Source organism: Euprymna scolopes, chromosome 16, assembly GCF_053919585.1.
Source record: "Euprymna scolopes isolate OS-2025 chromosome 16, ASM5391958v1, whole genome shotgun sequence".
NCBI lineage: Eukaryota > Metazoa > Mollusca > Cephalopoda > Sepiida > Sepiolidae > Euprymna > Euprymna scolopes.
This window is the reverse complement of record NC_136497.1, coordinates 144,761,241-144,833,329: the sequence shown is the minus strand read 5'-3', so window position 1 is coordinate 144,833,329 and position 72,089 is coordinate 144,761,241. Positions and strand designations below refer to the sequence as shown.

The window sequence follows — 72,089 nt, the reverse complement described above, 5'->3', positions numbered from 1 at the left end:
GGTTTATAAACTGCACAATTGTCACGGTAATTCTATAGTTTATCGACCACCCTTAAATAATATTATATGTATGCTTTCACCTAACAAATTAAAAAAAAAAGACGTTAATTTAGATTTTAATTTTAATATTTTTTTCCCAGAACAGCACGGTTTATAAACTGCACAATTGTCACGGTAATTCTATAGTTTATCGACCACCCTTAAATAATATTATATGTATGCTTTCACCTAACAAATTAAAAAAATAAGACGTTAATTTAGATTTAAATTTTAATATTTTTTCCCCAGAACAGCACGGTTTATAAACTGCACAATTGTCACGGTAATTCTATAGTTTATCGACCACCCTTAAATAATATTATATGTATGCTTTCACCTAACAAATTAAAAAAATAAGACGTTAATTTAGATTTAAATTTAAAATATATTTTCCAGCAAAAGCACGGTATATAAACTGCACAATTGTCACGGTAATTCTATAGTTTATCGACCACCCTTAAATAATATTATATGTATGTTGCACCTAACAAATTAAAAAAAAGACGTTAATTTAGATTAAAATTTTAATATTTTTTTCAAGAACAGCACGGTTTATAAACTGCACAATTGTCACGGTAATTCTATAGTTTATCGACCACCCTTAAATAATATTATATGTATGCTTTCACCTAACAAATTAAAAAAAAAGACGTTAATTTAGATTTAAATTTTAATATTTTTTTCCCAGAACAGCACGGTTTATAAACTGCACAATTGTCACGGTAATTCTATAGTTTATCGACCACCCTTAAATAATATTATATGCATGCTTTCACCTAACAAATTAAAAAAAAAAGACGTTAATTTAGATTTAAATTTAAATATTTTAACCAAGAACAGCACGGTATATAAACTGCACAATTGTCACGGTAATTCTATAGTTTATTGACCACTCTTTAATAATATTATATGTATGCTTTCATCTAACAAATTAAAAAAAAAGACGTTAAGTTAGATTTAAATTTAAATATTTTAACCAAGAACAGCATGGTCTATAAACTGCACACTTGTCACGGTAATATTTGTTGGCTGGCTTTCTAACAGTATAATAAAATATAAAAAGACGTTAAACGTTAAAATCGTGTAAACTACACAAGTGTCGAAATTTGAAAAGAAATTCGACGTGTTTATGAACTGTGCTCATACTAACAACGTTCATTTGAACACTTGTGCAGTTTACACAACTGAAATAAATGCGTCATCTACTTTGAAACGACAAGAAATACCTTATTTTTTTGACATCAGAGAAGTAGACAGAGGAGCGGCAGGGCGGCGGCTTAGCTGGGTCGACTGGCTGGTCATCTATTCTTCCGGAACTCATCTCGCTGCCAGGGTCCAAACTGAATTTACAGCCCGTTTTAGGGCTCTTTTTATATTTCACCATCGGCGTGAAAACCGTTAACTTTTTCCGGGAAAAATCGAACAGTTCGCAGTCGATGACGCAACCTTTTTACCTTTTATGGAGTTTGTGTTACCTAGCTGCCTTTTCATTGGTTGATTTAAACTTGTTTAGTTTGAAGAGTGCATGTAGACGTGTGTGTGTGTCTGTGTATGTTTGTGTTAATGCAAGTGTGTGTGTATGTGGGTGTGTGCGTCGTTGGCGTTGAAGCATGTTGGAGGGGAGCGTAGACACATTCTCTGTCTCTTTCGGTCTCTCCCCCCTTTTCCCTCTCTCTCTGTCTATATATAAGGACACGGAGAAGCGCGCGTGCGCGAGAGCGAGCGAGCGAGAGATAGAGAGAGAGAGAGAGAAAGAGAGAGAGAGAGAAACCGAAACTTTGAAAAGTTATAAAAAAATTAAAAAATAATATATATATATATATATATATATATATATATATATATATATATATATATATATATATCATAAGCAGAAATTTATTTTTTATTTTACAAGCTGCCCCATGTTAAGAACGGCTTTCTTGGAAGTGTTTTTTTTTTTTCAGAAAGCCGTTTTTATCATGGAGAGATTGGAGATAATACTACGCTGGGGCAGCTTGTAAAATAAAAAATATCAAAGAAAACTTCTTCGATATTTTTGGGTAAAATTTTCAAGTTAAATTCAATTTTATCCTATCTTATTAAATTATTGGCTGAAAGTACAGAATAGTTAACATGCTGAAAGTACAGAATAGTTAACATGCCCCTCTCTACATTAAGAATGGCTTTCTTAAAAAATTACAATTTAATAACGAAAAAAAAAGTTTATTTTTACGACCTACCCCAGCGTAGCATAAACACCCCAACCGAAAAGTCTTAGTAAAGAGAGAGGCAGGTAGGTATTTATTTTTTATTTATCTTATTTTTATTTATTTTTATTTAACATTTGATTTTTTTTTTTTATTAAATTGTTAGGTTAAAGTACGGAATAGTTACAAAACGCCCTCCTCTCCCCATTTTAAGAACGACTTCCGGAATACCCCCTCCAATCTCTCCATGTTAAGAACGGCTTTCTTGGGAGTGTTTTTTTTTTTTTTTCAGAAAGCCGTTTTTATCATGGAGAGATTGGAGATAATACTACGCTGGGGCAGCTTGTAAAATAAAAAATATCAAAGAAAACTTCTTCGATATTTGTTAAATTCAATTTTATCCTATCTTTTGCTTATTAAATTATTGGCTGAAAGTACAGAATAGTTAACATGCCCCTCTCTACATTAAGAATGGCTTTCTTAACTTTTAAGGTAATGATTTCTTAAAAAATTACAATTTAATAACGAAAAAAAAACCGGTTATTTTTACGACCTACCCCGGACCCCAACCCGAAAAGTCTTAGTAAAGAGAGAGGCAGGTAGAGGGGTGGGTGAAGGGCAGGAGAATTGGCACGTGTCAAACAAAGTTGAAATAAATCCATTTCGTTAACAAACTTTCAAATTCGATTGACACTTATGACACCCACCCCTGCCACCTCATGACAGCTTTTAACGGAAAGTTGATTTGTGTTGGTGTTGGTGTGTTTGAGTATTTGTGTGTACGTGTGTGTTCGTGTATGTGTGTGTTTATGCGAGTGTGTGTGTGTGTGTTTATCCAAGTGCGTATGTATGTGTGTGTTTTCTGTATGTGTGTTTTTATGCGAGTGTGTTAGAGTGTGTGCTTCTGTCTCTGTTTATGCTCCTGCCCCTCTTTGATGTGGAAGCACATATTCTCTCTTTCTCTCTCTCTCTCTCTCTCTCTCTCCATATATATATATATATATATATATATATATATATATATATATATATATATATATATATATATATATATATATATATTCATAAGGGTGCCGGGAAAACTCGTCCCGGGAAAACTCGTCTCGGGAAAACTCGTCTCCGGAAAACTCGTCTCCGGAAAACTCGTCTCCGGAAAACTCGTCCCCTTTCGCTAGGTAGGAAAACTGGTCCCTTATTGAATAAATATCGATTGAAAACACATTTTATGATCGTTCTTGAAGGAGATATTGTTTTTTAAAATAAACTATAGCCCCCCCCCATAATATTTTTAAAAAAATATTTTTACTTGTTTAATGTTTTTTAATAAAAGCGTTTATTATGTTCATAAACGAGACCGCATATTTTTTTTTTATATTAATATAAAAAGAATTTACTTATATACTGTTGTTTATAAAAGGATAAAATTGATTTTTCGGGTTTGTATTACTGTACACATAGATTCGAAAAAGTTGTCAAAAAACAAATATAGAACAAATAAATGTTATCGAAGGCAAGATAAGTTACTTTTCTACCTAACTGGATATATTTTTTGTGTTTTATTCAGTGTAACATGTTTATTCAGCTCGAAAAACATGCAGTGTTTACCGATGTATTGGAAAATTCAAAATCTCAGCCGACTCTCTCTCTCTCTCTCTCGGAGAGGGTACGTTTGGGAAAAGGTATTATAAATAATAAACTAGACAAAATACTGTTAGAAAACAACCGAATACATGTCAACTTATGTCACGGTAACATATTTTGAGCGAATTTCTAACAGTATTTTGTCTAGTTTATTATTTATAATACCTTTTCCCAAACGTACCCTCTCCGAGAGAGAGTCGGCTGCCATTTTGAATTTTCCAATACATCGGTAAACACTGCATATGTTTTTCGAGCTGAAGAAATACACTGAATAAAAACACAAAAAATATATCCAGTTAGGTAGAAAAGTAACTTATCTTGCCTTTGATAACATTTATTTGTTCTATATTTGTTTTTTGACAACTTTTTCGAATCTATGTGTACAGTAATACAAACCCCAGAAAACAAACAAAAAACATGTCGAGTGTTGTTACGGGAGAACGAGAAATAATGCCCGGTATATCACATCTTAGGGGGTCTTGATAATCGCTAAAAAATAGAAAATTAAAGAAATTACTGAGGGAGATTTGGTTTTAAAAAGAAAATAATAAATTTTAATATTTTTTAAAATATAATTTAGAGAGAGAGGGGGGGATAAAACCTATATCTCCCTTCGAAAAGCAACCAACAAAAAAGTAAATTAAAAAGATTCTTCATAAACGATAGCGGAGTTTTCAATAAAATTGATTAATAAATTTATTTAGTGATTACTTTTTCTCTTAATGATTGATTTTAGAATTTTGAAGTAGAAATTTAAAAAATTAAAACTGAGTTAACGAGAGATTGTTAGCACATGGCATCTCTCGCGCCAAAAAAATATTTCGCTTTTGCAAAATTTGACAGGACGACAATAAATGTGGATAATTGATAGAATTATTATTTTAAATAACGCATGAGTGCATTTGGTATGAGAGAAAACGAAAACATAACAACAAAAAACTATCATAATTAAAAAACCAAAACAAAAAAGTAATGCTCCCAGTTTTAAATTTTTTTGTTTTGTTTTTTATTATTGTTTTTATGACTCCAAAAAACATCGTTAAAATAAGAGCCAAAAAAATTGTAATTAACTTTGTATGAACATAATAAACGCTTTAAAATAAGTGAAACCACTAAGAACTTAGCAAGTTAGGTAGAAAACGGACAATCGATTTTATTCAAAAAAAAAAAAAAAATTAAACAAATAAAAATATTTTTTTAAAAATATTATGGGGGGGGCTATAGTCTATTTTAAACAGCAATATCTCCTTCAAGAAGGATCATAAAATACGTTTTCAATCGATATTTATTCAATAAGGGACCAGTTTTCCTACCTAGCGAAAGGGGACGAGTTTTCCTGAGACGAGTTTTCCGGAGACGAGTTTTCCCGAGACGAGTTTTCCCGAGACGAGTTTTCCCGGGACGAGTTTTCCTAAATTCATATATAAGTATATATATATACACATACTTAGTGACAGGGGCACGGAGAAGCTAAAGAGAGAGAGAGAGAGAGAGAGAGAGAGAGAGAGAGAGAGAGAGAGAGGGAGGTTTAGTCATCTTACATAAACCATTCTCGGCTGGATTTAAATTTACAAAATATACGCTGAAACGGAAAATTAAGTTCGTGTTTTTATATAGATTTGAAATTAAGTTCGTGTTTTTATATAGATTTGAAATTAAGTTCGTGTTTTTATATAGATTTGAAATTAAGTTCGTGTTTTTATATAGATTTGAAATTAAGTTCGTGTTTTTATATAGATTTGAAATTAAGTTCGTGTTTTTATATAGATTTGAAATTAAGTTCGTGTTTTTATATAGATTTGAAATTTAAGAAACAGTAATTTACTATTAATAAAAAATAATCCTAATAATTTTTTTTTCTATATTTATATTTCGATTGACTTATGAGTCGACACTATGTAATAAACCATATTTTAGAGTAGGGTGCCTCCTGTCTTTACTTTGGTTTGTATATTTTTCATGTAGCAAAAATGCTTCCGGGAGATCTTTTTAGGATTCTAAAGGTTTGCCTTTTTTTACACTTTTTATTATCTTCGAAAAATGTACACAAATGTAAACAAGCAGTTTACGATTTGAAAGGCATCGTTAAAATGATATTTTTCGCGAGTTCTTTCAACTGTATAGTTTTTATTTCGTCGTCTTCAAGTCCAATGTAAACAAGTTCTTGATGAGCCGTTCATCTTAAGTAATCCAATTTACCAAATTTACACTTCTAACGATTACTATGATATTGTCCATTGACCACTGTACACTCTTTAACCCCTCGAGTGGTCTCTGGGCCTTGATAGTCAGTAATTCCTTTGTAAAATAAAATAAAAACATTTCAATACTTTGATGGTGAATCTATAGTCAGACTATGCTAATTTTCCTTGCGATATTCGTTTTCAACATACCTGAACAAACTGAGGGTTTGCCCCTTTCATATGCCGCCTGTTCAAACATGGTCGCCAGTGATTTACATTTCAAAATATACGCATTAGTATCTCGAAATATACGCATTAGTATCTCGAAAACTATTTGTCTGTGCCTTGCGATATTCGTTTTCAGCATACCCGAACGATTTTAAAATGGACAGTCCGAATGTTAACGAACCACACACACACAAAAAGACACACACACATACACACGTAAACTCAGTGAAAGTGTCTACTGTCGATAAGGTAGTTGTAAATTAGATTACTGGCTCTTATGAGTTTTAGTCTAACCATCCTTTACAACTGTGATACAGTAGAACAGTCCGTCTCTGGACAATTAGTAGTGTATCGCATAACTCAATGACAGTGTCGAATGTTGACTAGCTAGTTGTAAGTTAGGTTACTGGCTCTGATGAGTTACACTCTAACCACCCTTAATAACTGTGATACAGCGGAACAGTCCGTTTTTGGACAAGTGGCGGTGATCGCATAACTCATTGAAAGTGCCGAATGTCTATTAGCTAGTTGAAACTTAGATTACTGGCTTTAATGAGTTTCAGTCTAACCACACTTAATAACTTTGATACAGCGGAAGAGTCCGTCTGTTTCGCATAACTCATTGACAGTGTCGCGTGTCGATTAACTAGTTGTAACTTCGTAGCCGAATGCCCCTTTAAGAAGAGACTTGAAGATAATAATTATTGTTATTTGTATTGTTATTCTTATCGTCCAGCCATGATGCACGTGCAGAAATCCATTTCCAACTCAACTGTGTTAAAAAAAACTTACTTCGAGACAAGAACGCCGACACTCGACTTCGCACCGATACGCGAATGACGATTCATAGAAATTAAAGCTGTTGATTTTATGTATTGAATGTTACAACTTTGCCCCCACTCCTACACACACCCAGACACAGCGACGAACGAACTCGGCGACGCTTTCGATTGTAAATATAAGAGCGTTGTCGGCGGCGACAACCGGAAATGGCAAATCCTGTGTCAGTCAGATTTGTTTATTTCACGCCAATTTGAACTGCGAAATAATTCGTTTTAACTAAGGAGACCTGTGGAAATTCTAAGGTTAATCCTTCGGAGTTAAGACAACAAAGCGTAAAAGTAAAAAAAAAAAAAAAAATGCAAAACAAATATATAATATATAAATGTTACCAAAAGGCAAGATAAGTTAGTCTTCTACCTACCTGAACAAGTGTTTTAAGTTCTGCTGCGATATTCGTTTTCAGCATACCTGAACAAACTGAGGGTTAGCCCCTTTCATACGCCGCCTGTTCAAACTGTTCAAACATGGTCGCCAGTGATTTACATTTCACAATACACGCATTAATAAAACTAGCTCCAAAACTATTTGTCTCTGCTAATTTTCCTTGCGATATTCGTTTTCAGCATACCTGAACACACTGAGGGTTGGCCCCTTTCATACACCGCCTGCTCAAACATGGTCGCCAGTGATTTACATTTCCAAATACACGCATTAATATCTCGAAAACTATTCGTCTGTCTGTGCTAATTTTCCTTGCGATATTCGTTTTCAGCATACATGAACAAACTGAGGGTTGGCCCCCCCTCATATGCCGCCTGTTCAAACATGGTCGCCAGTGATCTACATTTCAAAATACACGCGTTAATAAAACTAGCTCCAACACTATTTGTCTCTGCTAATTTTCCTTGCGATATTCGTTTTCAGCATACCTGAACAAATTGAGGGTTGGTCCCTTTCATAAGCCGCCTGTTAAAACTGTTCAAACATGGTCACTAGTGATTTACATTTCAAAATACACGCATTAATAAAACTAGCTCAAACACTATTTGTCTCTGCTAATTTTCCTTGCGATATTCGTTTTCAGCATACCTGAACAAACTGAGGGTTGGTCCCTTTCATAAGCCGCCTGTTAAAACTGTTCAAACATGGTCACTAGTGATTTACATTTCAAAATACACGCGTTAATAAAACTAGCTCCAACACTATTTGTCTCTGCTAATTTTCCTTGCGATATTCGTTTTCAGCATACCTGAACAAACTGAGGGTTGGTCCCTTTCATAAGCCGCCTGTTAAAACTGTTCAAACATGGTCACTAGTGATTTACATTTCAAAATACACGCATTAATAAAACTAGCTCAAACACTATTTGTCTCTGCTAATTTTCCTTGCGATATTCGTTTTCAGCATACATGAACAAACTGAGGGTTGGCACCTTTCACATGTCGCCTGTTCAAACATGGTCGCCAGTGATTTACATTTCACAATACACGCATTAATAAAACTAGCTCCAAAACTATTTATCTCTTCTAATTTTCCTTGCGATATTCGTTTTCAGCATACCTGAACACACTGAGGGTTGGCCCCTTTCATACACCGCCTGCTCAAACATGGTCGCCAGTGATTTACATTTCCAAATACACGCATTAATATCTCGAAAACTTTTCGTCTGTCTGTGCTAATTTTCCTTGCGATATTCGTTTTCAGCATACCTGAACAAACTGAGGTTTTGCCCCTTTCATATGCCGCCTGTTCAAACATGGTCGCCAGTGATTTACATTTCAAAATACACGCATTAATAAAACTAGCTCCAAGACTATTTTTCTCTGCTAATTTTCCTTGCGATATTCGTTTTCAGCATACCTGAACAAACTGACGGTTCGAGTTTTCCGGGTACGGTTTTTCCGGAGACGAGTTTTCCCGGGACAAGTTTTCCGGGCACTGGTATAAGTGCTATGGGTTCATCAGAACACATCCCATTAAAGTACTTGTAAACAGGGATGCAACAGTGCAACACTGAGGCGATGGGACAGACGTTGGAGATTGACCTATAGCACGCACGGGGCCTATTAGATTAGATACTCTTTTTTTTTGTTGTTTTTGTGCTCAACGATAAAAACCGACTTCTTCATTTGTGTTTGCTTCTCATTTTCGCTTTTTCTCTGATAAGTGTTTCGCTAATGTGAAAAAGAAAACATGTTCGAACGTTTGCTGACATTTATTGGATGTGTTCCTACCAGTATTTTGCTTAATTTTCGAGTTTGGAGCGATTATCGAGTCTCACAAGATGTCTGTAAAATGTCAGACACTTCTTTATTGTTCTAACTTAAAACCGTGCGCTACTTTTGTTTGTGTTAAATAAACGTTTTCAAATAAGTTAAAACAACAAAAATGTGATCTAGGTAGGTAGAAGAGTAACTTATCTTGCCTTTGGTAACATTCATTTTCTTATATATTTATTTGTTCACTACTTTTTCGTTTTGTTCTCTTGAATGCGAAATATTCGTCATGAAATTTCCACGGGTCACGATTATTTCGTTTTATTAATCTTAAGTTTCATAGAATAAAAAGTTCATACACAACTTTGTCGAGCGATTTATAATCGATTTCATTTAACTTCTGTTTGACTCCGGCACGTACGATCCTTTCTCTCCTTCCCCCACTCTCTCTCTCTTCTTTAGCTTGGTGACAAGCGATATGATTATGTGTGCGTGCGTGTGTGTGTGTGTATGTGTGTATGTGTGTATATGCGTGCGTATGTGTGTTGTCGTATTCACCAAAATTTAAAAAATAAAAACGTTTTTCCCCGACCGGCCGGATTAGGGTTGTGAGGTGTGGTTAGAGTTCATGAAAATAAATGTTAGCAATAAAAACTTTTTAAAACCAAGTTAGAAAAAAGAAAACAATTTACTTCCCCACGGAGCCCCCGATTCTTCTTCTTTTTTTAGGCGATGTAATAAACCATATTTTTGAGCAGGGTTGCCTCCTCTCTTTATTTTGGTTTGTATATTTTTCATGTTGCAAAAATGCTCCCGGGAGATCTTTTTAGGATTCTAAAGGTTTGCTTTTTTTTACACTTTTTATTATCTTCGAAAAATGTAAAAAAAAATGTAAACAGGCAGTTTACGATTTGAAATGCATCGTTAAAATGATATTTTTTGCTAGTTCTTTCAACTTTATATTTTTATTTCGTCGTCTTCAAGTCCAATGTAAACAAGTTCTTGATGAGCCGTTCCTCTTAAATAATCCAATTTACCAAATTTACACTTCTAACGATTACTATGATATTGTCCATTGACTACTGTATGTACACACTTTAACCCTTATCCTCGAGTGGCCTCTGGGGCTTGATAAGTAGTGATTCCTTTATAAAATAAAAAAATATTTCAATACTTTGATGGTGAGTCTATAGTCAGTCTGTGCTGATTTTCCTTGCGATATTCGTTTTCAGCATACCTGCACAAACTGAGGGTTGGCCCCTTTCACATGCCGCCTGTTAAAACTGTTCACACATGGTCGCCAGTGATTTACATTTCAAAATACAAGCATTAATAAAATTAGCTCTAAAACTAGTAGTCGGTCATTCTCTTCTAATTTTCCTTGCGATATTCGTTTTCATCATAGCTGAACAACTTGATGGTTGGCCCCTTTCATATGCCGCCTGTTCTGACATGGTCGCCAGTGATTTACATTTCAAAATACACGCATTAATATCTCGAAAACTATTCGTCTGTCTGTGCTAATTTTCCTTGCGATATTCGTTTTCAGCATACCTGCACAAACTGAGGGTTGGCCCCTTTCATATGCTGCCTGTTCAAACATGGTCGCCGTGATTTACATTTACAAATAACACGCATTAATAAAACTAGCTCCAAAACTATTTGTCTCTGCTAATTTTCCTTGCGATATTCGTTTTCAGCATACCTGAACAAACTGAGGGTTGGCCCCTTTTATACACCGCCTGGTTAAACTGTTCAAACAGGGTCGCCAGTGATTTACATTTCAAAATACACGCATTAATAAAACTAGCTCCAAAACTATTTGTCTCTGCTAATTTCCTTGCGATATTCGTTTTCAGCATACCTGAACAAACTGAGGGTTGGCCCCCCCTCATATGCCGCCTGTTCAAACATGGTCGCCAGTGATTTACATTTCCAAATACACGCGTTAATAAAACTAGCTCCAACACTATTTGTCTCTGCTAATTTTCCTTGCGATATTCGTTTTCAGCATACCTGAACAAACTGAGGGTTGGTCCCTTTCATAAGCCGCCTGTTAAAACTGTTCAAACATGGTCACTAGTGATTTACATTTCAAAATACACGCATTAATAAAACTAGCTCAAACACTATTTGTCTCTTCTAATTTTCCTTGCGATATTCGTTTTCAGCATACATGAACAAACTGAGGGTTGGCACCTTTCACATGCCGCCTGTTCAAACATGGTCGCCAGTGATTTACATTTCACAATACACGCATTAATAAAACTAGCTCCAAAACTATTTATCTCTGCTAATTTTCCTTGCGATATTCGTTTTCAGCATACCTGAACAAACTGAGGGTTGGCCCCTTTCATACACCGCCTGGTTAAACTGTTCAAACAGGGTCGCCAGTGATTTACATTTCAAAATACACGCATTAATAAAACTAGCTCCAAACCTATTTGTCTCTTCTAATTTTCCTTGCGATATTCGTTTTCAGCATACCTGAACAAACTGAGGGTTGGCCCCTTTCATACACCGCCTGCTCAAACATGGTCGCCAGTGATTTACATTTCCAAATACACGCAGTAATATCTCGAAAACTATTCGTCTGTCTGTGCTAATTTTCCTTGCGATATTCGTTTTCAGCATACCTGAACAAACTGAGGTTTTGCCCCTTTCATATGCCGCCTGTTCAAACATGGTCGCCAGTGATTTACATTTCAAAATACACGCATTAATAAAACTAGCTCCAAGACTATTTTTCTCTGCTAATTCTCCTTGCGATATTCGTTTTCAGCATACCTGAACAAACTGAGGGTTGGCACCTTTCATATGCCGCCTGTTCAAACATGCTCGCCAGTGATTTACATTTCAAAATACACGCATTAATAAAACTAGCTCCAAAACTAGTAGTCTGTCTGTCTCTGCTAATTTTCTTTGCGATATTCGTTTTCAGCATACCTGAAAAACTGATGGTTGCCCCCGTTCATATGTCGCCTGTTCAAACATGGTCGCCAAGGATTTACATTTCAAAATACACGCATTAATAAAACTAGCTCCCAAAATAAACTCTGTCTGTCTGTGCTAATTTTCCTTGCGATATTCGTTTTCAGCATACCTGAACAAACTGAGGGTTTGCCCCTTTCATATGCCGCCTGTTCAAACATGGTCGCCAGGGATTTACATTTCAAAATACACGCGTTAATAAAACTAACTCCAAAACTATTTGTCTCTGCTAATTTTCCTTGCGATATTCGTTTTCAGCATACCTGAACAAACTGAGGGTTGGCCCCTTTCATATGCCGCCTGTTCAAACATGGTCGCCAGTGATTTACATTTCGGAGTACACGCATTAATAAAACTAGCTCCAAAACTATTTGTCTCTGCTAATTTTCCTTGCGATATTCGTTTTCAGCATACCTGAACAAACTGAACGGTACGAGTTTTCTGGGTACGGTTTTTCCGGAGACGAGTTTTCCCGGGACAAGTTTTCCGGGCACTTGTATACGTGCTATGGGTTCATCAGAGCACATCCCATTAAAGTACTTGTAAACAGGGATGCAACACTGAGGCGATGGGACAGACTTTGGAGATTGACCTATAGCACAGCACGGGGCCTATTAGATTAGATACTCTTTTTGTTTTTGTTTTTGTGCTCAACGATAAAAACCGACTTCTTCATTTGTGTTTGCTTCTCATTTTCGCTTTTGCTCTGATAAGAGTTTCGCTAATTTAAAAAGAAAACATGTTCGAACGTTTGCTGACATTTATTGGATGTGTTGCTACCAGTATTTTGCTTAATTTTCGAGATTGGAGCGATTATCGAGTCTCAGAAGATGTCTGTAAAATGTCAGACACTTCTTTATTGTTCTAACTTAAAACTGTGCGCTACTTTTGTTTGTGTTAAATAAACGTTTTCAAATAAGTTAAAACAACAAAAATGTGATCTAGGTAGGCAGAAGGGTAACTTATCTTGCCTTTGGTAACATTCATTTTCTTATATATTTATTTGTTCACTACTTTTTCGTTTTCCTTTTATTGAATGCTAAATATTCGCCGTGGAATTTCCACGGGTCACGATTATTTCGTTTTATTAATCTTAAGTTTCAAAGAATAAAAAGTTCAGACGCAACTTTGTCGAGCCATTTATTTAACTTCTGTTTGACCCCGGCACGTGCAGTGCAGAGAACACGACCCTTTCTCCCCTTCCCCCACTTTTTCTCTTCTTCAGCTTGGTGACAAGAAGCGATGTTTATGTGTGCGTGCGTGTGTGTGTGCATGCGTGTGTGTGTGTGTGTGTGTGTGTGTGTGTGTGTGTGTGTGTGTGTGTGTGTGTGTGTGTGTGTGTGTGTGTGTGTGTACGTGCGTGCGTATGTGTGTTGTCGGTTTAAACAAAATTTAAAAAAATAAAAACTTTTTTCCCCGACCGGTCGGGATTAGGGTTGTGAGGTGTGGTTAGAGTTTATGAAAATAAATGTTAGCAATAAAAACTTTTTAAAACAAAGTTAGAAAAAAGAAAACAATTTACTTCCCCACCAAATTATCGTATTATTGGAGCCCCCGATTCTTCTTTTTTTTAGACGATGTAATAAACCATATATTTGAGTAGGGTTGCCTCCTCTCTTTATTTTGGTTTGTATATTTTTAATGTTGCAAAAATGCTCCCGGGAGATCTTTTTAGGATACTATGGGTTTGCTTTTTTTTCCACTTTTTATTATCTTCGAAAAATGTAAAAAGGCAGTTTACGATTTGAAAGGCATCATTAAAATGATAGTTCTTTCAACTTTATATTTTTATTTCGTCGTCTTCAAGTCCAATGTAAATAAGTTCTTGATGAGCCGTTCCTCTTAAATAATCCAATTTACCAAATGTACACTTCTAACGATTACTATGATATTGTTCATTGACTACTGTACACACTTTACCCCTTATCCTCGAGTGGCCTCTGGGACTTGATAAGTAGTGATTCCTATGTAAAATAAAAAAAATATTTCACTACTTTGATGGTGAATCTATAGTCAGTCTGTGCTGATTTTCCTTGCGATATTCGTTTTCAGCATACCTGAACACACTGAGGGTTGCCCCCTTTCATATGCCGCCTGGTTAAACATGGTCGCCAGTGATTTACATTTCAAAATACACGCATTAATAAAACTATCTCGAAACTTATTCTCTGTGCTAATTTTCCTTGTGATATTCGTTTTCAGCATACCTGAACAAACTGAGGGTTAGCACCTTTCATATGCCGCCTGTTCAAACATGCTCGCCAGTGATTTACATTTCAAAATACACGCATTAATAAAACTAGCTCCAAAACTAGTAGTCTGTCTGTCTCTGCTAATTTTCTTTGCGATATTCGTTTTCAGCATACCTGAAAAACTGATGGTTGCCCCCGTTCATATGTCGCCTGTTCAAACATGGTCGCCAAGGATTTACATTTCAAAATACACGCATTAATAAAACTAGCTCCCAAAATAAACTCTGTCTGTCTGTGCTAATTTTCCTTGCGATAGTCGTTTTCAGCATACCTGAACAAACTGAGGGTTGGCCCCTTTCATATGCCGCCTGTTCAAACATGGTCGCCAGGGATTTACATTTCAAAATACACGCGTTAATAAAACTAACTCCAAAACTATTTGTCTCTGCTAATTTTCCTTGCGATATTCGTTTTCAGCATACCTGAACAAACTGAACGGTACGAGTTTTCTGGGTACGGTTTTTCCGGAGACGAGTTTTCCCGGGACAAGTTTTCCGGGCACTGGTATACGTGCTATGGGTTCATCAGAGCACATCCCATTAAAGTACTTGTAAACAGGGATGCAACACTGAGGCGATGGGACAGACTTTGGAGATTGACCTATAGCACAGCACGGGGCCTATTAGATTAGATACTCTTTTTTGTTTTTGTTTTTGTGCTCAACGATAAAAACCGACTTCTTCATTTGTGTTTGCTTCTCATTTTCGCTTTTGCTCTGATAAGAGTTTCGCTAATGTGAAAAAGAAAACATGTTCGAACGTTTGCTGACATTTATTGGATGTGTTGCTACCAGTATTTTGCTTAATTTTCGAGATTGGAGCGATTATCGAGTCTCACAAGATGTCTGTAAAATGTCAGACACTTCTTTATTGTTCTAACTTAAAACTGTGCGCTACTTTTGTTTGTGTTAAATAAACGTTTTCAAATAAGTTAAAACAACAAAAATGTGATCTAGGTAGGCAGAAGGGTAACTTATCTTGCCTTTGGTAACATTCATTTTCTTATATATTTATTTGTTCACTACTTTTTCGTTTTCCTTTTATTGAATGCTAAATATTCGCCGTGGAATTTCCACGGGTCACGATTATTTCGTTTTATTAATCTTAAGTTTCAAAGAATAAAAAGTTCAGACACAACTTTGTCGAGCCATTTATTTAACTTCTGTTTGACCCCGGCACGTGCAGTGCAGAGAACACGACCCTTTCTCCCCTTCCCCCACTTTCTCTCTTCTTCAGCTCGGTGACAAGAAGCGATGTTTATGTGTGCGTGCGTGTGTGTGTGCATGCGTGTGTGTGTGTGTGTGTGTGTGTGTGTGTGTGTGTGTGTGTGTGTGTGTGTGTGTGTGTGTGTGTGTGTGTGTGTGTGTGTACGTGCGTGCGTATGTGTGTTGTCGGTTTCAACAAAATTTAAAAAAATAAAAACTTTTTTCCCCGACCGGTCGGGATTAGGGTTGTGAGGTGTGGTTAGAGTTTATGAAAATAAATGTTAGCAATAAAAACTTTTTAAAACAAAGTTAGAAAAAAGAAAACAATTTACTTCCCCACCAAATTATCGTATTATTGGAGCCCCCGATTCTTCTTTTTTTTAGACGAGATCTTGTGTGGATTAAAACTGTTGACATCAAGACTTCCATCACGGCACCATAAATGGATGCGACTGAATGAAACATGTGAATTGTGTTTCACATTACCTGACTGGTGGCATCAAGCGATGGAACCATTGGTCAGCAGACAAATCCCATCAGTATCTTGTGTTCGGAAAACAATTCCTGTAAAAAAACTTGTAAAAGAAAATCAATGGATTCTGCCTGGATCAAAATCGCGCGACATTAATGCTATTTTAATCAACGAAATAGATGGTCAAATTTTTTTGTGTGATTCAAAAAATAAATCAATAATCGAAATGAGTGAAATCGGACAATTTGTGAGTGAATTTTATTTGTCTGATAAAGAAAATCAAAACTTCAAACCTCTTACATGTGTTCAATTTCATGCGAAGAATTTGTTGTCTGTGGAATTGGAGAAAATAAACTATTTTTTCTGAAAAGAATTGAAAATGATCCATTTTTACAAATACAAAAAATCGTTCCAACAACAAGCGAATTTTATTCCGTGTGTGTAAAAAACGAAACAATTTTTACTTGTGATGCGGACTTCGGAATTCATTCCTTTACGCAGAAAGGCGTAGAAATTAAAACAACAACAAATGAAGGACTGGGTAAGTCAAGGAATTATCCGCGAATCTGTGTTGATGTCTCCAGTGGGAAATTCTGGGGTTCAAGTTGTGATCGTTCTGAAATATTTTGCTTCAATTTGGAAGGTGAAAAAATTGATTCGTTTAAGAAAGAAAATAAATTGTTTGATATTAGTTCGACTGAATTTGGACAATTTTATTGTAATTTTGACGGAATTTTTTCTTTTTTTCCACAAAAACTCATTTACAAAATCGGGAAACAATCCAACATATATTTTCCACGTTTGTTAGTTTTTAGAAACAAAATGTTAATAGCTTTCGAAAATCGTGGAGAATGGACAATTGAAGTTTTAAAAATATTTTATTAAAAATGAATTTTAAACTTTAACACATTTGAATGCTTCAATATATTATACTAGCTGTACCTGACATGCGTTGCTGTGGCTCAATTTGGTGTAACGGAAAAGTCTAATAAAAAGGGAAAATACATAGTACAGCAATGGATTCCCTAAAAAAATAAAAATAAAAAAGGCGAAAATGTAAAAAGAAGTGGTAGTCTTGCAGTACGTAATGGTGTGATTTGTGTTTTTATTTAATGTAAAATGTTTAATCATCTCGAGGAACACATTGTTTAAGGATGTATTTGGAGAAGACAAATTGTCGCGGACTCTGGCGAATGTGTTAACTTTGGGTAAATAATTTAAAAACTATATAAAACAGTGTACGATTCTTTTAGTTTGAATTGGCTTTCCCGAACGTAACGTAAGCAACAGCATTTTTATGTTTGAAGTAAATATATAGCAAATGTAATTTCGATAACGAATAAGAAGCATTCATAAATGTTAATTTAAACACGTGCATATTTTTTTAGTAAAGAAAAAGCAATCCTATTTTTCGGATCTTAATCGGACCTTTATCGGGTTCTTTATTTTGTTTTTGTTTTTCAATTGGAATGCAAGTAATTTCCGGATATAAATATGTAAAAAAAATGTAAATAATAAAGTGGTCATAGTTAGATTCCCAGGTTAGAGTAGTCCAAAGCGGAACTAAAAACCGAATAGTCGCGCAGTTTCTGTTTATTTTTTTGATTTTCAAGTGTAATGCAAGTAATTTCACGATATCGTAGCGTTGTAATAGTAATTTGTAAAAAATGGAATGTTTGTTTTATAAAAAAAAATGTGTAGTTGAAAGCACTAATAAGTGAAGCTCATAGTAAGATTCCTCGGTTGGAGTCGTCAAAACCGGAAGTAAAAACCGAGTAGTCTCGCAGTGTGCGTCTTACGATAAAAAAAATGCAAAATATACGACTCCAATCTTAATCGGACGATGAGCGCATTCGTTATTTTTGTTGTTGTTTGTTTTTGTTTTTAAGTGAAACGCAAGTAATTTCACGATATCGTTGCGTTGTAATAATAAATTGTAACTTAGGAAGTGTTTGTTTATTTTAATAATAACGTTTTAGTGGGAAGCAGTAATAAATTAAGCTATTAATCAGATTCCTCGGTTAGAGTTGTCAAAACCGGAAGTAAAATCCGAGTAGTCCCGCAGTGTGCGTTCTGCGGTAAATAAAAAAACAAAAAAGAAAAAAATGTTAATCGGACCGTAATATATTTTATTTTTTATGGGAGAAAAGCGAAAGAAAGAGGAAAAAAAGAAAAAAATGGCGTAAATAACCCTTTACGATTCCAAACCGGTGTTTATTCGTACTGTTCCTTGTGGACGCATTTTCAGCGGTGTTAAGTCGGAGCAAGAGTAGGAGGAATGTATTAGAAAGAAAAGATTGTACAACTTCCATTGATTCTAACCGAATTTGGCAGTGAACTCTCACCGGAAAAAATATAGGGATATACGGTTATCGAGGAAGTGTAAGGTTAATAGGCCTATAGCACACCTCAGATACTGTGCTGTAGTTTGTGCACATTATATTTGCATGTAATGTCTTGATTTTTAATCCTATTAAGGTCCAACTCATACGGGAAAAAATAATTTCATTTTATTTACATAGAGAAGAGAAGAAATAGAAGAAGATAGAATAGAAGAAGATAGATAGAAGAAGAAGAAGAAGAAGAAGAAGAAAGATAGAAGAAGAATAGAAGAGAAGAGAAAAAGAGATAGAGAAGATAGAATAGATAGAATAGAATAGAAGATAGAATAGATAGAAAAAAAGATAGAAGATAGATCATTTTATTTACATAGATAGATAGATAGATAGATAGAAGAAAGAACATAGATAGAAGAAGATAGAGAAGAGATTATATAAAATAATGAAATTTTAATTTTTATTCATATTTTTCACTTGTTTTTTTTTTTATTGAATCGTATCTTTCAATGAATAAAAGAATTTAAAAAAAAAACAATTGCTTCCATCTTATAATTCTGTGATCATCAATATTTGACCAGATTTTTTTTTGCTGATTTGTTCTTCTAATGTAAAAAAATGCAATGATCATTTATTGGTACAGATTGAGTAAGCGTTGTTTGTACCAGTAAGGGATACATCTTTAACAATCAGTCTAACATGAGACGTTGAGGTCAAGCTTCGAAATGCTATTTCTCAGTTCCAGGGGGCTCACGCTCTCGGGTTTTAACTTATCTTTGAGAATCAATTAGTATACTGCTGACCGCCTGGATATCTCCTACCGGGGAATATTGATGCGGTTACCCAGACATATTTATTAGGTTAGAATGCATTTCACTTACTACAATGCCTGTTCAAAACATAAGGTAACTCCAACGCGCGCCATAGTTTTAGCCCCCTGTATGTAACACGATGTAACTGTAATTTTATTTAATATTATCGTCCTTACTTTTGTATCATTTAAAAGAAGAAGCTTCAAATATAATGCTAATATATTTATTTATTTTTTACAGCTTACAAAAATAATGAAAACGCGAGACAAAAATCGTGTTTGCATTATCGACGCTTTAAAACAACATTCCTATGTAATGACGTTTTCTATGCCGTTGACACACCCATGTTTTAAAAATCTCGTAAAAATCAAATAGTAGTCATATTTTCCTGAAAATTTCTATATTTATTCATTATTAACTGAAATTACAAAATAAAAGTAGGTTTCGTTAATTATATTGGAGGATTTTTTTAGGTGTTCTACCCCCTAATATTTCATGTTATGAAAACTAAAAAAAATAAATGTAGGTCGATAAAAATTTCAACATTTTTTAAAGCTGAAAAGATCAAATAATTAAAATATATATAAAATCCCGTCATTTTTTTGACTTACCTTAATTTGTAAATAAAATTGGACATGAAATCATTATTATTATATTAAAAAATAAAATAAACAATTTTCTTGATTTTTTTCTCTCGGTAAGATAATTATTTGAATTACAACAAAAAATTATTTGAATTACAACAAAAAATTATTTGAATTACAACAAAAAATTATTTGAATTACAACAAAAAATTATTTGAATTACAACAAAAAAACAGAATGCTAAAAAATTATTATTTTTAAATTCAATTAAAATATTTCGCGATATGAAGTTTAAACAGCTTTTTTTATATAACAGGTTTCCAATGAAAAAAATATATTCATATAATAGAATATATGACTCTTGAAATAATAAAACCTGCAAAAGCAAAATTGACTAAAAAAATCGTTTGGATTGGATTATTTAAAATGCAGAGGTGATAATCAAATTTTCCGCCTTTTCCAAAAATATACGGACGCCTGTAAGCAGCAATATCTTTAGATACATGTATCAACAGAACAGATTAAAATTAATTGATCGTCTGTGTAGTGCGTTATTTAAAATCTGTTTGCTTTATAAAAGGTAAGTCTTATATTGTTTTTCATCCATTTTTTATTGTAAATTCATAAATTTCTGCATAAAAAGTCTTCCATAGAAATTGACCAAAACACACGAAATGATGACGTCACTACCTATTGTCTATAATGATGACGTTTTACACAACGGTTTGAGGATACCTACAAAAAGTTGTATCTGCGAAGAAAAACCAACTATTATTTAGCAGTCATTTATCTCAATGGAAAAGAAAAATTAAGAAAAAAATCTATTAAGGTGTAAACTTTGTTTTTTCTTAATTTTCTAATAAAATTGAATTGAAATACTTTTCTTTAACCAAACCTCTAACATGTATCTAAAATCGAAATTATTTAAATTATTAAAATTTAAATTGTTCTCTCTTTTATAACTGTTTTTCTCCGCCTCCCTCTTTTAACTCTTTTTCTCTTTCTTGCTTATTATTTTTTTTCCTTTCTTAGTATTTTTTCTGTTTCACTGCTATTCAATTCGGTGAAGAAATAGTTTAATGATATGTCCGCGTAGTCCGATTTCTGGTGTTGGGAAAAATAAAACGTTCTGAGGTATATCATAATGACCATTTAGGCCAAATTCAGGTCAACGCACAATCGTCGGTGATCAAGCGAGAAAATGTCAGATATCATAGAGAGAATTCGATAAATCCTACATCACTCGAGTAGTCAGTTTTTAAATTCTTCCAATATTCTGGATATATAGTATTCGATATGAGGGAAGAGGCATGGATATCATGCTTTCTTTTAAATCTTTGCTGTAAATAAACGTCGACAGTTTCGCTGGGATGTAAGGTTCTTGCCTCAAATTGCTCTCAAGCAGTGGTGGGGTCGATAGCGAACGCCTTGTATAATACTGCCTTGATCCTTTCATAATCCTGTTTTCCCTCAGGCCAAACTGTTGCTATACCGCGAAATCCCAGCCGGACAGACGTAGAGTAATCACGTGTTCAATGCTCTTCACACTAGACAACAGGCAATACAGTTTCACCTTCTCCACCCAGTCAAGTACCGGGGTCGAACAGTCGAATTCTGGTATTAATTTAAGGTCACTACCATCTATGGTAGCACATCTAAGACAGTAAACGACCAAGCTCTCTCCAATTCTCTCTCCTCTGATCTTGAGCACATAGTACAATGGGGAAAGGAGTGGCTGGTTACTTTTAATGAATGTAAAACCAAGCTTCTCTCTTTACATCATCAACATTCTGATCCACATCTGGCATCAATTCAAATGAATGGCTCTCGTCTTCAGGAGGCCTCAAGTTTTGACAAGCTTCTGGGCTTGACCATTACTCCTGATCTTAAATGGAACACGTATATCAAATCTGTTGCCAAGGCCGCTGGAAAAATGGTGGGATCTTTCTATCGATCCGGTAGATATCTCACTGCTGATGCAATTCTCTATCTATATAAGAGCCAGGTACGTCCAAGGATGGAATACTGTTGCCACATCTGGGCCGGAGCTGCTAGAAAGGACTTGTCCTGCCTTGATAGAGTTCAAAATAAACTTCGTAGCCTCGTAGGAGATGTCTTTTTCTCCTCCTTGCAACCTCTATCTCACAGAAGAGATGTTGCGAGTTTGTCTCTGATGTATCGTTATTTTCATAGAAAGTGTTCGACTGAGCTTCAATCTATGGTCCCCCCTCGCCAAACTTTCACAAGAAACACTCGTCTAGCTGTAAACACTATCAATAATTTCCCCCACTCTTTATCTGTGCCTAAACCTAAACGTAGATTCCATGAACAAAGCTTCTTTCTTAGAACTGCACGCCTGTGGAATTGTCTTCCGTTTTCCTGCTTTTCAGCTGACTACAATATGGTTGTGTTCAAGTCTAAAGTAAATAAGTTCTTGATGAGCCGTTCCATATAAGTTATCAAATTTACCAAATTTTCATTACTAATGATTACTATATTGACCAATTTCTACTGTACACTCTTTAACCCTTGTCCTTGAGTGGCCTCTTGGCCTTGATAATGTGGTGATGCCTATGTAAAAAAAAAAAAAAAAGGTCGAACTTGTCCCCAAAAATGGGCTACTATTTAGGACCATGCCTAGTAAAGATTAACAAGATGTCTATTTACGTTAACTTCTACCTTTTGCATATAAGTACAATCAGGGAAGTAGTTAGCAAGAAGGGAATTCCAAGGCTTTGCTATTCAGGGAAGACACTATTAGAGTAGAAATCTTTCTCGAATTAAGGGACATCAAGATTCGCAAAACTATCAGCAATGCAAAATTGTTCTTTTTATTGCTCATTTTGTTTCTCGTTCGGAATTAGGCAGAGTTACCATATGCCTGTATATTTTTCTTTCTTTGTACGTGAGCGTAAAAACGTATCAGGTTATGAGCAACATTAAGAGCAAACTTCTTTCAAAATTTTGTCGACTCATCTTGGTGATGTGTTGTCTGTAGACCTCATCGAATAAAAATCCGTCTCTTGCTAATGCCCTTCATGCGTCGTTTCTCAATTTGGCTCATTTGTTTTGTGTTCTAAGAGGTACTGATATATCCATAAGGTGCAACAGAAATTCCTCAGTCCTGTCCCTGCTGTTTCACCAATCTGATACTACGTGAACCTATGACAATCTAATTCGTGGGATGCCGATTTAATTAAATCACGATTCATAGCAGTTTTTCTTCTCGTCGTATCTGAGACACGGTGTGCTAACGAGTCGTGCATGCAAAGGCTTGGAACTGTAAGGTCACTCCTACCAAGTTGAGGCAAAATACACAGACAATAAATGGAACTTCTGCAGTCATATATGCATTAAGTTTCATATCAATGAATTAGCCTTAAAAAGACATTTTAAAATGATCAAGGGGCGAGAGGATACAACAGTTGGTTTGCATGAAATATACAAGACGTGTTAAAAGTCGTGTACATGCTGGCAATATATTTTTATATACATATTTATCCTTATTAGATCACAAGTTATTTCGGCGATATATGAAGGGGTTTTAATTACAAAACGAAAGTCGGTTGTTTTTTTTTTGTTATTTTGCAGATGGTGGCATCAAGTAATGCAAATGATGTAGTTCTCTGATATCCCTCCATGTGGTTTTCTAGAGGAGAAAGCAGTCGTCTAGGTATCTTTTCCAAGATTTTATTTCTGCTCTATCCATTAATAAAGAATCTCTTCTACGAAGGCGAGTGTAAGGGTCGCATACATTGGTGTCATTTTAGTACCCATTGCTGTGCCTAGTATTTGGATGTAATTGTCATTATTGAATTGGAAGGAGTTGTTGTTGAGGATTATGTCAATCACGAATTGTTTAGTGAATCTGGGGTGTAAAGTCTGTGTATGTTTGTCAATCCAATATGACAAACATACACAGACATGTATGTTTGTCAATCTAATTGACAATCCAAAATCTATACCCAAAAATAAACTTCACCCTAGAAGACAGCCCCACTGACCTACCTTTCCTAGACATCCTAGTAACAATCAAAAACAACAACATAATTACAGACATCTACAACAAACCCACAGACACTCAACAATACCTCCTCTTCAAAAGCCACCATCCTAAAAACTGTCTTAAATCAATACCCTACAACCCTAGCACGTAGAGTATGCACCATAGTAACAGACAGATACCTCCGTTCTACTAAACTGAATGAACTGTAAATAACACTATGGAAAAGAGGATATCCACTACCACTAATACAGAAAGGTATTGAACTGGCTGAAAAAAATTCCAATAGACCAACTAAGAATCCCAAAAGAACACAACAAAGAACAAATTTTAGCATACGTCTCCACACACAACACAAACAACCCAGAACTATTTACACAGATAACAAAAAACTTTATCCTTCTCAGTCAGAACGAAAACAAAACAACATACTTAAAACAACAAAAATAATAAAAAGCAAACGCCAACTCAAAACACATCCTAGCTTCCTCAAAACACATTCCACACACTAAAAAAAGGGTTACAAAATGCAACTAACCGCGATGTGGAGTTGTGACATAATAATAGAAAGAAACACATACACATTCAAAAACCCAACGCAAACATTTAAAAGAAAAAATGGATCTAAATTGCACCTCCAGAAATGTAGTATATGGACTAAGGTGCACAGCATGCGACAAATCCTACATAGGTGCCATCAAAAACTTCAGCAATAGAGCGGCCTTACATAAGAGCAACATCAAAATTGCAGATAACAGACACCTCTATGTTTCAAAACACGTACACACATGCAGTGGAAATAGCTTCAAAATAATGCCAATCTTCCAAACAGACAATTATTTTTATTTACTTACACAGGAAAAATGTTCATAAAAAGATTCACTCCCGGACTAAACAGAGCCCAATATCAACACACAAAAACATGAAATGCAAGGCACACTCGCATGCACATACATATACATATACACACCCACACATTAATCAGAACCGACACAATAAAACACACACACACAACACCCCTGTCTCTAATACAACGCATTGAACAATATCAACCTTACTTTATCTCGAAACCAGCAATACTAGGAAACACCTAGAACCATGGTGTTCCAACACCTCGCCCCCTACCTTCTGTCAGTGGAGGAGAAATCCTTCATGACCGAGATAACTATCATCCTTCCTCCCATACCTGTACCCCTCCAAGTGCCCCCTCCCCTCTGGGGAGCTAGACCTTCCCCACACTAAAAACCGATCCTTGATCTGGTCATACCCACATGGGGGAGACAAAAAAATCCCCTACGTATAAATACACCTCTTTATCTAAACGAACATAATATTAAGAATGTCCGAATAGTCTAAGACTGAAACGAAAAATCACAATACTAAAATCTAAGAATCCAAAATATAAATATCAAAATTGAATGGAAACACCCCTATCCTTGTTTCAGAGGAGCTGGTTCCACCCTCCTCACACACACACACACATTGGAAACGACCTTGGATCAAAGTTGCCTTCGTAGGAAAGCAAATAACTTTATAATACTATAAAACAGAACACACATTCTACGGACCAATATAAGAAAACACACACACACACATACACACAAAAAAATACACACACACACACACTACGCACCCAGTTGACCAAGTACCAACGTGTCTCTCACCTCCACTCAAGTAAGAGTAAAAAAAGGGGAAAAAAAGAGAAAAAAAAGAAAGATAAGTAGAAACACAAGAAGAGATAGAGGGAGTCAGAGAGAGAGAGAGAGAGAGAGAGAGAGAGAGAGAGAAAGAGAGCGAAAGAAACAAAAGACAGCAGTAACCACGGTCCGACCCTAACGAACCAGTAATAAGAATTGAACATACGAATGAAAAGTAGAATCATTTACTCCTGTTTCCACCGCTCGGAAATATTTCAAATGAACTACGAAAATTCTCTTTTACATTTAAAACACATCTTAAGTATATTCTAAATAGTTTGTATTTTGAATACTTTCTGAAGAGGACGCTTCACAGAACGTCTGAAACGCGTTAAAAACGATTTCAATGATTTACAAACATTATTACAATGATAATTTTTAATGAAAAACCAAAACACGAAATAATAAAATAATGTTAAAAAATACTAATTGTTAGTGACCCCCCTCATTTAAATATGTATATATATATATATATATATATATATATATATATATATATATATATATATATATATATATATATATATATATATATATATATATATATATATATAGCGTGTCAGGGGGCGATAAGAAAATAAATAAAGTGCTCGATCAGGGATGTGAGAGCTGAAGATTTTGTAATCATGCCCATATTCTTTATATATATATATATATATATATATATATATATAACTACTTCATTTACTCACACAAATTTAATATACGAAAGTATAGATTTATGCGTAAACTTTAAGTATTTACTTCAAAAGTGCTCAATACGTAGGTAGAGCTAGTTAGTAATTTATAAAATATATATGGCGATTAAGCTACACTGAATATTCTGCGTTTCATCCACTGTAGGATTCGTGAGGCTTATGCGAATATTCAGTGTAGCTTAATCGTCATATATATTTTATAAATTACTATATATATATATATATATATATATATATATATATATATATATATATATATATATATATATATATATATGGGATGGGGCGTCTGCTACTAATTTCTCCCTCCTGGATAGGATTCAAAAGAGAATCGCCAACCTGATAGCTCCTGAACTGTCATCTAAGCTTAAGCTATTGTTGTCATATTTGTGTGGTGTATCTGCTACTAGTCTCTCACTCCTACATAAGGTTCAAAAGAGAGTCGCCAACCTAATAGGCCCTGAACTGTCATCTAAGCATCAGCCTCTGTCCCATCTACGAAATGTTTCATCCCTCTGCTTGTTCTACAAGTATTTTAATGGCGAATGCTCTGAGTAACTACAAGCACTGGTACTCCCTCGACGTAAATACCTCCGTCAAACCCGACAAGCAGTTAAATCACACCCCTACACAGTAGAGATCCCTAGGTGTAAGAAAACCTTCTCCTCCAATAGTTTCTTCCCCGGAATTGCTTTCCCAATGTACTGACATTCAGAAGTTCAAATGTAGTTTGTGAACATGCAGGTCATCTCCCTTCATAATGTCCCTACAATTTATAGTAGCCCCCTACATCAAAGTGGCACTGTGACTTGTTTGGGGTGAAAGTTAAAAAAAAAAAAAACAAAACTTGATTTAAATGAACGAAAAGATGTATTTTCCACTTATTGGTTTCAAATAAGTTAAAGATTTCACGGAAAGCCCCAGTACTATTTATAAATCGACCAATCAAATTGCTTCAAAATTGTCTGACGTCACACCTTTTTTCACTAACTTTGTTTCACTTTTAGCAACTTTTCCAGCAATTCAACAACTCAAACGTTTTTCTTCTTGAAGTTAAAAAAAACATTTACAAAAGATAAATTGTAAGTAAAATCTTATTTCCAAATATTACATTATTTTTTAAATTATATTTTTTTCACAATAGAAACAATATTGATTCATCTTTTTGTATCTTTTGTTTTAATATGGAAAGAAAAAAATACGGTTCAAAATTGAGGTCATTTCGTTTTTTGTCGATATATTTACTTTTTTTTTTTTAGTTTTTGGTTTGTTTGTTTTTTTTACATTTTCTTTCATTTTATTTTTCCAAAAGGAAAGGAGGACGATTATAATAAAAGAAATTAAACCCCTTTTTTACGATAATATTTTATTGTAAAATGGTTCCAGACTTAAATATATATATATATATATATATATATATATATATATATATATATATATATATATATATATATATATATATATTATACACCATTGTTTAAATGCTATTTGTTTTTACTTTCTTTCCAACTCAATAGTCACCGTTTAAAATGACGACTTAAAAAGTTTGGGGGAATGCTGAAAACGAATATCACATTTAAATTTTGAGGCAGATCAGCAGTTTTTTAGATATTAAGATTATATACAATGTAATCCATTGTGTTTTCACTGGTGGCCATGTGTCTTCCCAACTGAACTAGTACTAATGTGTGCATGCGTGTTATGAAACACCTCCCCCTCCCTATGTTAAGAATGGCGAATGTCACTTACATTTATTAAGTCCTACATCGGATAAAATGTCAATATATCTAGAAAACTGCCCCGACTTTGAATGTGATATTCGTTTTCAGCATACTTGAAAATCCATAAAAGTCGCCAATTAAAGGTGAGTGTTAAGTTGGAAAGAAAGTAAAAAATAACCTTTGGAATTCACTTTACTTGAATCTTTTTTTTTTTTTTTTCATCTGGATAAAATATAAGATGAAATTCCTAAGTTTGTTTAGGTCCTTATATGCACTTATGTTACCGTACTAATTTTGGTATTATTATACAAACACCGTGACAGCGTTAGGGTTAGGGTTAGGATTAGGGTTAGGGTTAGGGTTTAGGGTTAGGGTTAGGGTTAGGGTTTAGGGTTAGGGTTAGGTTTAGGGTTAGGGTTAGGGTTAGGGGTTAGGGTTAGGGGTAGGGTTAATTCGCTGTCACGGTGTTTGTATAGTTTTACCCTAATTTTCAGGTTAAATTTAAGTTTATGATATGTTTCTATTTTATTAAATTGCTAGGTGAAAGTACAGAATAATTACAAAACGCCCTCCGTGTTAAGAATGTTTTTTTAAATAATAACTTGGGGGGGGTCGTCAGGGGTGGGGTAGTTACAAATCGGTTTCAATTCCAAACTTCTGCTAAAGAATAAAAATAAGGACGTCGTGGTTTAAATTATTTTTTAGAAGTCATTTAATTTCGGAATTTGTTTCTCTCTCTCTCTCTCTCTCTCTCTCTCTCTCTCTCTCTCTCTCTCTCTCTCTCTCTCTCTCTCTCTCTCCCTCCGTATATATATATATATATATATATATATATATATATATATATATATATATATATATATATAAGACGAAATAAAGACGAAACGTTGATGAACACATAATACGATTTGTTCCTTTTTATTTCTCTATTTTGTGGGAATACTATTATTTTCATCATATATATATATATAGTCACCGCGTATATATACTTTCACTTAAATTGTTGTATATGGACCATTTCGATTAATACCCAATATATATATATATATATATATATATATATATATATATATATATATATATATATAAATTAAAATACTTCAGCAAAGGTCAAGTACGTGTCGCTATTTCAAGCAATTCGTTCATACACAGATATTTTCTTCCTTCCTTTTTTTTTATCTTTAGCGTTTAATAGGATTATTTTTATAGTATACTCCTGTCTCTTGTTTGGATCGTTTACGTTTTTTTTTGTTTTCCATTCACCTTTTTCTGATATTTTCTTTGTCATTCCCCCCCTCCCACGTAAAAGTAATCTGGTTTTCATGTACATCGTAAGGTCTGAGTTCGAGTCGGACAACCAGTAAAAAAAATTGCTGCGATTTATTTTTTTGTTTTCCTTTTTTTAGTTTGATAAAATTTACATGATTAAACCAATACAGAAGCTACCTTAAAAACTTGTTTTCAAGGAGTTTTCAAGTGTGCTGAAAACGAATATCGCATTTAAAATTAGGGCTGGCAACTAATTTTCAGGATATTGCAAAAATACTAGTAGTGATATAATGTAGCGACCATATTTGTTTATGATATCGCCACTTGGACGTAAGGGGCTACTATTTGGGGCTTTGTCTAGGAAAGATTTAACAAGATATTTGTTTATGTTACATTTAAACTTCTGCATATCAGTACATCCACGGAAGCAGGAAGCAAGGAGGGAATTCCAAAGTCTAGCTGTTCGAGGGAAGAAACTATTAGAATAGAAAGCTTTCTGGCATTTAAGGACATAACATAAAGAAGCTGACATGTGAACGAGTCGCGCATGCGCAGTCGTGAAACAGTGAAAAACAGATAAATGTCTGATGATACGCAAGTACCAATTTTTCAATCTGGACCTTTCGTAGCCCTTTTTCCCGTCCCCCCGATGAAAACGGATTAGAAAGCTTTCCACATATCTGAACACCCTATATACCAAATTTAAAGTATGTAGATAAAAATTCGTGGAGTATATAGGTTGAGAGGTGTCCTCACATATACACACACGCATTCTCATATTTATAGATTATAAAACTGTATTTTCCGTGAAATCTTTTCAATTTACAAGAAGATAATAAGCGAAAGTGTTTTTTTTCTAAGAGAAATAAGTATTTTTATGTTTAACTTATCTTACAATTAAAACAAAGGTTATATTGTTATTTTCGATGAGTCTTTGTCGTATACATGTAATCGCTACGAGGTCATTATATATATATATATATATATATATATATATATATATATATATATTTACTATAATAATTAAATACCTACAGACACTAGTGTTTCATCCTTTCGGGAATCTTCAGTGCAGGGTGTCACGATTGACACCAGTCTACAGATTCGAACTCGGCAACACGAGCCATCCCTGGCTCGATTAGCAAAGACCGTATCCGTTCGGCTACCGTTAACCGTGTGAAATAACGTTGAATTTAAACATTTTAATTTTAAATGTTCTTTACGTCAGGCAAACAGTGATCAAATCGTTATACGATGATCTATGCATAAGAGCTAAATTCACCGATTTAATTCAACTGAAGTGTTCAACGATAAGAAACGAGTTTCTTAAAGGGGCTGTTATGATTATTTTTTTACTATAAAAATAATAATAATAATAATAATATATATATATATATTATACATATATATATATTTATATTACTATAATAATATATATATATATTTTTACTATAATATGCATATATATTACTATAATAATAATATAATATATATTATAATAATAATATGTATATATATTTTTATTATTATAATATGTACATATATATATATATATATATATATATATATATATATATATATATATATATATATATTACTCATGTTCACGAGTTCTGGATATGACCTTAAACTATATCCGATGGTGAGGTCCCAGCTTGTGGGCTTTGGGGAGTGTGTAGCCACCTCTTAATTGCCATTGCTCCCAGGTCCACTCTGATCCGGAGTGGTAGTATCTATTAGGGTCCCAACTATGGATTAAATAGAAACTGATTTGAAAAAAGAAAACAAATATATTCTATTAAAAAATTTTCTTCCAGATCACTGGATTCATCATTAAATAACCTGAAAAGGGTTGATATGCCGTAAAACAAAAACAACCAACCACAACAACAATCACCCCTTAAAAAGCATATCGCCACTTGGACATAAGCGGCTACTATTTGGGGCCATGTTTAGGAAAGATTAACAAAATATTTGTTTACGTTACATTTAAACTTCTGCATAGCAGTACAGCCAGGGAAGCAGGCAGCAGGAAGGGAATTCCAAAATCTAGCTGTTCGAGGGAAGAAATTATCAGAATACAAAGCTTTCTGAAATTTAGGGACATCAACAGTGAAGGGGTGAGATTTTGTTGCTAGTTATGTGTCTTAGCTTTCAGTCAACAATTTTCCTGGAGATGTCATCTGTTTTCATCAGTGCCATCTTTTGTATCATGTCAATATTCTATTTGATTAGAATTGCTTATAGTTTTTTCTATTGTTTTAGAAATTGTTTCGAATATTTGTTTGACATGATTATAGTTTGCTATATGTTCCATATATTCTTAAGCTTTCTGTAATTGCTGTGTGTGTTTTTTCATGTCACACAGGGATGACACAGTCTACTATTTTGTAAGCTTTTGAGTTGTTGACTATAAAACCAAATGAGAAAATATTTAGCTGCTATGTAATTTCTTAATTAAATTGATATGTGGTAATGCTTAATTGAATAACTTTTACTATTTCTAGGAATTATTAAAAAGGGGAATAACTCTGTCTAAGCTGTTTATACTTGAATAATTTTGCGACATGATTAATACAATTTGACTGCTGTATAATGGAGTAATTAAACGACAAATAAATCTAATTAATCTATTATGGGATTTCTATCCGTCTTGTTTTCCTTGGGTTCGTGTGATGTTCTTTCTGTTTTATTCTTTTTCAACTTACCTGTGATTGGTCAGCATCACCTGGTTATGTGAGTTAGACTCAACGATTATCCTGAAGAATTCAGTTGTTTTCATTAGTGTATGGTGTCAGTCTTTCCTTTGATCAGAATTTCTTCTAGTTTTGGGGGGGGGTTCATAGTTTTTGAAACTCACAGTATTAATGCGGGTGTCCCTCAGGGGTCCATCCTGGGCCCAACTCTTTTCCTGATCTACATTAATGATCTTCCAAATCACATCCTTACATCATTTGTAGACATTTATGCTGACGACACTACCATTTATGGTAGCACATCTAAGATAGTAAACGACCAAGTTCTCTCCAATTCGCTCTCCTCTGATCTTGAGCACGTAGTACAATGGGGAAAGGAGTAGCTGGTTACTTTTAATGCATCTAAAACCAAGCTTCTCTTTTTACATCATCAACATTCTGATCCACATCTGGCATCAATTCAAATGAATGGCTCTCGTCTTCAGGAGGCCTCAAGTTTTCTGGGCTTGACCATTACTCCTGATCTTAAATGGAACACGTACATCAAATCTGTTGCCAAGGCCGCTGGAAAAATGGTGGGATCTTTCTATCGATCCGGTAGATATCTCACTGCTGATGCTATTCTCTATCTATATAAGAGCCAGATACGTCCAAGGATGGAATACTGTTGCCACATCTGGGCAGGAGCTGCTAGAAAGGACTTGTCCTGCCTTGATATAGTTCAAAATAGACTTCGTAGCCTCGTAGGAGATGTCCTTTTCTCCTCCTTGCAACCTCTATCTCACAGAAGAGATGTTGCGAGTTTGTCTCTGATGTATCGTTATTTTCATAGAAAGTGTTCGACTGAGCTTCAATCTATGGTCCCCCCTCGCCAAACTTTCACAAGAAACACTCGTCTAGCTGTAAACACTATCAATAATTCCCCCCACTCTTTATCTGTGCCTAAACCTAAACGTAGATTCCATGAACAAAGCTTCTTTCTTAGAACTGCACGCCTGTGGAATTGTCTTCCGTTTTCCTGCTTTCCGGCTGACTACAATATGGTTGTGTTCAAGTCTAAAGTAAATAAGTTCTTGATGAGCCGTTCCATATGTTATCAAATTTACCAAATTTTCATTACTAATGATTACTATATTGTCCAATTTCTACTGTACACTCTTTAACCCTTATCCTTGAGTGGCCTCTTGGCCTTGATAATGTGGTGATGCCTATGTAAAAAAAACTGTTGAAAATGCTATTCATATTATTGGCATGACTATAGTTTGTTTTCTGTTCCATATACCATTAAGCTCTTTGAATTTGCTTCGTTTTCTGCTGCTTTCATATTCACGTTGGGACAGTGTAATCTACTATATGGCAGGTCTTTTTCTTGTTGAGTTTTAAGCAAATCAAATAAGTGGAATAAATCTTTTTTATTAATTTTTTTTTTTTTACTCATATTCACCCCTAATAAGGCATATCGCCACTTGAACATAACAGCAATTTAGGACCATGCTTAGAAAAGATTAACAAGATGTTTATTTACATTACATTTGCATATAAATAAAGTGAGGAAAGCAGGTAAGCAGGAAGGAGATTCTAAATCTAGCTGTTCAAAGGAAGAAACTATTAGAGTAGAAAGCTTTTTGGTATTTAGGGACCTCAACAGTGAAGGGGTGTGATTTTGTTGCTAAGTGGGTTTGTCGAAAATATGTACATCAAGGGGCACAAGTGCAACAAGTTCATCAGATTCCATTAAAATACTTGTAAAAAGGCACATTACAGCGATGGGATAGGAGTTGAAGATTCGTTGACAAAGACTCTTTGGGGGGGGGCCTATCGAAGAGGGAGAAACGTGGTAGATGCACCAGTTCAGATGTGGCAACAATACTCTATGCATGGGCGAATATCGCCACTTGGACATAACAGCCTACTATTTAGGACCATGCCTAGAAAAGATTAACAAGATGTTTATTTACATTACATTTATTTATTTATTTATTCATTTTTACTCACATGCTCTCTGGCACTGAAGGACATCAACAGTGAAGGAGTGAGATTTTGTTGCTAAGCGGGTTTGTCAGAGATATATACGTATATGGGGATACAAGTGAAACGGGTTCATCAGAACACATTCCATTAAAATATTTGTAAAACAGGCACAGTGATGCAACATTGCGGTGATGAGACAGGGGCTGGAGCTTAGTTGATAAAGTGGGACGGATTTGATTGACAACTCTTTTTTGGACTTTATCTAATAGGGAGAGACAAGTGGTAGATGCACCAGCCCAGATGTGGCAACAATACTTTATGCATGGGCGAATGGTGGCTTTGTAGAGGTACAGGTGTAGCAGAAACAAATGGAACTTTTTTCTTTCGCAAGTCAATGCCTCTCCCCTGTGTATTTGGCCACATACTGACCAATCAGGGGTGCAGTGCATTGATCCTTTCTCTCCCCTTAGAAAATCAGACAGCTTCCAGTTTGAAGGAAAAAAACTCTTATCGAGAGATACGCCAAGCGGATCGGACACTTTTCTTCGCTCTCTCTCCACCTCTGTGTTATTTCATCCAGTATCGATAATTCCCACTGGGAATAACTACCGCGATAGCACCAGGTAGCCATATGACGCTTCAGGTCTCCACTCGATTTACAGACCAGAGAGTAAATAGAACATCTGTGCCCTGCAAAGTTTCCCCCATCAAAGAAAGATTGATCTCCATGTGAACGCTTGTGGCTAGCTAGGCCAGCCCTGGATAAAATCATTTTACCACATAAATCACAGGTGTGGTTCTGCATGAAATCCTCCGACAGACCTGATATATCTCACAGATTTTTTTTCCTGATATCATGCTTCATTTTTGCATGCTCATATTTTTTCTTCTCAAAACTATCACACAGCCATGATAGACTAAGGAGCGCCACTTTTTACGATCATTGGAAGCACTTTCCCAACTGAACACGTCACTACCAAGAGCTTTAAGATTATCTTTGATATTATCCTTAAAGCGTTTCCTCGGTTTATGTTGTGGACGCTTTCCTTGTGTAATTTCACCATAGAACAGGCGCTTTGGCATTTTATCGTCGTCCATCCTTGTCAGATGTCCAGCCCACCTCATCTGGTTGCGTATAATCAACTTCTCGATACAAGGTATATCAGCCCGCATAAGAACATTCACATCAGATATAAAAGTGGTCCACTTGATGCCCAGAATGTGTCTCAGTAATTTCTGGTGCACTCTCTCCATGACTTTCATGTGTCTACCATAAGTTGTCCAGGCCTCAGAAATGTAAAGCAGGGATGGTAAAATACAAGATTGATAGACACTGATCTTTGTATGAATAGTTATACCCCTGTCAGACCATACTCGCTTCTCTAAGCCACCAAAAGCCTTAGTGGCACGCTGTATCCTATAGTTGACCTCAGCATCCAGGGTTCCATCTCTGGCGAGAGTACTACACAAATACACAAATGTGTCAATCACGGTAAGTCTCTGGTTGTTGACAAAAATATTTTGGTTCCACCGGGTGGAGGTGTGAATATGACTTTAGTCTTCTTAAGACTAATACTAGGCCCAAAAGATGCACAGGCCCCCGAAAACAGATCCCTGCATATCCCTCTCACCATGAGCCACAAGATCAGCGTCATCCGCATAAAGCAATTCACGAACCAGGTGCTGAAAGGTCCTTGTAGAAGCATGAAAACGACGAAGATCAAAGACTCTACCTGTGGTCCTGAAACACAAACAAACACCTAGAGAATATTCCCTAAAGGCATTCGATAACAAAGTTGCAAAATAAATTGAAAAAAGTGTAGGTGCTAGGATATCACCCTGTTTCACACCATTGTCAACCGATGTGGGTTCCGACAGGCATCCGTTGAAGTTCAGTTGAGCCTTCATATTAGTGTGGAGCTCCCTGAGTAATCGTAGAAATTAAGGTGGGCATCCCAACTTCCCCAGAATTATCCATAGAGCACTTCTGTTCACCATATCAAAATACGTTGCCAACTGCTTCCAACAAACGTATCCCACGATAACTTCCACATTCGGTCCTGGGCCCCTTTCCCTTGTACAGTGATATAAGAATTGCATCAACCCAATCCTGATGGACGGGAACACCCCTCTAGACATTAGTGATAAGATGAAGAATTTCATCAACAATTTTATCACCCCCATGTAAGAGGACTTCCACAGGAATACCATCAAGCCCTGGAGCCCTCCCAATGTTCACTTCCTTGATTGCATCTCTAATTTCATTCTCAGATGGGAACACAGACATTTCATGGATAAGCTTCTGTTGTGATAAAAATTCATTGATGACGTCCTCATCAATATTAGAGGGGTTGTCAAAGAGATCAGAATAATGCTCGGTCCAACAAAGGAGAATCTTGTTAGGATCCTTTATAAGGGCAATTCCATCACTTGAGAGTAGGGGAGATGTAGATAGTATTTGAGGACCAAAATCTTTTTTTAAGCAAATGGTACATGCGTTTCAGGTCTTTACAATCAAAAGCCATTTGGATTTGGTTGGCGAGTTTAGCCCACCACTGATTCTTCATTTGAAGGAGTCGCTTTTGGAGAATACCCTTGTTTGCTTTAAGTGACTGTCGGAGGGACTCTCGGCCTCCATGAGAGGCAGACAACATCTTATGGTGCAACTCATTTTTAGCACTTAAGAGTTGAGTAATTTCAGAATCATTATCATCAAACCAATCCTGATGTTTAGATTTGCGGAAGCCAAGAACATCTACACTTATTTCATAGATTCTATTTTTAAAATACGCCCACGACCCATTAAAATCAGCAGAATTGACTACGGATCAAAGCTTTTCACGAGGATGGGTCCAGGTAAACCTATGGACGTCTTTGTGGCTGAAGAAAGTGTTACAGATAGCAAGGTCAAACTGAGTGCATAGATGGAGAAGATGCAGACCATTACTGTTGACCCTACCTACACCAAACCGGCCTAGTGAGTCCCAGGTGTGATGATCCTTGCCAACACTTGCATTTAGATCACCCATGAGTAAGATCTTCTCAGATAAAGGAATAGAGGAAATGGTACGACTGAGATCTCGGTGAAACGCTGTGATGGTGTCTTCATCATGACCCATGGTAGGGGCATACACAGATAAAATTGTCATATACCTACTGTGTGCAAGAGGGAAGCACATCATCATAATTCTGTCACTTATACAGATTGGCTGTTCAATCTTCTTCACTAAATCAGAACGACCTGCAAAGCCAATTTCACCCTCTCGTCTCAGCCTCGATGGCTTTCCTTTCCAAAGGTGTATCCCGAGCCCACTTCCACCAATTGATCCTCACCATTCAATCGTGTTTCAGACAATGCTGCAATATCTATGCTGTACCTAGCAAACTTTTTTGCAACAATAGCTGTCTTACGCTCAGGTCCTTCACTATCCAGGACATCTAGCAAAGTTCTCACATTCCACATAGAAACAGTCAGGTTATTCCTCTCCTGATAAAATTTTGATTTTCCTTGTTTATTATTTTTCTCCAACTTTATCTTGTTTCTCCTGCAAATATAGAGCAGCCGCCAACTGCAGGAAGCCGACCAGCTAATAAAAGGGTAGGTCACTTTTTCTAGACCCTTCCCAAATTCAAGGGTGAGCAGTGTATCCCTAGAAAAGGCTGCTCAGCCGCCAGATCATCCGCCGAAGTTGCTTCCACCCTGTAAGCGATTTAGTCGACAATGTTAGATAATTTACTGGCCGCCTATGTGCAGATTTGCAGCTATGCACTTCCAGCCCGCTAAGCCTGTGCATGTCGCCACTCACCTATCGCCATAGGACTTTTACTTTCTTTTTTTTTTTTCTCGGCGAAAGATATCTGCACATTAAGATCGCGACACAACATGCTTGTGCTACACATATTGTACCCTCTCGCACCCTACCACTGGTTGCACAGTGACAAACTGAAATAGTGAGATGACTGAGCAGTGGCATAGTGGGCATGTTTTATTATCACAGAGTTTTAACCTCTCCGGCAGCTGGACATATACACACACATACACATAAGCAAGCAAACATGCATATGTATTTATATATCCCTAGTTCTCACAATATAGTAACCCTCCAGAACTTGAGAGGGAGGCTAACAGGTACTACACCTTGCCCAAGGGTGACCTGAAATAATGCAAGGCAGAGGCGTTCATCTCCCTGAGGTAGCAGATTACCCACATACCCAAACACATACATACATACATACATACATACATGCATTTATATATTGGTAACTAAACATTTTCAACATAAACCGCCCTATCTCTGAATACCCTTTATGTCAAATTTCAAATGTTTAGACCAGAGTAATTTGCTAGACACCGCAGAGCTCACACTTTGACCCCTATTATGACCACTTAACATTTATTATTTTGGGCTCAAATCAAGTTATTAAGTTAGACCCATGTCCAAGGTCCAGAGTCATTGCAGTGAAAAATGTACAGACTCCAAAACTCCAAAACTCGAGTTTCACCCTCATTTGCTCTCTCTCTCTCTCTCTCTCTCTCTCTCTCTCTCTCTATATATATATATATATATATATATATATATATATATAAAATATTGGTTCGTTCGGAATTAATTGTCTAAAAAACCACTGGACGGATGGCTTCCACGTTTTGGTATAATATGTTTACTATATCAATGTGTGTTTTTATATATTTCTTTTTAATTATAACATTATACTTAATTTTTCTATGATAAATAGGTGGATTTCTTTTTACCGAGAGGTCATTTTTTTTATTTAGGTACAATTATTTATTACCACTTCCTGTCACGTGACCAGTGTTACAATTTAGCGGTTTTCCTGCTATATCTGGAGATTTCGGTTACAATCTAGCGGGAAATTCTAGAAAATCTGGAGGTATTTGGCACCCACAAAAGCGCTTGAAAATATTCAATGTAAGTAAAAAAAAGTAGCATTTATTTCCTTTGGTAACAATTATTTATTGATTATTTGTTTTGTTTTTCACCTTTTTTTCGACTAACCATTCTTAAATCTCGCTATAAAATCGATTTTTCCATGTACATTTTAGGTGGGGGGGGGATTCCAACCTCCGAAGTTTGGGTTTGTATTACTGTACACATAGATTCGAAAAAGTTGTCAAAAAACAAATATATAACAAATAAATGTTATCAAAGGCAAGATAAGTTAATTTTCTGCCAAACTGGATATTTAAATTAACCACACGTGGTCTCAAAATGAATGACGACGCTCAAAGTGTATACACATTTTGACTCCTCCCTTTACTTAAAAATTCACCAAAAATCAGGAAATTAACGAATTTTAATGAAAATTGCAGTATTTTTCAAATAATGATCGCAGAATATAATGAACTAATTATTTTTACTTAACTCTTAGTGAAAATGTTTTATTTTGTTTAAACAAAAAATAACTTTACTAAAGTTATGGTTTTCAGTAGTAAATAAAAAACGCAAGAATTTATTTTTGCTTTTTTTAAAGCATCGTAATTTGTAACAATAAAAAATAATTTTAACAGTAACATTACGAAAAACGCCCCTAAAGTCCGTATTAATGTATTCGATATAACTCGAAGAAAAATGAATTATCGGATACTATTCAGGAAATTAAAGATTCAATTAGATTCCTATTTCAGTCACCTAAATTATTTAAGGTGAAATGAGTTTAGGAATTTATAGCCAAACCTAAATATTTCTTTTTTTTTTGGTAAATATCCAGATACGCTACTACAGAACACCGGCCACTCTAATTTGTTTGGGGGGGGGGGACAAATATATAACAAATAAATGTTATCAAAGGCAAGATAAGTTACTTTTCTGCCAAACTGGATATATTTTTTGTGTTTTTATTCAATGTAACATATTTATACAGCTCGAAAAACATACAGTGTATACCGATGTATTCGAAAATTCAAGATGGCGTCTCACACCCTCTTTAACACCGTAAGTTTGGAAAAAGGTGTTATAAATAAAAAACTATACAAAATACTATTAAAAATCCGCCTAATATATGTCAACCTATGTCACAGTAACATGTATTGAGCGAGTTTTTAACAGTATTTTATCCGGTTTTTTATTTATAACATCTTTTCCCAAACTTACCGTGTTAAAGATAGAATCAAACTCCATCTTGAATGTTCCAATACATCGGTAAACACTGTATGGTTTTCAAGCCGATTAAAAATGTTACATTGAATAAAAACACGAAAAATATATCCAGTTAGGTAGAAAAGTAACTTATCTTGCCTTTGATAACATTTATTTGTTATATATTTGTTTTTTGACAACTTCTTCGAATCTATGTGTACAGTAATACAAACCCAACATTCAGCTCGAAAAACATACAGTGTTTACCGATTACTTGGAAAATTCAAGATGGCGTCTGATTCTCTCTTTAACACGGTAAGTTTTGGAAAAGGTGTTATAAATAAAAAACTACAAAATACTATTAAAAACCCGCCGAATATATATCAACCTATGTCACGGTAAGATATATTGAGCGAGTTTTTAACAGTATTTTATCTGGGTTTTTATTTATAACACCTTTCCCCAAACTTACCGTGTTAAAGAGAGAATCAGACGCCATCTTGAATTTTCCAATACATCGGTAAACACTGTATGTTTTTCGAGCTGAATAAACATGTTACATTGAATAAAAACACGAAAAATATATCCAGTTTGGTAGAAAAGTAACTTATCTTGCTTTTGATAACATTTATTTGTTATATATTTGTTTTTTGACAACGTTTTCGAATCTATGTGTACAGTAATACAAACCCAATATGTTACATTGAATAAAAACACGAAAAATATATCCATCCAAATTGGGGGGGATCTGATGTTGGGGCGCGCGCGCGCCCCAACATCACATCCCCCCCCAATGTACAAAGTAAAATCTTCGGAAAATGTTAAATGGTGTTCTAATTGGTAAATGTCGGTGCGTTACTTACGGAAATTTTGAAAATTCGATGTTCCAGGTAAAAAAAAAAAAAAGATGAATTTCCAACTTGGTGTGCTTTCCTTTTCTTATTTTATTTCTTTTTCAGCTAATTTTAAATTTTCCACCCAAAAAGCGCTATAATGTATTTTTGAAAATTAGAAAATTCTATGTCCTGGAAAAAAATCCCCTCCCCCCAACGTAGTTTGCTTGGTGAAGCCGTCGTTTATGCTACAGCGTGCATGCGCGTAGCATAAACGGAAGCTGCAAAATGGTGGAAAGAAGTTCGTGGGTTCAGGGGTAAATACCATGCAAACGGTAAATTTGCCCCAAGTTTGACTATCAGATTCGTTGTCAGCGACCTCAATTACCTATACAAAAACAAATTAGAGTGGTCGGTGTTCTGTAGTAGCGTATCTGGATATTTTCCTTTTTTTTTTCTTGCTTAAAAAAAATAGCATTAATACATTAAGTTAGGTAAACTGACTTTTTCGTTTAAAAAATGGAATTATTTCCCTTTCGTTATTAACTTTTTTTTTTTTTAATAAATATTTTGTGTTTTATATACATAAAGTACAATTGTTGAATGTTACTGTTTTGATTATATTCGTTTGGGGGGGCACAATTAAAAAAGTAAGAAAGATTAAAATGAAGCAAAATTTAAGTTTCCGTTCCATTTTTACAACAACCGTAAAACAGTGCATACTCAGCAAGTTTTATCGTAATTTATAAGCATATTGAAACACTAAATCAACATTTTATTTATTTTTTTGCATAATTAATGATGGAAGTATTTTTCTGTTTATTTTCTTAACATCTGTTAAAAAAATAATTTGTATATTCTCTTAAAAAAAAGAATCAAACTTTTCTCTACTTTCACATGTGTTCCATTTGAACAAACTGAGCCACAGCAACGCGTGGCCGGGTACAGCTAGTATATATATGTATATATATATAATATTTCCATGATATATGATTTTATATATATTGCATCCTATCATGTTTTATAATGTTATGAATAATATAGCGTATATATTACATTATATATACTAGCTGTACCGCACACGCCTTGCTGTGGCTCAGTCTGGTTAAACAGAAACGTACACACACACGCACACACACACACACACACACACAGATTGTGATAATAGTCGGAAATGTACAGCTTATAGGTTCCAAAATTACACGTAAAGAGGATTAGGAAGTATTTAAACTGTCAATTTCTGGTTAGGATTAAAGGTTAGAGTCAAACATTATAGTTCACTTTGAAATGTTTCGGTAATTTCCGGGAGGCGGTTATAGTATTTGTGTTATTAATTTTTTTTTGTTTATGATCCAGTTACGAAGGACGTAACCCCACATCTCTAAAAGATGTGTATTTCCTCCCGGTGTTGACTGGTGTCGGTAGAAGGACTTGATATTTAGAGGAAAAAAAAGGAACTACTTCTTCTAAAGATGGTGCAATAGAAATGATGTTGTTTCTAGGATGAAATGTAGCATTTTATAAGAACGACTGTGTATTAAAATACTGTCCTAAATTTACATAAGATAATGATTAATAGTCTAGACATAATACATTTGCTGCAAACCTACGCTACTTTGGTGCAGAGTGGAATTTCTGCAATCTAAATGTAATATATGGAGATAATTAATATTATATTAACGTATGTGTACATCGTATTATATTGATATTATACATATTATATTTTACGTATTATATTTTTATGTATTATATACAAATTATTATGCATATTCTATAAATATTTTAGATATTATGTATATTATATACAAGTAATCACATATATTATAATAGTTATATAATATACAGTATTATATATTCTATATTATGTATGTAGTCTCTTTTCATGATTTCTGTATATGTTGTCCCATTATATACGTATATATATGCATATATATGCATATATATACATACATATATATATATATGTTTATATATATATATGTTTATATATATTGTAACGTAGACAATGAATTTGTATATATGTTAAATTATAATTTTTTGAGTATTTTTTTTTCAGTTTGATTTGCATTTTTATTCTTCATCGATGGCGTCTGTAGAGTATGGAACACTTTTCCAGTGTGTTGTATGTGAATCGCAATTAAACGAAACTTCCAAGACTTTACCATGTCTTCATAGTTTGTGTAAATCATGTTTCCGCAACACATTAGAAGATGGAGGGACAGAAGGCAAATGTCCGCAATGTGGTGACAGATTTCAAAATGACGAAAGTTTGACCCTTTCACCTATTTTGGCCAATGAATTTAAACGACGATTATTGCTGTCCAAATTGAAATGTAACTCCTGTCTAGAAGAAGGCAAATCATCTATGGCAAACTTTTGGTGCATCCAATGTGAGAAATCGTTTTGCATTAATTGTAAGCGACTCCATAATCGATTTATAGAAGAACACATTTTAAAAAATTTGGACGAAATGAGAAGAGTGGATGCCATTGAAATGATCATGGGAAATGAATGTCCGTTGCATGGAAAAGCTGTAGAATTGTATTGTAACAAATGTAACATGTGTTTTTGCAACGCATGTTACGAGTCTCACTCGACTGACCCCGGCAGCAGCAAATGTATGAACGTGCCTCCATTATTACTGAAAGATGAGGCTTTAAAAAGGAAAACTCAAGTCCCGAATCTGGTGAAAGAAATGGATGAATTTAATGAATTTTTGCAGTTTTCAAATGAAAATAGTTTCAAATATATGGATAAATTAAATCGTGAATGCGAATCTAAATGCGCGAATGTTTGGATAAAATATGAACAGATCATAGAAAATGCCAAGTCTGATGCTTTGGATCTGTGCGAAAAGATAAGACAAGAAACGGCAAAAGAAATTAAAATATGGAGCAACATTACTGACAAAAATACAAGAATTCTCAAAGAAATCGAAATCTGGTTGCAGAATGTACAGCACGTGTTTCGTGAAGATCACCAAGACCGGGAGATCTTTTATGGATTAAAACTATTGACATCAAGACTTCCATCACGATACCATAAATGGATGCGACCGATTGAGAAACGTGAATTCTGTTTCACATTGCCTGACTGGTGGCATCAAGCAATGGAACCATTGGTCAACCGACAAATCCCATCAGTGTCTTGTGTTCGGAAAACAATTTCTGTAAAAAAACTTGTAAAAGAAAATCAATGGATTCTACCTGGACCAGAATCACGAGATATCAGAACTATTTTAATCAATGAAAAAGATGCTCACATTTTTTTGTGTGATAATGAAAATAAATCAATAATTGAAATGAGTGAAATCGGACAATTTGTGAGTGAATTTCTTTTGTCTGATAAAGAAAATCAAAATTTTAAACCTGTTGACATGTGTTCAATTTCATGTGAAGAATTTGTTGTTTGTGGAAGTGGAGAAAATAAACTAATTTTTTTGAAAAGAATTGAAAATGATCCATTTTTACAAATACAAAAAATCGTTCCAACAACAAGCGAATTTTATTCCGTGTGTGTAAAAAAAGAAACAATTTTTACTTGTGATCTTGATTTCGCAATTCATCACTTTACTAAAGAAGGCATAGAAATTAAAACCACCACAAATGAAGGAATGGGTGAGTCAAAATATTGTCCACGAATCCGTGTTGATTTCTCGAGTGGGGAATTTTGGGGTTCAAGTTGGGATCGTTCTGAAATGATATGCTTTAATTTGGAAGGCGAAAAAATTCATTCATTTAAAAAAGAAAATATTTTTTTTGATTTTAGTTTGACTGAGTTTGGACAATTTTATTGTACTTACGACGGTGTGTTTTCTTGTTGTCCACAAGAATGTCTGCTCCCTGTCAATATAAATCAATCAAAAAAACCTCCACTTTTGTTTGTTTTCCAAAATAAAGTATTTTTTTGTTTTGAAAAAGATGGAGAAAGGATAATTGAAATTCTGAAAATATTTTATTGAAAATGAATTTTAAAACTTTATATTTGAATGCTTCGATATATTTGTTGTAATTAAATGATAAAATTTCAATTGTTTATTAATATTTTCAGTTGTTTTTATCGACACGTTTTTTTCAATGATTATTTAACAAATAAAAGAATAAAAACACAATTGTCCTGACTTTATTTTATTTCTTAAAATAGGGATAGCCGCTTGATGATCTCCTACAGGGAGACGGGGCTGCTCAGGTATATTTTCCGAAATTGACAAGGAACATTATATGACACAGATTGAGTAGACGTTATTTGTACAGGTCAGGGATACGTCTTTGACATCCAGACCGTACATTTGTGTAAAATTAAAAAAAAAACAACGTCTTAAATGTTTTGAAGTCAATAAAGATCGTCCTTGCACACATGAAGACTAAAATGCCTTTTATACAGCGTGTCCGAAAAGTTGAAGGGTTGAAAAGTCTTGTAATTTTACCATTAAAGATTATTTTTTTTACTATTTCAGATATTTTACAGATAATATCTAAGGAAATATACTATGGATAAACATAGCATTGAAAGTATACGTATATTGTGAAATTGTTTTACGAAATTCAGTGACTTTTTGGACACCCTATATATACAAGCTGAGATGGCGGTAGCGTGTATATATATCTATCTATATATCTATAAAAGTGAACGTGTCTGTCTGTCTGTCTGTGTACATTTCCCTACGCAATAACTCTGTCAATTTTTAGTCTATAGACTCGAAATTTGAAATACCGGGTACTGAGATTTGGGAAAATCGATGGGACGGGTGTCAGCCAGAAATTTGGCTGTTAAGGGGTCAAATTTCAACGATTTGACCTTTAAGAACTCTACCAAACTCCTCCGACAATTTTGGGTTTAGACACTTGAAATTTTAGATATAGGTTCCTTGAACCTGGATCTAACTTAATAAAGTGATTTGAGCCAGAAACTATAAATTTTAAGGGGTCATAATAGGGGTCAAAGTTTTAAAAAATTAACCATTTTTTTTTTGTTTTTTTGCTTTTTTTTGCACAGCATACACCTCCAAACACCCGAGCAACGCCGGGCACCCCTTCTAGTATATATATATATATATATATATATATATATATATATATATATATATATATATATTTAAAGGGAGTTAGAACAGTAGTCTAAAGAGCAGAGTGTATTTTAATGTGATAGTAAAATTACTAATTTAATTAAAAATACAAGAAAAGAACAGTGCTCGTTGTAATTCAAATATATAATAAGCTCGATAGGCAAATATCTTAGAGCTACTTTAATGTTTAGTAATGTGATTGATAATTTAAAATTCAAATTAATACATATACATATATATATATGCATAGATTTTAACATATATATATATATATATATATATGAAATTTTAATTGTAATTCAGATATATAATAAGCTCGATAGGCAAATATCCTAGAGCTACTGTAATATTTAGTAATGTGATTGATAATTTAAAATTCAAATTAGAATTAAAAATTAAAAATCTGTTTCATAGGAAGGAACAACAACAGAGTCAATAATTTGTACAATCGTTGCGGAAACGATGTTTTTATTGCGATAGACATTAAGCCATGGATAATTATTTATATATATAAATTTTTTTAAACAAAGTCTCCTCATCAGCAAAAATACTGGGTGTTTTTTTTTATATATATATAAAAGACAAGGTTTCTAGATTATAAATTATTCGATAGAAATATCCTATTTATATAAAGGAAGGATAGTATGTGATAATGCACTATGAACAGTAAATTAGTTTATAGATATAGTATACAGACGCTAATTTTATGGGTGTAGTATGCTTTCTTCATCTATCCCCCTCTTTAATAAATAGACTCTCCCGATCACCGAAGACGCAATGTAAAAAAATAAATAAAATAAAAATGATGTCGCTTTTGGGCAGTACGTGAAACTAAAATATATATTCTTAGTCTTCTGGCTAGGATCTAAGTTTAGTATCTGTTCTGTCTAAAGATGGTATAATGATATTCTGTGGTTTCCGTTCCCGCCGGGCATCTCTACAAAGGAAATATGTCACAGACTCCTGTGAGGATATTGAAGATAAACCATAATAATCGGATATATTCTGACACTACATTTATTACATGAAAAGGCTGTCCCTTATCATGTAAGTAAGAAAACATACTAGATAAGTGAAAATAATGTTAGGATAAGGTTAGAATCGAACCCTGTAGGCTAGTGTTAAAGATAATGGTTGGGGAATGTTAGAAATTAAGTCTATTATTAATTCTATTAGAAATAGTTAAATATTGTTAATTCTATTAGAAATAGTTAAATATTGTTTATGGCGGAAAGAGTCGATTGTCCATTCCTGTAGAAATCGGAATATTAAATATGTCAGTTAAAAGAATAGACAATGCAAATTAAAAATATATTGTTTAAAAAATAGTTTAGAATTAGAATTGAGGATTCTTTTGTTTGCCAAAAGTGTGTTTGGACAAACATATGTAAAGCCATGTGAAAATTAGTCACGTTTGAAAAACACACTTCTAACATCATAAGTAAGGGAGATTTCTCGATATAGGAATCTAAGGGTTCGAAGTTAGAAGAGTTGGAAGACAGAGTTGGTTAGTCAAGAGTTGATGAGGATGAGATAATCAGAGCAGATCACACACGGTGATTGTCAGTTGGAGAGTGAGAGTCCCTTAGAGGCGAAGGGTAGAAAAGTAAACCATGTAGTCAAAAAGGCTGGAATTCCTGACATCACCAATCGCGATTGAAGAATAAAGAAACCAACTATGTTTTGTAAGTTTGTCTTGTGTCGGCATTATTCACAAACAGAAAAGGTAAATGTAGCGAACTCCTGTATAATCCTTCCAAGATTATGTGTCCTCCCCGCTAATGAGTTTAAGAACTGCTGTATCATACATCTCCCAGCCCGTATTAATATGAAACCTCCAAGAATTATCGCAGTCATCGTTCGTGATGTAAACAGTATATAAACGTCATTATCATCATCTGAGTCCCTGTATTACATGTACCCGTAACAAGTCCCCAATATGAGTCCCCTGCAACACAACATCTTAATTAGGTTACTTAGGTAAATACTTTTATTGTATAATATGGTTAGGGTTAGGGTTTCCAGACTATAAATTATTCGATCGAGATATCTTAATTATCAAAAAAAAGAGGATAGTAGTATAAAGATACGCTAATTTAATGTTCGTAATATGTTATCACCTTCTGTCCTCCTCTTTAATAAATAGAATCTCCCGATCACCGAAAAGGCAATGTAAAAAATAAATAAAACAAGTATGCCTTTTTATTTTTCTGAGAAGAATCCAAGGTTAGTGTCTGTTCTGTCTAAAGATGGTATAGATATCGAGCGGTTTCCGTCCGTGCCGGCGTCCATACAATGAAAATACGTCACAGACTCCTGTAAGGATATTGAAGATTAACTTTAATAAGCAGATATATTCTGAAACTACATTAACCAAATTAATTGAATACTTTTACAGTATAGCATTGTGGGGTCTCCATTCATGCCGAATGTCCACGGAATGCCCAGCCGCAATACATGATAGATACTGTGGTGGAATTTCCAAAGGTCCCGCCAGTATATATTAATTCAATATTTAAAAATGTCCAATTATTTCGGTTGCTCACTTAAACCAATGCAGCAAATGTGAAAATAATATATATATATGTATATATATATAATAGTGAAAATGTGTGTATGTATGTATGTATGTTCGCTTTTTGTGTATGTCTACAAAAGGCTTTTTTCGCCGTGATTTTCGGTTGGCTCGTTCCTTCTTAAAACTTTTTATTCTGGAATCATTCATCTGTTATTTTTAATGTTTCCTATCTAATCGAAAGCTTTTCATGATATTCTTTGATATTTTTGGCTGATTTTCTTTGATTTAGACATAAAATAAATACAAAATTAATACCTTGAAAAATTGGAAAATTTTCATGTCCTCAAAGGTGAAAGAATGTGGTGATTCTGGAATAATTCTGGAATCATTCATCCGTTATTTTTAATGTTTCCTATCTAATCGAAAGCTTTTAATGCTATTCTTTGGTATTTTTTTATGATTTTCTTTGATTTAGACATAAAATAAATACAAAATTAATACCTTGAAAAATTGGAAAATTTTCATGTCCTCAAAGGTGAAAGAATGTGGTGATTCTGGAATCATTCATCCGTTATTTTTAATGTTTCCTATCTAATCGAAAGCTTTTAATGCTATTCTTTGATACTTTTTGATGATTTTCTTTGATTTAGACATAAAATAAATACAAAATTAATACCTTGAAAAATTGGAAAATTTTCATGTCCTCAAAGGTGAAAGAATGTGGTGATTCTGGAATCAGTCTGGAATCATTCATCTGTTATTTTTAATGTTTTCTATCTAATCGAAAGCTTTTAATGCTATTCTTTGGTATTTTTTGATGATTTTCTTTGATTCAGACATAAAATAAATACAAAATTAATATCTTTAAAAATTGGAAAATTTTCATGTCCTCAAAGGTGAAAGAATGTGGTGATTCTGGAATCATTCATCTGTTATTTCTCATTTTTCCTATCTAATCGAAAGCTTTTAATGCTATTCTTTGATCTTGTTTGATGATTTTCTCTGATTTAGACAAAAAATTAAGACAAAATTAATACCGTGAAAAATTGAAAAGGTGAAAGAATGTGGTGATTCTGGATTTCCAATTAAAAACAAGAGGGGATGTAGGTATAGGGAGATGACAATCCTATAGACAAATCCATCTCAGATTGTATTCAATTGAAAAACAAGAATGGATGTAGGTATAGATAGATTAGTATCCTATAGACCAAGCCTTTTCAGCGTGTATTTAATTGAAAACTTTCTAAGTCCAAACAAGAGGCGATGTAGGTATAGATAGATGAGAATCCTATAGACCAAGCCTTCTCAGATTGTATTCAATTGAAAAATTTCCAAGTCCAAACCAGAATGGATGTAGGTATAGATAGATGACAATTCTATAGACCAAGGCATCTCAGATTGTATTCAATTGAAAAATTTCTAAGTCCAAACAAGACTGGATGTAGGTATAGATAAATGAGAATCCTATAGACCAAGCCTTTTCAGCGTGTATTCAATTGAAAAATTTCTAAGTCCAAACAAGAGGGGATGTAGGTATAGATATATGACAATCCTATAGACCAAGGCATCTCAGATTGTATTCAATTGAAAAATTTCTAAGCCCAAACAAGAGGGGATGTAGGTATAGATAGATGGCAATCCTATAGACCAAGCCTTCTCAGATTGTAGTCACTTGAAAAATTTCTAAGTCCAAACAAGAGGGGATGTAGGTATAGATAGATGACAATCCTATAGACTTAGTCTTTTCAGCGTGTATTGAAGTGAAAAATTTCTAAGTCCAAACAAGAATGGATGTAGGTATAGATAAATGAGTATCCTATAGACCAAGCCTTTTCAGCGTGTATTCAATTGAAAAATTTCTAAGTCCAAACAAGAGGGGATGTAGCTATAGATAGATGACAATTCTATAGACCAAGGCATCTCAGATTGTATTCAATTGAAAAATTTCTAAGTCCAAACAAGAGGGGATGTAGCTATAGATAGATGACAATCCTATAGACCAAGGCATCTCAGATTGTATTCAATTGAAAAATTTCTAAGTCCAAACAAGAGGGGATGTAGGTATAGATAGATGGCAATCCTATAGACCAAGCCTTGTCAGATTGTATTTAATTGAAAAATTTCTAAGTCCAAACAAGAGGGGATGTAGGTATAGATAGATGGCTATCCTATAGACCAAGCCTTCTCAGATTGTATTCCACTGAAAAATTTCTAAGTCCAAACAAGAGGGGATGTAGCTATAGATAGATGACAATCCTATAGACCAAGGCATCTCAGATTGTATTCAATTGAAAAATTCCTAAGTCCAAACAAGAGAGGATGTAGCTATAGATAGATGACAAGTCTATAGACCAAGCCTTTTCAGCGTGTATTCAATTGAAAAATTTCTAAGTCCAAACAAGAGGGGATGTAGCTATAGATAGATGACAATTCTATAGACCAAGCCTTTTCAGCGTGTATTCAAGTGAAAAATGTCTAAGTCCAAACAAGACAGGATGTAGCTATAGATAGATGACAATTCTATAGACCAAGCCTTTTCAGCGTGTATTCAAGTGAAAAATTTCTAAGTCCAAACAAGAGGGAATGTAGCTATAGATAGATGACTATTCTATAGACCAAGGCATCTCAGATTGTATTCAATTGAAAAATTTCTAAGTCCAAACAAGAGGGGATGTAGCTATAGATAGATGACAATTCTATAGACCAAGGCATCTCAGATTGTATTCAATTGAAAAATTCCTAAGTCCAAACAAGAGGGGATGTAGCTATAGATAGATGACAAGTCTATAGACCAAGCCTTTTCAGCATGTATTCAATTGAAAAATTTCTAAGTCCAAACAAGAGGGGATGTAGCTATAGATAGATGACAATTCTATAGACCAAGCCTTTTCAGCGTGTATTCAAGTGAAAAATGTCTAAGTCCAAACAAGACAGGATGTAGCTATAGATAGATGACAATTCTATAGACCAAGCCTTTTCAGCGTGTATTCAAGTGAATAATTTCTAAGTCCAAACAAGAGGGAATGTAGCTATAGATAGATGACAATTCTATAGACCAAGGCATCTCAGATTGTATTCAATTGAAAAATTTCTAAGTCCAAACAAGAGGGGATGTAGCTATAGATAGATGACAATTCTATAGACCAAGGCATCTCAGATTGTATTCAATTGATAAATTTCTAAGTCCAAACAAGAGGGGATGTAGCTATAGATAGATGACAATTCTATAGACCAAGCCTTGTCAGCGTGTATTCAAGTGAAAAATTTCTAAGTCCAAACAAGAGGGGATGTAGCTATAGATAGATGACAATCCTATAGACCAAGGCATCTCAGATTGTATTCAATTGAAAAATTTCTAAGTCCAAACAAGAGGGGATGTAGCTATAGATAGATGGCTATCCTATAGACCAAGCCTTCTCAGATTGTATTCAATTGAAAAATTTCTAAGTCCAAACAAGAGGGGATGTAGCTATAGATAGATGACAATTCTATAGACCAAGCCTTCTCAGATTGTATTCAATTGAAAAATTTCTAAGACCAAACAAGAATGGATGTAGGTATAGATAGATGGCAATCCTATAGACCAAGCCTTCTCAGATTGTATTCAATTGAAAAATGTCTAAGTCCAAACAAGAGGGGATGTAGGTATAGATAGATGACAATCCTATAGACCAAGGCATCTCAGATTGTATTCAATTGAACAATTTCTAAGTCCAAACAAGAGTGGATGTAGGTATAGATAGATGGCAATCCTATAGACCAAGCCTTCTCAGATTGTATTCAATTGAAAAATGTCTAAGTCCAAACAAGAGGGGATGTAGGTATAGATAGATGGCAATCTTATAGACCAAGGCTTCTCAGCGTGTAATCAAGTGAAAAATGTCTAAGTCCAAACAAGAGGGGATGTAGGTATAGATAGATGACAATCCTATAGACCAAGCCTTCTCAGATTGTATTCAATTGAAAAATTTCTAAGTCCAAACAAGAGGGGATGTAGCTATAGATAGATGACAATTCTATAGACCAAGCCTTTTCAGCGTGTATTCAATTGAAAAATTTCTAAGTCCAAACAAGAGGGGATGTAGCTATAGATAGATGACAATTCTATAGACCAAGGCATCTCAGATTGTATTCAATTGATAAATTTCTAAGTCCAAACAAGAGGGGATGTAGCTATAGATAGATGACAATTCTATAGACCAAGCCTTTTCAGCGTGTATTCAAGTGAAAAATTTCTAAGTCCAAACAAGAGGGGATGTAGCTATAGATAGATGACAATTCTATAGACCAAGGCATCTCAGATTGTATTCAATTGATAAATTTCTAAGTCCAAACAAGAGGGGATGTAGCTATAGATAGATGACAATTCTATAGACCAAGCCTTTTCAGCGTGTATTCAAGTGAAAAATTTCTAAGTCCAAACAAGAGGGGATGTAGGTATAGATAGATGACAATTCTATAGACCAAGCCTTTTCAAAGTGTATTCAAGTGAAAAATTTCTAAGTCCAAACAAGAGGGGATGTAGCTATAGATAGATGAACATTCTATAGACCAAGCCTTTTCAGCGTGTATTCAAGTGAAAAATTTCTAAGTCCAAACAAGAGGGGATGTAGCTATAGATAGATGACAATTCTATAGACCAAGCCTTTTCAGCGTGTATTCAATTGAAAAATTTCTAAGTCCAAACAAGAGGGGATGTAGCTATAGATAGATGACAATTCTATAGACCAAGGCATCTCAGATTGTATTCAATTGAAAAATTTCTAAGTCCAAACAAGAGGGGATGTAGCTATAGATAGATGACAATTCTATAGACCAAGGCATCTCAGATTGTATTCAATTGATAAATTTCTAAGTCCAAACAAGAGGGGATGTAGGTATAGATAGATGACAGTTCTATAGACCAAGCCTTTTCAGCGTGTATTCAAGTGAAAAATTTCTAAGTCCAAACAAGAGGGGATGTAGCTATAGATAGATGACAATTCTATAGACCAAGCCTTTTCAGCGTGTATTCAAGTGAAAAATTTCTAAGTCCAAACAAGAGGGGATGTAGCTATAGATACATGACAATTCTATAGACCAAGCCTTTTCAGCGTGTATTCAAGTGAAAAATTTCTAAGTCCAAACAAGAGGGGATGTAGCTATAGATGGATGACAATTCTATAGACCAAGGCATCTCAGATTGTATTCAATTGAAAAATTTCTAAGTCCAAACAAGAGGGGATGTAGCTATAGATAGATGAACATTCTATAGACCAAGCCTTTTCAGCGTGTATTCAAGTGAAAAATTTCTAAGTCCAAACAAGAGGGGATGTAGCTATAGATAGATGACAATTCTATAGACCAAGCCTTTTCAGCGTGTATTCAATTGAAAAATTTCTAAGTCCAAACAAGAGGGGATGTAGCTATAGATAGATGACAATTCTATAGACCAAGGCATCTCAGATTGTATTCAATTGAAAAATTTCTAAGTCCAAACAAGAGGGGATGTAGCTATAGATAGATGACAATTCTATAGACCAAGGCATCTCAGATCGTATTCAATTGAAAAATTCGTAAGTGCAAACAAGAATGGATGTAGGTATAGATAGATGACAATCTGATAGACCAAGCCTTTCAGCGTGTGTTCAATTTGAAAATTTCTAAGTCCAAACAAGAATGGATGTAGGTATAGATAGATGGCAATCCTATAGACCAAGCCTTCTCAGATTGTATTCAATTGAAAAATGTCTAAGTCCAAACAAGAGGGGATGTAGGTATAGATAGATGACAATCTGATAGACCAAGCCTTTCAGCGTGTGTTCAATTTGAAAATTTCTAAGTCCAAACAAGAATCGATGTAGGTATAGATAGCAGGCAATCCTATAGACCAAGCCTTCTCAGATTGTATTCAATTGAAAAATGTCTAAGTCCAAACAAGAGGGGATGTAGGTATCGATAGATGACAATCCTATAGACCAAGGCATCTCAGATTGTATTCAATTGAACAATTTCTAAGTCCAAACAAGAGTGGATGTAGGTATAGATAGATGGCAATCCTATAGACCAAGCCTTCTCAGATTGTATTCAAGTGAAAAATTTCTAAGTCCAAACAAGAGGGGATGTAGCTATAGATAGATGACAATTCTATAGACCAAGCCTTTTCAGCGTGTATTCAAGTGAAAAATTTCTAAGTCCAAACAAGAGGGGATGTAGCTATAGATAGATGACAATTCTATAGACCAAGCCTTTTCAGCGTGTATTCAAGTGAAAAATTTCTAAGTCCAAACAAGAGGAGATGTAGCTATAGATAGATGAACATTCTATAGACCAAGCCTTTTCAGCGTGTATTCAAGTGAAAAATTTCTAAGTCCAAACAAGAGGGGATGTAGCTATAGATAGATGACAATTCTATAGACCAAGCCTTTTCAGCGTGTATTCAAGTGAAAAATTTCTAAGTCCAAACAAGAGGGGATGTAGCTATAGATAGATGACAATTCTATAGACCAAGGCATCTCAGATTGTATTCAATTGAAAAATTTCTAAGTCCAAACAAGAGGGGATGTAGCTATAGATAGATGACAATTCTATAGACCACGCCTTTTCAGCGTGTATTCAAGTGAAAAATTTCTAAGTCCAAACAAGAGGGGATGTAGCTATAGATAGATGACAATTCTATAGACCAAGGCATCTCAGATTGTATTCAATTGAAAAATTTCTAAGTCCAAACAAGAGGGGATGTAGCTATAGATAGATGACAATTCTATAGACCAAGGCATCTCAGATCGTATTCAATTGAAAAATTCGTAAGTGCAAACAAGAATGGATGTAGGTATAGATAGATGACAATCTGATAGACCAAGCCTTTCAGCGTGTGTTCAATTTGAAAATTTCTAAGTCCAAACAAGAATGGATGTAGGTATAGATAGATGGCAATCCTATAGACCAAGCCTTCTCAGATTGTATTCAATTGAAAAATGTCTAAGTCCAAACAAGAGGGGATGTAGGTATAGATAGATGACAATCCTATAGACCAAGGCATCTCAGATTGTATTCAATTGAACAATTTCTAAGTCCAAACAAGAGTGGATGTAGGTATAGATAGATGGCAATCCTATAGACCAAGCCTTCTCAGATTGTATTCAAGTGACAAATTTCTAAGTCCAAACAAGAGGGGATGTAGCTATAGATAGATGACAATTCTATAGACCAAGCCTTTTCAAAGTGTATTCAAGTGAAAAATTTCTAAGTCCAAACAAGAGGGGATGTAGCTATAGATAGATGAGAATTCTATAGACCAAGGCATCTCAGATTGTATTCAAGTGAAAAATTTCTAAGTCCAAACAAGAGGGGATATAGGTATAGATAGATGACAATTCTATAGACCAAGCCTTTTCAAAGTGTATTCAAGTGAAAATTTTCTAAGTCCAAACAAGAGGGGATGTAGCTATAGATAGATTAAAATTCTATAGACCAAGCCTTTTCAAAGTGTATTCAAGTGAAAAATTTCTAAGTCCAAACAAGAGGGGATGTAGCTATAGATAGATGACAATTCTATAGACCAAGCCTTTTCAGCGTGTATTCAATTGAAAAATTTCTAAGTCCAAACAAGAGGGGATGTAGCAATAGATAGATGACAATTCTATAGACCAAGGCATCTCAGATAGTATTCAATTGATAAATTTCTAAGTCCAAACAAGAGGGGATGTAGCTATAGATAGATGACAATTCTATAGACCAAGCCTTTTCAGCGTGTATTCAAGTGAAAAATTTCTAAGTCCAAACAAGAGGGGATGTAGCTATAGATAGATGACAATTCTATAGACCAAGCCTTTTCAGCGTGTATTCAAGTGAAAAATTTCTAAGTCCAAACAAGAGGGGATGTAGCTATAGATAGATGACAATTCTATAGACCAAGGCATCTCAGATTGTATTCAATTGATAAATTTCTAAGTCCAAACAAGAGGGGATGTAGCTATAGATAGATGACAATTCTATAGACCAAGGCATCTCAGATTGTATTCAATTGATAAATTTCTAAGTCCAAACAAGAGGGGATGTAGGTATAGATAGATGACAGTTCTATAGACCAAGCCTTTTCAGCGTGTATTCAAGTGAAAAATTTCTAAGTCCAAACAAGAGGGGATGTAGCTATAGATAGATGACAATTCTATAGACCAAGCCTTTTCAGCGTGTATTCAAGTGAAAAATTTCTAAGTCCAAACAAGAGGGGATGTAGCTATAGATAGATGACAATTCTATAGACCAAGCCTTTTCAGCGTGTATTCAAGTGAAAAATTTCTAAGTCCAAACAAGAGGGGATGTAGCTATAGATGGATGACAATTCTATAGACCAAGGCATCTCAGATTGTATTCAATTGAAAAATTTCTAAGTCCAAACAAGAGGGGATGCAGCTATAGATAGATGAACATTCTATAGACCAAGCCTTTTCAGCGTGTATTCAAGTGAAAAATTTCTAAGTCCAAACAAGAGGGGATGTAGCTATAGATAGATGACAATTCTATAGACCAAGCCTTTTCAGCGTGTATTCAATTGAAAAATTTCTAAGTCCAAACAAGAGGGGATGTAGCTATAGATAGATGACAATTCTATAGACCAAGGCATCTCAGATTGTATTCAATTGAAAAATTTCTAAGTCCAAACAAGAGGGGATGTAGCTATAGATAGATGACAATTCTATAGACCAAGGTCTCTCAGATCGTATTCAATTGAAAAATTCGTAAGTGCAAACAAGAATGGATGTAGGTATAGATAGATGACAATCTGATAGACCAAGCCTTTCAGCGTGTGTTCAATTTGAAAATTTCTAAGTCCAAACAAGAATGGATGTAGGTATAGATAGATGGCAATCCTATAGACCAAGCCTTCTCAGATTGTATTCAATTGAAAAATGTCTAAGTCCAAACAAGAGGGGATGTAGGTATAGATAGATGACAATCCTATAGACCAAGGCATCTCAGATTGTATTCAATTGAACAATTTCTAAGTCCAAACAAGAGTGGATGTAGGTATAGATAGATGGCAATCCTATAGACCAAGCCTTCTCAGATTGTATTCAAGTGACAAATTTCTAAGTCCAAACAAGAGGGGATGTAGCTATAGATAGATGACAATTCTATAGACCAAGCCTTTTCAAAGTGTATTCAAGTGAAAAATTTCTAAGTCCAAACAAGAGGGGATGTAGCTATAGATAGATGAGAATTCTATAGACCAAGGCATCTCAGATTGTATTCAAGTGAAAAATTTCTAAGTCAAAACACGAGGGGATGTAGGTATAGATAGATGACAATTCTATAGACCAAGCCTTTTCAAAGTGTATTCAAGTGAAAAATTTCTAAGTCCAAACAAGAGGGGATGTAGCTATAGATAGATATAATTATATAGACCAAGCCTTTTCAAAGTGTATTCAAGTGAAAAATTTCAAAGTCCAAACAAGAGGGGATGTAGCTATAGATAGATGACAATTCTATAGACCAAGCCTTTTCAGCGTGTATTCAAGTGAAAAATTTCTAAGTCCAAACAAGAGGGGATGTAGCTATAGATAGATGACAATTCTATAGACCAAGGCATCTCAGATTGTATTCAATTGAAAAATTTCTAAGTCCAAACAAGAGGGGATGTAGCTATAGATAGATGACAATTCTATAGACCAAGGCATCTCAGATTGTATTCAATTGATAAATTTCTAAGTCCAAACAAGAGGGGATGTAGCTATAGATAGATGACAATTCTATAGACCAAGCCTTTTCAGCGTGTATTCAATTGAAAAATTTCTAAGTCCAAACAAGAGGGGATGTAGCTATAGATAGAGGACAATTCTATAGACCAAGGCATCTCAGATTGTATTCAATTGAAAAATTTCTAAGTCCAAACAAGAGGGGATGTAGATATAGATAGATGAACATTCTATAGACCAAGCCTTTTCAGCGTGTATTCAAGTGAAAAATTTCTAAGTCCAAACAAGAGGGGATGTAGCTATAGATAGATGACAATTCTATAGACCAAGGCATCTCAGATTGTATTCAATTGAAAAATTTCTAAGTCCAAACAAGAGGGGATGTAGCTATAGATAGATGACAATTCTATAGACCAAGGCATCTCAGATTGTATTCAATTGATAAATTTCTAAGTCCAAACAAGAGGGGATGTAGGTATAGATAGATGACAGTTCTATAGACCAAGCCTTTTCAGCGTGTATTCAAGTGAAAAATTTCTAAGTCCAAACAAGAGGGGATGTAGCTATAGATAGATGACAATTCTATAGACCAAGCCTTTTCAGCGTGTATTCAAGTGAAAAATTTCTAAGTCCAAACAAGAGGGGATGTAGCTATAGATAGATGACAATTCTATAGACCAAGCCTTTTCAGCGTGTATTCAAGTGAAAAATTTCTAAGTCCAAACAAGAGGGGATGTAGCTATAGATGGATGACAATTCTATAGACCAAGGCATCTCAGATTGTATTCAATTGAAAAATTTCTAAGTCCAAACAAGAGGGGATGTAGCTATAGATAGATGAACATTCTATAGACCAAGCATTTTCAGCGTGTATTCAAGTGAAAAATTTCTAAGTCCAAACAAGAGGGGATGTAGCTATAGATAGATGACAATTCTATAGACCAAGCCTTTTCAGCGTGTATTCAATTGAAAAATTTCTAAGTCCAAACAAGAGGGGATGTAGCTATAGATAGATGACAATTCTATAGACCAAGGCATCTCAGATTGTATTCAATTGAAAAATTTCTAAGTCCAAACAAGAGGGGATGTAGCTATAGATAGATGACAATTCTATAGACCAAGGCATCTCAGATCGTATTCAATTGAAAAATTCGTAAGTGCAAACAAGAATGGATGTAGGTATAGATAGATGACAATCTGATAGACCAAGCCTTTCAGCGTGTGTTCAATTTGAAAATTTCTAAGTCCAAACAAGAATGGATGTAGGTATAGATAGATGGCAATCCTATAGACCAAGCCTTCTCAGATTGTATTCAATTGAAAAATGTCTAAGTCCAAACAAGAGGGGATGTAGGTATAGATAGATGACAATCCTATAGACCAAGGCATCTCAGATTGTATTCAATTGAACAATTTCTAAGTCCAAACAAGAGTGGATGTAGGTATAGATAGATGGCAATCCTATAGACCAAGCCTTCTCAGATTGTATTCAAGTGACAAATTTCTAAGTCCAAACAAGAGGGGATGTAGCTATAGATAGATGACAATTCTATAGACCAAGCCTTTTCAAAGTGTATTCAAGTGAAAAATTTCTAAGTCCAAACAAGAGGGGATGTAGCTATAGATAGATGAGAATTCTATAGACCAAGGCATCTCAGATTGTATTCAAGTGAAAAATTTCTAAGTCCAAACAAGAGGGGATGTAGGTATAGATAGATGACAATTCTATAGACCAAGCCTTTTCAAAGTGTATTCAAGTGAAAAATTTCTAAGTCCAAACAAGAGGGGATGTAGCTATAGATAGATATAATTATATAGACCAAGCCTTTTCAAAGTGTATTCAAGTGAAAAATTTCAAAGTCCAAACAAGAGGGGATGTAGCTATAGATAGATGACAATTCTATAGACCAAGCCTTTTCAGCGTGTATTCAAGTGAAAAATTTCTAAGTCCAAACAAGAGGGGATGTAGCTATAGATAGATGACAATTCTATAGACCAAGGCATCTCAGATTGTATTCAATTGAAAAATTTCTAAGTCCAAACAAGAGGGGATGTAGCTATAGATAGATGACAATTCTATAGACCAAGGCATCTCAGATTGTATTCAATTGATAAATTTCTAAGTCCAAACAAGAGGGGATGTAGCTATAGATAGATGACAATTCTATAGACCAAGCCTTTTCAGCGTGTATTCAATTGAAAAATTTCTAAGTCCAAACAAGAGGGGATGTAGCTATAGATAGAGGACAATTCTATAGACCAAGGCATCTCAGATTGTATTCAATTGAAAAATTTCTAAGTCCAAACAAGAGGGGATGTAGATATAGATAGATGAACATTCTATAGACCAAGCCTTTTCAGCGTGTATTCAAGTGAAAAATTTCTAAGTCCAAACAAGAGGGGATGTAGCTATAGATAGATGACAATTCTATAGACCAAGGCATCTCAGATTGTATTCAATTGAAAAATTTCTAAGTCCAAACAAGAGGGGATGTAGCTATAGATAGATGACAATTCTATAGACCAAGGCATCTCAGATTGTATTCAATTGATAAATTTCTAAGTCCAAACAAGAGGGGATGTAGGTATAGATAGATGACAGTTCTATAGACCAAGCCTTTTCAGCGTGTATTCAAGTGAAAAATTTCTAAGTCCAAACAAGAGGGGATGTAGCTATAGATAGATGACAATTCTATAGACCAAGCCTTTTCAGCGTGTATTCAAGTGAAAAATTTCTAAGTCCAAACAAGAGGGGATGTAGCTATAGATAGATGACAATTCTATAGACCAAGCCTTTTCAGCGTGTATTCAAGTGAAAAATTTCTAAGTCCAAACAAGAGGGGATGTAGCTATAGATGGATGACAATTCTATAGACCAAGGCATCTCAGATTGTATTCAATTGAAAAATTTCTAAGTCCAAACAAGAGGGGATGTAGCTATAGATAGATGAACATTCTATAGACCAAGCCTTTTCAGCGTGTATTCAAGTGAAAAATTTCTAAGTCCAAACAAGAGGGGATGTAGCTATAGATAGATGACAATTCTATAGACCAAGCCTTTTCAGCGTGTATTCAATTGAAAAATTTCTAAGTCCAAACAAGAGGGGATGTAGCTATAGATAGATGACAATTCTATAGACCAAGGCATCTCAGATTGTATTCAATTGAAAAATTTCTAAGTCCAAACAAGAGGGGATGTAGCTATAGATAGATGACAATTCTATAGACCAAGGCATCTCAGATCGTATTCAATTGAAAAATTCGTAAGTGCAAACAAGAATGGATGTAGGTATAGATAGATGACAATCTGATAGACCAAGCCTTTCAGCGTGTGTTCAATTTGAAAATTTCTAAGTCCAAACAAGAATGGATGTAGGTATAGATAGATGGCAATCCTATAGACCAAGCCTTCTCAGATTGTATTCAATTGAAAAATGTCTAAGTCCAAACAAGAGGGGATGTAGGTATAGATAGATGACAATCCTATAGACCAAGGCATCTCAGATTGTATTCAATTGAACAATTTCTAAGTCCAAACAAGAGTGGATGTAGGTATAGATAGATGGCAATCCTATAGACCAAGCCTTCTCAGATTGTATTCAAGTGACAAATTTCTAAGTCCAAACAAGAGGGGATGTAGCTATAGATAGATGACAATTCTATAGACCAAGCCTTTTCAAAGTGTATTCAAGTGAAAAATTTCTAAGTCCAAACAAGAGGGGATGTAGCTATAGATAGATGAGAATTCTATAGACCAAGGCATCTCAGATTGTATTCAAGTGAAAAATTTCTAAGTCCAAACAAGAGGGGATGTAGGTATAGATAGATGACAATTCTATAGACCAAGCCTTTTCAAAGTGTATTCAAGTGAAAAATTTCTAAGTCCAAACAAGAGGGGATGTAGCTATAGATAGATGAAAATTCTATAGACCAAGCCTTTTCAAAGTGTATTCAAGTGAAAAATTTCTAAGTCCAAACAAGAGGGGATGTAGCTATAGATAGATGACAATTCTATAGACCAAGCCTTTTCAGCGTGTATTCAATTGAAAAATTTCTAAGTCCAAACAAGAGGGGATGTAGCAATAGATAGATGACAATTCTATAGACCAAGGCATCTCAGATAGTATTCAATTGAAAAATTTCTAAGTCCAAACAAGAGGGGATGTAGCTATAGATAGATGACAATTCTATAGACCAAGGCATCTCAGATTGTATTCAATTGATAAATTTCTAAGTCCAAACAAGAGGGGATGTAGCTATAGATAGATGACAATTCTATAGACCAAGCCTTTTCAGCGTGTATTCAATTGAAAAATTTCTAAGTCCAAACAAGAGGGGATGTAGCTATAGATAGATGACAATTCTATAGACCAAGCCTTTTCAGCGTGTATTCAAGTGAAAAATTTCTAAGTCCAAACAAGAGGGGATGTAGCTATAGATAGATGAAAATTCTATAGACCAAGCTTTTTCAGCGTGTATTCAAGTGAAAAATTTCTAAGTCCAAACAAGAGGGGATGTAGCTATAGATAGATGACAATTCTATAGACCAAGGCATCTCAGATTGTATTCAATTGAAAAATTTCTAAGTCCAAACAAGAGGGGATGTAGCTATAGATAGATGAACATTCTATAGACCAAGCCTTTTCAGCGTGTATTCAAGTGAAAAATTTCTAAGTCCAAACAAGAGGGGATGTAGCTATAGATAGATGACAATTCTATAGACCAAGCCTTTTCAGCGTGTATTCAATTGAAAAATGTCTAAGTCCAAACAAGAGGGGATGTAGGTATAGATAGATGACAATCCTATAGACCAAGGCATCTCAGATTGTATTCAATTGAACAATTTCTAAGTCCAAACAAGAGTGGATGTAGGTATAGATAGATGGCAATCCTATAGACCAAGCCTTCTCAGATTGTATTCAAGTGACAAATTTCTAAGTCCAAACAAGAGGGGATGTAGCTATAGATAGATGACAATTCTATAGACCAAGCCTTTTCAAAGTGTATTCAAGTGAAAAATTTCTAAGTCCAAACAAGAGGGGATGTAGCTATAGATAGATGAGAATTCTATAGACCAAGGCATCTCAGATTGTATTCAAGTGAAAAATTTCTAAGTCCAAACAAGAGGGGATGTAGGTATAGATAGATGACAATTCTATAGACCAAGCCTTTTCAAAGTGTATTCAAGTGAAAAATTTCTAAGTCCAAACAAGAGGGGATGTAGCTATAGATAGATGAAAATTCTATAGACCAAGCCTTTTCAAAGTGTATTCAAGTGAAAAATTTCTAAGTCCAAACAAGAGGGGATGTACCTATAGATAGATGACAATTCTATAGACCAAGCCTTTTCAGCGTGTATTCAATTGAAAAATTTCTAAGTCCAAACAAGAGGGGATGTAGCAATAGATAGATCACAATTCTATAGACCAAGGCATCTCAGATAGTATTCAATTGAAAAATTTCTAAGTCCAAACAAGAGGGGATGTAGCTATAGATAGATGACAATTCTATAGACCAAGGCATCTCAGATTGTATTCAATTGATAAATTTCTAAGTCCAAACAAGAGGGGATGTAGCTATAGATAGATGACAATTCTATAGACCAAGCCTTTTCAGCGTGTATTCAATTGAAAAATTTCTAAGTCCAAACAAGAGGGGATGTAGCTATAGATAGATGACAATTCTATAGACCAAGCCTTTTCAGCGTGTATTCAAGTGAAAAATTTCTAAGTCCAAACAAGAGGGGATGTAGCTATAGATAGATGAAAATTCTATAGACCAAGCTTTTTCAGCGTGTATTCAAGTGAAAAATTTCTAAGTCCAAACAAGAGGGGATGTAGCTATAGATAGATGACAATTCTATAGACCAAGGCATCTCAGATTGTATTCAATTGAAAAATTTCTAAGTCCAAACAAGAGGGGATGTAGCTATAGATAGATGAACATTCTATAGACCAAGCCTTTTCAGCGTGTATTCAAGTGAAAAATTTCTAAGTCCAAACAAGAGGGGATGTAGCTATAGATAGATGACAATTCTATAGACCAAGCCTTTTCAGCGTGTATTCAATTGAAAAATTTCTAAGTCCAAACAAGAGGGGATGTAGCTATAGATAGATGACAATTCTATAGACCAAGGCATCTCAGATTGTATTCAATTGAAAAATTTCTAAGTCCAAACAAGAGGGGATGTAGCTATAGATAGATGACAATTCTATAGACCAAGGCATCTCAGATCGTATTCAATTGAAAAATTCGTAAGTGCAAACAAGAATGGATGTAGGTATAGATAGATGACAATCTGATAGACCAAGCCTTTCAGCGTGTGTTCAATTTGAAAATTTCTAAGTCCAAACAAGAATGGATGTAGGTATAGATAGATGGCAATCCTATAGACCAAGCCTTCTCAGATTGTATTCAATTGAAAAATGTCTAAGTCCAAACAAGAGGGGATGTAGGTATAGATAGATGACAATCCTATAGACCAAGGCATCTCAGATTGTATTCAATTGAACAATTTCTAAGTCCAAACAAGAGTGGATGTAGGTATAGATAGATGACAATCCTATAGACCAAGCCTTCTCAGATTGTATTCAAGTGACAAATTTCTAAGTCCAAACAAGAGGGGATGTAGCTATAGATAGATGACAATTCTATAGACCAAGCCTTTTCAAAGTGTATTCAAGTGAAAAATTTCTAAGTCCAAACAAGAGGGGATGTAGCTATAGATAGATGAGAATTCTATAGACCAAGGCATCTCAGATTGTATTCAAGTGAAAAATTTCTAAGTCCAAACAAGAGGGGATGTAGGTATAGATAGATGACAATTCTATAGACCAAGCCTTTTCAAAGTGTATTCAAGTGAAAAATTTCTAAGTCCAAACAAGAGGGGATGTAGCTATAGATAGATGAAAATTCTATAGACCAAGCCTTTTCAAAGTGTATTCAAGTGAAAAATTTCTAAGTCCAAACAAGAGGGGATGTAGCTATAGATAGATGACAATTCTATAGACCAAGCCTTTTCAGCGTGTATTCAATTGAAAAATTTCTAAGTCCAAACAAGAGGGGATGTAGCAATAGATAGATGACAATTCTATAGACCAAGGCATCTCAGATAGTATTCAATTGAAAAATTTCTAAGTCCAAACAAGAGGGGATGTAGCTATAGATAGATGACAATTCTATAGACCAAGCCTTTTCAGCGTGTATTCAATTGAAAAATTTCTAAGTCCAAACAAGAGGGGATGTAGCTATAGATAGATGACAATTCTATAGACCAAGCCTTTTCAGCGTGTATTCAAGTGAAAAATTTCTAAGTCCAAACAAGAGGGGATGTAGCTATAGATAGATGAAAATTCTATAGACCAAGCTTTTTCAGCGTGTATTCAAGTGAAAAATTTCTAAGTCCAAACAAGAGGGGATGTAGCTATAGATAGATGACAATTCTATAGACCAAGGCATCTCAGATTGTATTCAATTGAAAAATTTCTAAGTCCAAACAAGAGGGGATGTAGCTATAGATAGATGAACATTCTATAGACCAAGCCTTTTCAGCGTGTATTCAAGTGAAAAATTTCTAAGTCCAAACAAGAGGGGATGTAGCTATAGATAGATGACAATTCTATAGACCAAGCCTTTTCAGCGTGTATTCAATTGAAAAATGTCTAAGTCCAAACAAGAGGGGATGTAGGTATAGATAGATGACAATCCTATAGACCAAGGCATCTCAGATTGTATTCAATTGAACAATTTCTAAGTCCAAACAAGAGTGGATGTAGGTATAGATAGATGGCAATCCTATAGACCAAGCCTTCTCAGATTGTATTCAAGTGACAAATTTCTAAGTCCAAACAAGAGGGGATGTAGCTATAGATAGATGACAATTCTATAGACCAAGCCTTTTCAAAGTGTATTCAAGTGAAAAATTTCTAAGTCCAAACAAGAGGGGATGTAGCTATAGATAGATGAGAATTCTATAGACCAAGGCATCTCAGATTGTATTCAAGTGAAAAATTTCTAAGTCCAAACAAGAGGGGATGTAGGTATAGATAGATGACAATTCTATAGACCAAGCCTTTTCAAAGTGTATTCAAGTGAAAAATTTCTAAGTCCAAACAAGAGGGGATGTAGCTATAGATAGATGAAAATTCTATAGACCAAGCCTTTTCAAAGTGTATTCAAGTGAAAAATTTCTAAGTCCAAACAAGAGGGGATGTACCTATAGATAGATGACAATTCTATAGACCAAGCCTTTTCAGCGTGTATTCAATTGAAAAATTTCTAAGTCCAAACAAGAGGGGATGTAGCAATAGATAGATGACAATTCTATAGACCAAGGCATCTCAGATAGTATTCAATTGAAAAATTTCTAAGTCCAAACAAGAGGGGATGTAGCTATAGATAGATGACAATTCTATAGACCAAGGCATCTCAGATTGTATTCAATTGATAAATTTCTAAGTCCAAACAAGAGGGGATGTAGCTATGGATAGATGACAATTCTATAGACCAAGCCTTTTCAGCGTGTATTCAATTGAAAAATTTCTAAGTCCAAACAAGAGGGGATGTAGCTATAGATAGATGACAATTCTATAGACCAAGCCTTTTCAGCGTGTATTCAAGTGAAAAATTTCTAAGTCCAAACAAGAGGGGATGTAGCTATAGATAGATGAAAATTCTATAGACCAAGCTTTTTCAGCGTGTATTCAAGTGAAAAATTTCTAAGTCCAAACAAGAGGGGATGTAGCTATAGATAGATGACAATTCTATAGACCAAGGCATCTCAGATTGTATTCAATTGAAAAATTTCTAAGTCCAAACAAGAGGGGATGTAGCTATAGATAGATGAACATTCTATAGACCAAGCCTTTTCAGCGTGTATTCAAGTGAAAAATTTCTAAGTCCAAACAAGAGGGGATGTAGCTATAGATAGATGACAATTCTATAGACCAAGCCTTTTCAGCGTGTATTCAATTGAAAAATTTCTAAGTCCAAACAAGAGGGGATGTAGCTATAGATAGATGACAATTCTATAGACCAAGGCATCTCAGATTGTATTCAATTGAAAAATTTCTAAGTCCAAACAAGAGGGGATGTAGCTATAGATAGATCAGAATTCTATAGACCAAGGCATCTCAGATTGTATTCAAGTGAAAAATTTCTAAGTCAAAACACGAGGGGATGTAGGTATAGATAGATGACAATTCTATAGACCAAGCCTTTTCAAAGTGTATTCAAGTGAAAAATTTCTAAGTCCAAACAAGAGGGGATGTAGCTATAGATAGATGAAAATTCTATAGACCAAGCCTTTTCAAAGTGTATTCAAGTGAAAAATTTCTAAGTCCAAACAAGAGGGGATGTAGCTATAGATAGATGACAATTCTATAGACCAAGCCTTTTCAGCGTGTATTCAAGTGAAAAATTTCTAAGTCCAAACAAGAGGGGATGTAGCTATAGATAGATGACAATTCTATAGACCAAGCCTTTTCAGCGTGTATTCAAGTGAAAAATTTCTAAGTCCAAACAAGAGGGGATGTAGCTATAGATGGATGACAATTCTATAGACCAAGGCATCTCAGATTGTATTCAATTGAAAAATTTCTAAGTCCAAACAAGAGGGGATGTAGCTATAGATAGATGAACATTCTATAGACCAAGCCTTTTCAGCGTGTATTCAAGTGAAAAATTTCTAAGTCCAAACAAGAGGGGATGTAGCTATAGATAGATGACAATTCTATAGACCAAGCCTTTTCAGCGTGTATTCAATTGAAAAATTTCTAAGTCCAAACAAGAGGGGATGTAGCTATAGATAGATGACAATTCTATAGACCAAGGCATCTCAGATTGTATTCAATTGAAAAATTTCTAAGTCCAAACAAGAGGGGATGTAGCTATAGATAGATGACAATTCTATAGACCAAGGCATCTCAGATCGTATTCAATTGAAAAATTCGTAAGTGCAAACAAGAATGGATGTAGGTATAGATAGATGACAATCTGATAGACCAAGCCTTTCAGCGTGTGTTCAATTTGAAAATTTCTAAGTCCAAACAAGAATGGATGTAGGTATAGATAGATGGCAATCCTATAGACCAAGCCTTCTCAGATTGTATTCAATTGAAAAATGTCTAAGTCCAAACAAGAGGGGATGTAGGTATAGATAGATGACAATCCTATAGACCAAGGCATCTCAGATTGTATTCAATTGAACAATTTCTAAGTCCAAACAAGAGTGGATGTAGGTATAGATAGATGGCAATCCTATAGACCAAGCCTTCTCAGATTGTATTCAAGTGACAAATTTCTAAGTCCAAACAAGAGGGGATGTAGCTATAGATAGATGACAATTCTATAGACCAAGCCTTTTCAAAGTGTATTCAAGTGAAAAATTTCTAAGTCCAAACAAGAGGGGATGTAGCTATAGATAGATGAGAATTCTATAGACCAAGGCATCTCAGATTGTATTCAAGTGAAAAATTTCTAAGTCCAAACAAGAGGGGATGTAGGTATAGATAGATGACAATTCTATAGACCAAGCCTTTTCAAAGTGTATTCAAGTGAAAAATTTCTAAGTCCAAACAAGAGGGGATGTAGCTATAGATAGATGACAATTCTATAGACCAAGCCTTTTCAAAGTGTATTCAAGTGAAAAATTTCTAAGTCCAAACAAGAGGGGATGTAGCTATAGATAGATGACAATTCTATAGACCAAGCCTTTTCAGCGTGTATTCAATTGAAAAATTTCTAAGTCCAAACAAGAGGGGATGTAGCAATAGATAGATCACAATTCTATAGACCAAGGCATCTCAGATAGTATTCAATTGAAAAATTTCTAAGTCCAAACAAGAGGGGATGTAGCTATAGATAGATGACAATTCTATAGACCAAGGCATCTCAGATTGTATTCAATTGATAAATTTCTAAGTCCAAACAAGAGGGGATGTAGCTATAGATAGATGACAATTCTATAGACCAAGCCTTTTCAGCGTGTATTCAATTGAAAAATTTCTAAGTCCAAACAAGAGGGGATGTAGCTATAGATAGATGACAATTCTATAGACCAAGCCTTTTCAGCGTGTATTCAAGTGAAAAATTTCTAAGTCCAAACAAGAGGGGATGTAGCTATAGATAGATGAAAATTCTATAGACCAAGCTTTTTCAGCGTGTATTCAAGTGAAAAATTTCTAAGTCCAAACAAGAGGGGATGTAGCTATAGATAGATGACAATTCTATAGACCAAGGCATCTCAGATTGTATTCAATTGAAAAATTTCTAAGTCCAAACAAGAGGGGATGTAGCTATAGATAGATGAACATTCTATAGACCAAGCCTTTTCAGCGTGTATTCAAGTGAAAAATTTCTAAGTCCAAACAAGAGGGGATGTAGCTATAGATAGATGACAATTCTATAGACCAAGCCTTTTCAGCGTGTATTCAATTGAAAAATTTCTAAGTCCAAACAAGAGGGGATGTAGCTATAGATAGATGACAATTCTATAGACCAAGGCATCTCAGATTGTATTCAATTGAAAAATTTCTAAGTCCAAACAAGAGGGGATGTAGCTATAGATAGATGACAATTCTATAGACCAAGGCATCTCAGATCGTATTCAATTGAAAAATTCGTAAGTGCAAACAAGAATGGATGTAGGTATAGATAGATGACAATCTGATAGACCAAGCCTTTCAGCGTGTGTTCAATTTGAAAATTTCTAAGTCCAAACAAGAATGGATGTAGGTATAGATAGATGGCAATCCTATAGACCAAGCCTTCTCAGATTGTATTCAATTGAAAAATGTCTAAGTCCAAACAAGAGGGGATGTAGGTATAGATAGATGACAATCCTATAGACCAAGGCATCTCAGATTGTATTCAATTGAACAATTTCTAAGTCCAAACAAGAGTGGATGTAGGTATAGATAGATGGCAATCCTATAGACCAAGCCTTCTCAGATTGTATTCAAGTGACAAATTTCTAAGTCCAAACAAGAGGGGATGTAGCTATAGATAGATGACAATTCTATAGACCAAGCCTTTTCAAAGTGTATTCAAGTGAAAAATTTCTAAGTCCAAACAAGAGGGGATGTAGCTATAGATAGATGAAAATTCTATAGACCAAGGCATCTCAGATTGTATTCAAGTGAAAAATTTCTAAGTCCAAACAAGAGGGGATGTAGGTATAGATAGATGACAATTCTATAGACCAAGCCTTTTCAAAGTGTATTCAAGTGAAAAATTTCTACGTCCAAACAAGAGGGGATGTAGCTATAGATAGATGAAAATTCTATAGACCAAGCCTTTTCAAAGTGTATTCAAGTGAAAAATTTCTAAGTCCAAACAAGAGGGGATGTAGCTATAGATAGATGACAATTCTATAGACCAAGCCTTTTCAGCGTGTATTCAATTGAAAAATTTCTAAGTCCAAACAAGAGGGGATGTAGCAATAGATAGATGACAATTCTATAGACCAAGGCATCTCAGATAGTATTCAATTGAAAAATTTCTAAGTCCAAACAAGAGGGGATGTAGCTATAGATAGATGACAATTCTATAGACCAAGGCATCTCAGATTGTATTCAATTGAAAAATTTCTAAGTCCAAACAAGAGGGGATGTAGCTATAGATAGATGAACATTCTATAGACCAAGCCTTTTCAGCGTGTATTCAAGTGAAAAATTTCTAAGTCCAAACAAGAGGGGATGTAGCTATAGATAGATGACAATTCTATAGACCAAGCCTTTTCAGCGTGTATTCAATTGAAAAATGTCTAAGTCCAAACAAGAGGGGATGTAGGTATAGATAGATGACAATCCTATAGACCAAGGCATCTCAGATTGTATTCAATTGAACAATTTCTAAGTCCAAACAAGAGTGGATGTAGGTATAGATAGATGGCAATCCTATAGACCAAGCCTTCTCAGATTGTATTCAAGTGACAAATTTCTAAGTCCAAACAAGAGGGGATGTAGCTATAGATAGATGACAATTCTATAGACCAAGCCTTTTCAAAGTGTATTCAAGTGAAAAATTTCTAAGTCCAAACAAGAGGGGATGTAGCTATAGATAGATGAGAATTCTATAGACCAAGGCATCTCAGATTGTATTCAAGTGAAAAATTTCTAAGTCCAAACAAGAGGGGATGTAGGTATAGATAGATGACAATTCTATAGACCAAGCCTTTTCAAAGTGTATTCAAGTGAAAAATTTCTAAGTCCAAACAAGAGGGGATGTAGCTATAGATAGATGAAAATTCTATAGACCAAGCCTTTTCAAAGTGTATTCAAGTGAAAAATTTCTAAGTCCAAACAAGAGGGGATGTACCTATAGATAGATGACAATTCTATAGACCAAGCCTTTTCAGCGTGTATTCAATTGAAAAATTTCTAAGTCCAAACAAGAGGGGATGTAGCAATAGATAGATGACAATTCTATAGACCAAGGCATCTCAGATAGTATTCAATTGAAAAATTTCTAAGTCCAAACAAGAGGGGATGTAGCTATAGATAGATGACAATTCTATAGACCAAGGCATCTCAGATTGTATTCAATTGATAAATTTCTAAGTCCAAACAAGAGGGGATGTAGCTATAGATAGATGACAATTCTATAGACCAAGCCTTTTCAGCGTGTATTCAATTGAAAAATTTCTAAGTCCAAACAAGAGGGGATGTAGCTATAGATAGATGACAATTCTATAGACCAAGCCTTTTCAGCGTGTATTCAAGTGAAAAATTTCTAAGTCCAAACAAGAGGGGATGTAGCTATAGATAGATGAAAATTCTATAGACCAAGCTTTTTCAGCGTGTATTCAAGTGAAAAATTTCTAAGTCCAAACAAGAGGGGATGTAGCTATAGATAGATGACAATTCTATAGACCAAGGCATCTCAGATTGTATTCAATTGAAAAATTTCTAAGT

The 72,089-nt window shown here is 34.7% G+C and overlaps 1 protein-coding gene across 2 annotated transcripts; it reads left to right on the top strand.

Moving 5' to 3' along the window:
• The first annotated feature begins 27,260 nt into the window (after positions 1-27,260).
• On the top strand, positions 27,261-45,027 carry LOC145296146 (uncharacterized). Of its 2 annotated transcripts, XM_080142341.1 has the most exons (3): positions 27,261-27,410; positions 38,763-38,916; positions 42,973-45,027. In XM_080142341.1, exon 3 carries the CDS (start codon positions 43,000-43,002, stop codon positions 44,875-44,877), a length of 1,878 nt encoding a protein of 625 aa, XP_079998467.1. In that variant the 5' UTR covers positions 27,261-27,410; positions 38,763-38,916; positions 42,973-42,999; the 3' UTR covers positions 44,878-45,027. The 2 variants fall into 2 exon arrangements, with proteins under 2 accessions (XP_079998467.1, XP_079998468.1); XM_080142342.1 differs by lacking the exon at positions 38,763-38,916 and having other exon boundaries at positions 27,312-27,410.
• Positions 45,028-72,089: the final 27,062 nt, after the last annotated feature.

Coding starts and splice junctions, on each gene's coding strand:
- LOC145296146 (XM_080142341.1), top strand. CDS start 43,000: ATGGCGTCTGTAGAGTATGGAACACTTTTCCAGTGTGTTGTATGTGAA.